The sequence below is a fragment of the Humulus lupulus genome, chromosome 9 (genome assembly GCF_963169125.1).
Source record: "Humulus lupulus chromosome 9, drHumLupu1.1, whole genome shotgun sequence".
NCBI lineage: Eukaryota > Viridiplantae > Streptophyta > Magnoliopsida > Rosales > Cannabaceae > Humulus > Humulus lupulus.
This window is the reverse complement of record NC_084801.1, coordinates 184,165,382-184,237,470: the sequence shown is the minus strand read 5'-3', so window position 1 is coordinate 184,237,470 and position 72,089 is coordinate 184,165,382. Positions and strand designations below refer to the sequence as shown.

At 31.9% G+C, this 72,089-nt stretch overlaps 1 protein-coding gene across 1 annotated transcript; it reads left to right on the top strand.

Moving 5' to 3' along the window:
- The first annotated feature begins 59,456 nt into the window (after positions 1-59,456).
- LOC133801568 (auxin response factor 3-like) lies at positions 59,457-64,475 on the top strand. The gene is made up of 11 exons (XM_062239808.1): positions 59,457-60,115; positions 60,260-60,316; positions 60,493-60,675; positions 60,800-60,884; positions 61,026-61,116; positions 61,192-61,356; positions 62,014-62,133; positions 62,210-62,285; positions 62,539-62,698; positions 62,825-64,018; positions 64,135-64,475. The coding sequence occupies exons 1-10, from the start codon at positions 59,750-59,752 to the stop codon at positions 63,814-63,816; spliced, it is 2,295 nt and encodes a 764-aa protein (XP_062095792.1). The 5' UTR covers positions 59,457-59,749; the 3' UTR covers positions 63,817-64,018; positions 64,135-64,475.
- The last annotated feature ends 7,614 nt before the right edge of the window (positions 64,476-72,089 follow it).

Below are 72,089 nucleotides of genomic sequence, written 5' to 3'. Positions count from 1 at the left end.
TGTTTCTTATGCATCATATGCATAATATTCAACAATCCAACATGCACCAATAATAGCCATGCATGTCACGTTTAATAATCAACCAACATGCATCAAGAATAGCCATGCATGTCATACTTAATAATTAACCAACATGCATCAAGAATAGCCATGCATGTCATACTTAATAATTAACCAACATGCATCAAGAATAGCCATGCATGTCATACTTATACACAGGGTGCAGTTTTCTTACCTTTGGTCCATGCACAGGTTACCAACAAATGAGCAACAAGCACAATCCTGATTCCAAGCCTCTAGTGATAACCTAGTCACAACCACAAATGGTGATCCAATGAGTTCAAGTTCTAAAACCAATCCTGGAACCAAGACCTAGCCTCCGAGACATCAAACGCCACCAACCCGGGTAGTAGGAATGATCCCGAGGCCTAAGGTTTGAGTTCCCATGACTAAAAACCCATTTTGGTCACTTTTCCTCTTTTGAGCCGCGGCCCCAACCCTTAGAGCCGCAGCTCAAATAGCCCATCAGCACCAAATCAGCAACTTCTTCAAGCTTGAGCCGCAGCGCCCAAGAACAGAGCCGCGGCTCAACCTCGAACCCAGCCAAAAATCCTCCATTTCTTCATCTAAAATCCTTTCATAAACATATCCAAACATCTCCAAACTCAAAAATCAAAGTTCCCAAACATCCCCATGATCCAAAACCCATAAAACCCAAGTCTCAAATCACCCAAAAACACATTAAAACACAAAATCCAATTCAAGCTTAAAAACTTTAAAAACTAAAAACTTCAAACTTAGATTACCTTTGATTGGGTTGTTTTCCGTTAAATTCTTCAGTTAAGAAGCTTCTAATCTTTCCTATGATCGCTATGCCTCGACCCTCGCTTGATTCTGACTCCTAGAACTCGAGATTCCTTCAAAAAGGCTTCGAACGGTAAAATAAGCTATCGGGAAGGAAGAGAGAGATTTTCTAACGTATGTTCTTATCTGACAAGCTACTTCAAGCTTAAGTAACCTCAAATAAATCCTAAGGCTCGGGGTCCCGAAAACACCCCCGGGGACATTATAGTCAAAACTTCCAGAATTCTATCATGATCTCAAATATTCCCAATTTATCATCAAATAAACATTTCTATTACCCCAAAATTGACCCCGTTATGACAAAACCGCTAACTCATAATCTAGGATCGTCTCATGCCGAATAGCTCGAATATATCTCCATAATAATAAAATCTCATTCGCAAATTACAATATGCACCCAATTTACAAATATGCCCTCAACAGGCCAAATTACCAAAATGCCCTCATAACTATAAATACTCCCATATGCATGCATTTACCATCATATAATAATATAATTCAAATAAACATGCATATGATCATTAAATACTATAATAAAACAATTATGGCCCTCCCGGCCTCCTAATCAAGGTTCTAAACCTTATTAGGAAATTTGGGGTATTACACAGAATCCGTGGCCTTTTGCGGTATGGGGGATAGATTTGATTGGATCCCTGCCAACGGGAAAAGGCGGAGTAAAGTACGCAGTCGTGGCAGTCGACTACTTCACCAAATGGGCCGAAGTTGAACCACTCGCTACCATAACGACCAAGAAAGTTCTTGACTTTGTCATCAAGAACATTGTTTGCCGGTATGGTCTGCCCCGAAAGATAGTTTCAGACAACGGAACCCAATTTGACAACGACTTATTCACCGACTTCTGCGAAAGGCATGGATTTATTAAAAGCTTTTCTTCAGTTGCGCATCCCCAAGCAAACGGGCAGGTCGAGGCCGTGAATAAAACCCTTAAGGACACCGTGAAGAAGAGGCTCGAAGACGCTGAAGGAGCATGGCCAGAGAAGCTGCCTGAAGTCCTCTGGTCGTATAGAACGTCTCACCGAACAGCGACAGGTCATACCCCATTTTCCTTGGCCTACGGATATGAGGCTATGTTGCCTGTCGAGTTAGATCCCCCCTCACATCGACGCATAACATACGACCAGGACCAAAATAGCCACCTGATGATGGAGTCCCTAGACTCAATTGATGAGCTACGAGAAAAAGCCCAACTCCGAGTTGTTGCATACCAGCAAAAGGTCGTCCGATACTTTAACTCAAAAGTAAAAGAAAGAAAATTCAACGTCGGTGACTTGGTGCTACGACGAGTTTTCTTGAATACCCGCGACCCCACTGCTGGAGTACTCGGACCTAATTGGGAAGGACCTTACCAGATTGAAGAAGTCCTTCATCCGGGCACCTACAAACTTGCACGCCTAAACGGAGATCTCATTCCACGTTATTGGAACTGAGAACACCTGCGCAAGTACTATCAGTGAACAGTCCTTTTTAAAGGATTGGCTTGTATTAAATTTTACTTTTTACAAGTTTCGCAAAAAGGGTTAGCCACATTGTATGGCTAATCGCTTATATATGTAAGATCCTTTTCTAGGATCACTCGTAAAGACATGTTTAGTCCATTTTTAATACGAGATTATAAGGGACTGTGCGCAGCCAGTCATTCTTGCCAACTATTGTAAATTTATTTTTACAAGTATTTGTTCATTACATGTGTTGTTTTGCTGTATTACAAGTGTTAAAATTTTGCACCGAGCAGTAATGTTCGCACAGGTCGTGGTCAAGGCAAGTGACCAAGGACCTAAAGCTCCTCGATCACTTGGGGGGCATATAAGGTACATCGATAACAAAGCATACCGCAAGGTATGTAAACACATGAACAAAATAAGTGAAAGCATGCTACGGTACTTGGCGTATTTTTCAAATTTTATGATGTTGTTAAATCAAACCAAAGTACTATGCTAAGTTCGGTCATGCGAACAGGTATTATAATAAAAGATTATAATATCAAAGGCAAACGTTTACACCGCGAGCATTAGTGCTCGGATGTAAAAATAGAATTAAAAGGAATAAAAACCTTTACACCACGAGCAGTACTGCTCGTATGTAATTGTTTAAGTGTAAGTAAAAGAGCTGCCCTCGCAGCAATAAAATAAAAGATTGTCTTTACAAAAAGACCCATGGGCCATAAAGCGAAAAAACAAAAAACAAAAAATATTAATTTGGCTGGGGGGCAGGAGGGTCTTCTGGATTAGGAGCGTTTGGACCAGCCGGAGGTTTAACCACGGCAGCTGCAGCAGGAGTTTGGGCCTTACACTTCCAGCCGAGCAACACACTGCGGCATCAGCGTCCCTTGCAACTGCTCGGAGAGATAGCTAATGTCTACCCCCCGATTGTGCTTCCAGAGGTCATAGAAGCAGAGGAAGGTGGCCTCCTTATACTTCTTCAGAGTTTTAACTCTGTCCTTCTCAAGCTCGCGCACCCATTCCTCAAGCTTCTTTACCTCATCCCTGCTGCCAGTCAGATCGAGTGTGAGCTGCTTGCACTCTTGGGTGTTGAGTTTGCAGTTCTCCTTCCATTTGTGCCGCTCGTCGATGGCTTTGTTCCAGGCCGCTTCACTCTCCTGAAGCTCTCGGGTAAGAGTGGATTGATCCTCGCATAGCTGCTCGTTCAGCTTAACCAGCTCCTTGTTCTCCTCGAGCAACTTGGTCTTCTCATCCTCAAGCGCTTACGTAGCCTTAGCAAGCCTGGAGTCAAAGTTCCTCTCTCGAGAAACCTTCGCCCCAGCTTGGCTCCAGCTAGCAGTCAAGGACAAAAACCCCTGAAGAAAAAATGAGTTAAGAAAGGAAATTTAGCATAAATGACAAAGTAGCGAAAGACGACTTACACTGGCTATCTCGTTCAGTCCTCTGTTGATGATTTCGTTAATGTCCATCATGGCAGTGTCAGTGATGGTGACCTGGGAACGCCTATGCTTGGAGAGCCGATATAATCTCTCCCTGGCCATGCCAACTATGTGGCTGGGCAGGGAGCCTTCGGACAAGTGGTCCGTGGTCTCTTTGTCTACGGCCTTTGAGGAAGACCGAGGATCAGCAGGCGTGGGAGTTTGCTGCTCGGGGGCAGGCGGATGTGTTAAGTTCTCTTCGGAGGGGGCGTCGGTGGGAGCGTCTTCTATTCGGGCCTTCTTCGAAGGGGTCTTGCTACTTTCCCCACGAGCCCTTTTGCCATCCTTTTTCAGGACAGAGGCTTCGGCAGCAGCTTGGTAGTGTGCGAATAAGTCTCCGGGATCCATGCCTGCACAAAAGAATGATATTTCAAACGATGAGATTAAAGGGTCGCAGAGAAACAAAGGTTAGAATTTAAGAGATGCAAAACTAAGGTACCCGAGCTACACCTACTGGTCGGAACATTATCTACTGAACTACCTAGTTCCTGGAAGAAATCTGAATTTAAAGAAGGAGCGTTCCTAAAGTTTCCGTCCCCATCGAATAGGTGGATGGGAATGGGCAAGTTATTTAAAAACGACAATGGTGTACCGTATACATCCGACGAGTCGTTAGACTGTTCGGCAGGCTCAGCAGCCTTTTGTTTCCCCTTGCCCTTGGGGACCGACGGTTCAGCTGCTCGGTGTGGAGCAGCAAGTTCCCTGATTGTAACCCTAGTTGGCCTCCTCCTAGGAGGTGACTGAGGTTGCTGCTCGGGACCTTGCTCACGTCCCACGCCAACATGGACACCTCCCGCCGCAGGTTCGCTGGTCGCAGGAGGGGAGCCCTTAAGGCCAGCCAACCTAAGGTTGGCCTCAGTGATCAAGTTTTTTACACTCTTAGCAGCATTGGGCATACTGGCTAAGAGCGCTGCCCTTAACTCCATTCCTGGAGTAGGGTTCGGGCGCAACCATGGACCTGGAGTACAGTGGAACAGTAGAGTATTATGATAAGAGAAAATTTAAAGGGCAAGAACTACTGGTTTAAAGCTCGTTATTCCCCTTACCTCCTCGTGCGAATGCCAGGTTATCCGCAGCAATGTCAGGTGTGAGAAAGTATTCCAGATGACACTTCCCCACATTGGAGATATGGGTGGTCTCGGACAGAAACGTGCGTCCGGTCTCCTGATGGCAGAAATGGAAGAACCCCGTACCGTCTTGGTTGGGGTTGGATTTAAGGTCAAAGAGATAATTGACCTCATGAGGAGAGGGGGCTGGCCATTTCTTGAGTTTATAGAGGATATAGAGCGCGGTCAGCATCCTATATCCGTTTGGGGTAATCTGGAAAGGGGCCACCCCGATGTAATTAGCCACCCCTTGGAAAAATGAATGAAGAGGCAAGGTGGCACCCGCCTCAATATGGTATCTCGACCAGGCGCTATAAGCCCCCCCTGGCAGGTTGGCTCGCTGGTCGATGGAAGGTCTGACTAGGGTCACCCCCGTCAGATTGTACTTATTTAAATAATTGGAGATCATGCGAATGGTCACCGTGCTTGGAGATACCAAGTGCCACTCCACATCCGGCTGGTCGGCATGACGAGGACGGGCACGTGCTTGAACTTCAGTATCAGAAAGGAATTCTCCTCGACCACTGGTCGAGGGGGCATCAGCAGAAGGCTGAATGGGAGAAGGGTTATGTCTTTTTCTGGCCTTAGTTTTTGTTCTGGCCATTTTCTGGGTAGGAGCTGGTGGAGGATTTGGGTTAGAACGTGAAAATGGAATTTCTGGAATCAACGTGGATGGATTCTATTCGCCTTCGAGCAGCTGGGCTAAGAGTTCATCTTCGATAGGTCTTTCTTCCCCCCAATGGTCTTGCATATGAACTGCAAACAGACAATGGAGGAGATAAGACAATCCGCGAAGTAGTGTAGGAAAGCTGGGATAACGTTGCTCGTGCCTAAATAGCCAGCAACATCCTAATTCTACGCTTACTTCAACGTGGGTAAATAAAAAAAGAAAGAAATGGGAAAGAAGAACATTTTCTAAAAGGAACTTTTTTCGACTCCTGAAGGGCGGGAAAAATTTCAGTTTTTTCGTCTAGCTTAAAGGTTGAACCTTTCGACAACCTAACGTCCCAAATCAAAGACTCTATCTATCAAAGTACTGATCTAACCCATACAAAGTATAAAGATGCACTTCTACAGAACATTAAGCGATTTATACCAAGAACCCTAAAAATCCTATTCAAGACCGCAGACATATCAGAGCACAAAAACAGCATGCATGGTGTAATACAGAGCTTAAATGATAGAATCCTTACCTGAAAGAAGGAGGAGATTCGGAGAAAATTAAAACTTGAGGCAGAAGACTTGTGGCACGACGTCGGACTGGTTTTTTGAAGCTCTTGACACAGGCGTGAGTTCTTGAAGATTTTTGGCAAAATGACGGGTAAAGGTTTCTTGAAAAAGAAGAAAGGCTACTTATAGGGATCAAGGGGGTAGCCAAAAAGGCGGTAATCATCACTTCCCACTTTCAAAACGTGGGGAAATGGACAAGCTGTCATATTTCCTTTTTGGAAACCGAAAAGACTTGATTAGACATAATTATGTCACAGTTTTCGAAAATGCACGGGGATTCTGACAGACGTGGGAAGACGAACGGTTGTTCCCTTAAGTTTCTTTATTACTGGTCGCACTAAAAAAACTTGGGGGGCAAATGTTATCCCAAAAATCAGCAGTGAATGACATGGCAGGAATTAATTACGTGTGGCTGACACCTGGCAAAACTTGTGTTCGACTATCGACCAGGAAGATGTTTGGAGCTATGCGATCGGTCTATTCATACGACCAGTCTGGTCGATAGGCACGTAACACACGGAGGAAATCTTAGGCAGTTATGATGGAATCCGAAATTCTCTCCCATGATTTCCTGAGTATCCGATTATTTAGGAAATAATATCTGTAACAAATCAATGTAAATCTTCCCTGAGCTTATAAATAGTGGAAGAGGGCTCACGGAAGGGGATCCGATCTTTTTTCTCTATTTTCCTGACTTCTAAATCGCTGGAGTTTAGAGTATTCATATCAATCATATTGAATCATTCTTCAGAGGTTAGTGAAACTCATTGAACCCTAGTTCTTTGATCACTCATTTGACTCTCATATCAATAACAATCTAAGTGGACGTAGGTTATTACCAGATTCTGGCGCCGAACCACTATAAAATATCGTGTTCTTATTATTTTCGCTATTACGTTCTTTTCAACGCATTCATCCACGTCAAGTGTATTTTGACTCCGTGTCAGTTGCCCAAAATCAGGGTCAACATATATAAATATATATAGGACAATTCTCCTATAAGGGCTTCACTTTAAGCCATACCGGTAGGGCTCTCACTGTTTCTCAACCCCTGAACAGTTTTCGATGCGGTTCTTTTTTATGACCATGTATATTGTAGCTATTTAGAGCATCCTGCAAATTTTCAGAAAATTCTGAATAGTTTACAGTACCGAAAACTAGGTTCAAACATGTTACTTTCCACGCGCATAAAAAAAATTAGTCACGCGTGCAACAACATGTTTGAACCTAGTTTTCGGTACTGTAAACTATTCGGAATTTTCTGAAAATTTGCAAGATGCCCTAAATAGCTACAATATACACAGTCATAAAAAAAATCACACCGAAAATTGTTCACGGGTCAAGAATACTGAGAGCCACACCAGTAGGGCTTAAAGTGAAGTCCCTATAAGAGAATTTAATCAATGCACTATTATTAAATTTTAATTTATCAATATTATTAAATTTTACTTAATTAAATCTATTGATAAATCAAAATTTAATATTATACAACCTATGTATATAGAATATATAAAATTAAAATAATATTCAGATTCAGTTGAACCAATTACACATTCAAATTTAATACCAATCACAGATTCAATTTTTTAAAACTAAAAAACAGTTTACAGATATTGAACCAATCACATTTTCATAAATATGTTTTTAGTCACTAAATTCAGATTTTCATTTCAGAATCTCACTTTTCAAAAATACAGTTTTTCAATCGCGAACTAATGAGACCCTAAAATTTCATTACTATGCATGTGGTCACTAATTTTTTTAGCTTAAAATTCTAAAATATATACTTTAATAATACAATATTTTGAATTATATATATATAGAGTTGACTTGTAATATACAGCTCGGATTTTCGTAATATGTGTAGATACGTACGTTTATGTGTTTCTTTCCTTTTTGGTAGAACGAAGAAAAACTAAAATTTCATTACTAGGCATGTGGTCACTAATTTTTTTAGCTTAAAATTCTAAAATATATACTTTAATAATACAATATTTTGAATTATATATATATATAGAGTTGACTTGTAATATACAGCTCAGATTTTCGTAATATGTGTAGATACGTACGTTTATGTGTTTCTTTCCTTTTTGGTAGAACGAAGAAAAACTAAAATTTCATTACTATGCATGTGGTCACTAATTTTTTTAGCTTAAAATTCTAATATATATACTTTAATAATACAATATTTTGAACTTTGGTTTCTCAACACATGACCATGCAAAATATGACACATTAATATAAATATATATATATATATAACATATACAAGGATTCCCTATACAAATGAAAGAATGCACCAAGATGGAAACTCGTAGCAGAAAGCCAGGAATAATATATCTAGATATATATATATATTTAATTCTTCATTTTATAGTAAATTATGTGCATCACTAGTCAGCGACTCTTATTTTTTAAATACATTTCACATGTCCTCCTCTCAAAATAATAATAATAATAATAATAATAATAATGTCATTTATTTATTTATATATTTTTTTTTAAAATGGAACTTATTATATAATTGAGTAGGTTGAGATTTGGTCGAACAAAATTGGCACAAAGTAATATACCCTTTTCGGTCATGTTGAACCACATGCAACTAAATTCTTTCTTTGACCTAACACATATATATATATATATATATATATATGAGAATTCTTCTATAGGGACTTCATTTTAAGCTCTACCGGTAGGGCTCTCAATATTCTCGACCTGTGAATAGTTTTCGGTGCGATTTTTTTTATGACTATGTATATTGTAGCTATTTAGGACATCCTGCAAATTTTCAGAAAATTCTGAATAGTTTACAGTACCGAAAACTAGGTTCAAATATGTTGTTGCACGCATGACTAATTTTTTTTATGCGCGTAGAAATGAACATGTTTGAACTTAGTTTTCGGTACTGTAAACTATTCCGAAATTTCTGAAAATTTGCAGGATGCTCTAAATAGCTACAATATACATGGTCATAAAAAAAAACCGCGCCAAAAACTGTTCAGGGGTCGTTGTAAAATCTGTAATAACTCAAGATCAAATAACAACCAGATTGTTATAATGATTAAGAACTTATCCCTGTAAATCAATGGCACTTATAAAACAAATTCTATAGTGCATAAAACAGAGTTGTAGAAGTTAGAAGAGAATCAAATCAGTCATATAAACTAAACACAAATATCAGTAATGAAAATAACCCAACACAGAACGATTATACTGGTTCAAGACCAAAGATCAATGTGATCTTTGACTCTACATCCAGTTTGAACACTATCCCTTTATTGAATGAATCTGTAGCAATGAGTACAATACAGTTGAGAAGTGGATCTTCAACTTAAGAGTCTTCAATGGAGGACTATCTCAAAACACTCAACCCCACCCTTGAGCCTAACACTTTCGAACAGTAGTGTTAGCTCAACTACAAAACCCTTTGATCTCACACTCTCTTTCTCTCTCTCTCTTGCTTCTTGATTATGAAATCACTCTGTTTTTTCTTCTTCTTGTTGTGTTTGTTCCAGCCGAGAGCCCCTCTATATATAGGCAGCTAAACTGGGTTGAAGAGGCTCATAACTGAAAGTAGTTAAGTCAGTTAAGATTTAGAGGAATAAAAAATACCACAAATTCCACCTTCTTCCTTTAAATCATAGTTGACTAGAAACTGAAGCACTTTCAGAGATAGGATAGTGTTCTTAAAAGGAAATTTAGTTTCCAAGGTTAAGTAAGTTTAGATAGTGTCTAAACTTACTTACTGTCAGTACTTTGGTGCCAATATCTACAGGGTTCTCTTCAGATTTTACCTTATTTAGTTCTATAACCCCTTCCTCTATCTTCTCTCTTATCCAAAATAATCTGATGTCTTTATGTTTACTCTTCTCATGATAAACTGGGTTCTTGCAAAGATGAATGGAGGACTGGCTGTCCGAGTAGATAGTTACTTCACCTCTCAAGATCTTTAATTCCTGTAGAATTCCTTTCAACCATATTGCCTCCTTAAAAGCCTCTGTTGTTGCCGTGAATTCAGATTCAATAGTAGACAGTGACACTCCTGATTGTTGCTGAACTTTCCAACATATGCAATTCTGAATAATGAGAAACATATATGATGTTGTAGACTTTCTTGTATCTTTATTAGCTGCATAATCTGAATCCACATATCCTTTTAGTTCCAGTTTTTCTTCCATCTTTTTGTAAATCAGACCATGATCCCAAGTGCCTTTCAAGTACCTAATGAGCCATTTGAGAGCTTTCCAATGCTCTTGGCCTGGATTCGACATATACCTGCTGAGAATACTTAAGGCATGTGCAATATCAGGTCTTGTACTGACCATGATATACATAACACATCCCAGAGCAACAGAATATGGAACCTTACTCATCTCTTTAATTTCCTCTTCATTCGAAGGACATTTTTCCTTTGTTAGTTCGAACTGGCCACCTAAAGGCACTGAAGTGCTTTTAGCATCTTGCATATAGAACCTTTTAACTACCTTCTGTATGTAACTTGACTGCTTTAGGTGCATCTTTCCTTCATTTCTGTTCCTCACAACTTCTATACCAAGAATCTTCTGAACTGGTCCTAATTCTTTCATTTCGAACTCTTCTTTAAGTTTTGTCTTAATGCTTTTGATCACTGCCTTGTCCCTGCTTAAGATGAGCATATCATCTACATATAATAGTAAATAGACTGCAGTAGAGGAATCTAAACCTTTGTAGTATAAGTAATGATCAAATAGAGATCTTGTAAACCCAATGTCTTGCATATAGGTGTTGAAGCGTTTGTTCCATTGTCTTGGGGATTGCTTGAGACCATATAATGATCTTTTCAGTTTACATACTAGATCTGAATTGTCTTGTTCCACCTTAAATCCTGGCGGCTGTTTCATGTAGATATCTTCCTCTATGAACCCATTTAGAAACGCAGTCTTCACATCTAATTGCTCCACCTCTAAGTCTTGTTGTGCAGCTAGAGATAACATTAATCTTATTGTTTTATACTTCACAACTGGTGAAAATATTTCTGTGTAATCTATCCCTTCCACCTGAGTGAAACCCTTAGCTACTAACCTAGCCTTGTATCTCACTGAATCATCACCTCTTATCCCCTCATTGACCTTGAAAATCCATTTGCAATCTATTACTTTCTGGTTTACTGGTTTGGTTACAAGGTCCCATGTTCTATTCTTGGTGAGTGATTCCATTTCTTCTTGCATGGCTTGTAACCATCTGTCTTTATCCTTTCCTGAGGTAGCTTCTTCAAAACTACTTGGCTCATTGATTTCTGTTTGCTGTACAACAGAAATAGCATAAGCAATCAAGTCTGCTTCTGCATAGCGCAATGGAGGATGGATTTCCCTTATGGTTCTATCTCTTGCTAGCTGGTAGTCTACCAGCTCATCTTGTATTTCTGTGGTTTCAGTTCCAGCTTCTATAGATGAGTCTTGTTCTTCTTCTGATGCTTCCTCTTGCTTGTCTAGCTCAATCTCAGTTTTGGTAACCCTTTTTGTTCCTGTGTTACCTGCAATATCAGAGGACAAACTACCCTTCTCGGCTGTCAAATAAGGGAAATCAAACTCATTAAAAACAACATTTCTTGCCACTATAATTTTGAGTCTACCCTTTTGGTTTATGCAGATCCTATAACCTTTTGTACCTATTTGATATCCTAGAAAAATTCCTTTGATTGATCTAGGTTCTAGTTTATCAATAGATTGGTGTACATAAGCTGTACATCCAAATACTTTCAAGTGTTTAAGGTTAGGTTGCCTATTATGCCACATCTCAAAAGGTGTTTTCAAATTTATTGACCTATTTGGGCTTCTATTTATCAGGTAACATGCAGTTGCCAAGGCTTCTCCCCAGTATATTTTTCCCAATCCTGAGCTAAGTAACAAGCATCGAACTTTGTTTAACAATGTTCTATTCATACGTTCAGCTACCCCATTTTGTTCAGGGGTATTGACAATTGTTCTATGTCTAGTTATGCCACTTTCTTTACACAAAATATCAAACTCATGATTAACAAATTCTAGGCCATTGTCAGTTCTAAGAGTTTTGATTTTCAATTCAGTTTGGTTTTCTATTTGTGTTTTCCAAGTCCTAAAGTGATCTAGACATTCATCTTTAATTCGTAATAAACAAGTCCACACACATCTACTATAATCATCAACTATGGAAAGAAAATATTGTTTACCTGTGTTGGTTGGAATCTTGTAAGGTCTCCATAGATCGGCATGGATATATTCTAGTATCCTCTTTGTGGTGTGTCGAGCTTGAGTGAACTTGATTGTAACGCCTCAAACTCCAGGGACCGTTACGGTGTGCCTTGTAAGCAGTGCTAAACTCGCTAATCGAGTCATTTGGCCAAAATCGTGATCTAGGTATGATTAGCGATTTAGGGATTAAAACTTTGGTTAGGAGATAACGTCTCACTAGAACGTTTAATTTATACATTGGGATCCCGAAAATAAAGTTTCAGAGTTTATTACAGAAAATATTTACAACAGGCCATTCTAAGCGGCAAAACAGGGTTCAACCCTAGTTCCACTTTAAACCTCGGCCGTGGCGGACGAGCAGCTGCATATGTACACGTCATCACCTAAGCTCTCCAACTCAAGGATGGTCTAACTTCCTCTTGCCTTTACCTACACCACGTAGCACCCGTGAGCCGAAGCCCAGCAAGAAAACAGAGTATATCATGATATAATATCAACAATAACCAAAGTAACCATTCAGAACCAACGGTCCATACAAATAGGTGACAATAGCCAAAAGTCACAATAATGAGCATCGCTCCTTCTAGCCATGTGACGATAGGGGCACCAGGGCTTAACTGATAAGTGATCCTTTCATAAGCTTGATTAGGACAGGTGCAAGGTGATTAGTCACCAACATAACCTTCCTCACGACTCTAGAGTCGAAACTATGGACAACGCCCCTTAGCCATGTGACAAACGGTCACCGGGGTCATATACCTTGGCTATAGTCATCTGGTCGTAGACCAGGCAAGCGCTTATAAGTTCTTCGACCCTTTGGGTCGGTCTAGCATTAATACCCCATATGAGTCATTCAATGCCGTCCTCGATTAGATCTAATCTTTATTTGGTCTGGCGTTCACAACGCACAGCCATCTTTGACCTTTAGGTCGGTGAAACACGACCAGTGCTCAGCCCGTGGTGAACTTAACTAATAAGTTACAGCTTCACAGACGGATCTGACACTATTGTCGATTCTGACTAATAAGTCAGCGCCATACGCAAGTAAGCCATGCCACCAAACATATATCACATGTCCAATATCCATAAACAAGGTATTTAGCATGCTTACTAACAAATACTAGTACATTTAGGACCATGCACAACCATAGAGACTCAAGCTCTGAACAATATCATACCCAGTATACAAAGCATGTCTTAATCACATGTTCCTCGTGCATCATATGCAATCCATCCAGCTATCTAACATGCACCAATAACAGCCATGCATGTCACATTTAATAGTCAACCAACATGCATCAAGAATAGCCATGCATGTCATACATAATAATCAACCGACATGCGTCAATGATAACCACGCATATCATACACAGTAATTAACCAACATGCATCATAATAGCCATGCATGCCTCATGTACACAGGGTGCAGTTTTCTTACCTCAAAGTCGAGCTAGAACGATTAAAAGAACGACCCTTGAGAACGATCAGCTTTTAGTCCTTTAGCGGTCACCTAGTCATAACCAAAATATAAGGTATCATCAATAAAAATGATCAACTTAAGTTCCCAAATCAATATCCAGCCTCCGGGACCTCAATCCCCACTTAACCGGGTACTAGGTTCAACCCCGAGGCCTATGGCTTGAATCCCCAAGCTAAAAACATGTTTTTGGTCAAAATGGCCTTAAGGGCCGCGGCCCTCCCCTGCTGCGTCGCGGCGCGCCTCCAAACAGAAAGGCTCCCCCCCTGCCTGACACCAAGGGCCGCGGCGCACCCCTGCTGCGCCGCGGCGCCCAGCCCAGACCAGCTAAGTCGGCCACACGCACCAGAATTTTAACCCTGTGTTTTCCCTCTCAAACCAGTCCCTCAAACCATCTCTAAACCTCCTCCAAACATATAATTAAGCCCCCAAATAACTCCCTTAGTTCACTCACATCAAACCCCAATCAAACTAACACTAAAACCCCCTTTGATTCTCACTTCCCACATCAAAATCCATGAGTTAAAAACTAAAACGAAAACAGAGTACCAGCTGTGTTATGTGACCAAAACTCACCTTGAAGCTAGCTTTAAACCTCCTACACAAGCTAACACAAGTGCTCCAACCCAGCCCTTAAGTTCCCTAGCTTGAAACTCCACCAAGAACTCCAAAATCCTCAAAGGGAAAGTAAAGGAGATGATGTACGGGTAAGAAAGAGGCAAACCCCTGTTTTTGTTCTGTTTATTCCACCACCTTCTACAGCCACTAAACATCATATATATATCCTCCCTAAAAAGACCAAAATGCCCTTATGTCATCTAAAGCCTTTCAAGCCACTCTAGGGGTATAATTGGTACTTTTAGCTTAACCCGTTAATCATAATTAACGCTTCCCAATTCCCGCTAATCTCAATATCCTCAAACACCAATAACCCATATCCCTTTACCCTAAAATCCCTGGTAACGCTATAATCATTTAAATTCACCCCGAGACTCACCCCGAGCCCCGAACTTAGACCCGTTATGACTAGACCGAACACTTACATCTTATGATCGTCTCATGTCGATTAGCTCGAACCAATCCACCTTATAATGTGGCTATATTAATTAATCACAATCACGCACCCAAAATATACAATTACGCCCACAGTGGCCAAATTACCCTCATAATTAACATACGAGCCCATATGCACGCTTTCACCATCATATAATAATATAATTCACCTAAACATGCATATAATCATTAAATATTATAATAAATCAATTATGGCCCTCCCAGCCTCCTAATCAAGGTCCTAGACCTTATTAGGAAATTTGGGGCATTACATTGATCTTATGTTGCTTACCAAGTATACATGCTTCACAAAAGGGAAGAGCACATGTCTTTAGCTTGGTGATTATTCCTTGACTGTGCAATTCTCTAAGGCCTTGCTCACTTATGTGCCCGAGTCTTTGGTGCCATAGCATCATCTCATTTTCTTGACATTTCACAACTCCAGCTTCAGCAGTAGGGACTGTTTCTCCATTCAAAATATATAAACCATTTATTTTCTTGCCTCTCATTACTAGTAGGGATTCTTTAGAAATCCTCAAATTTCCATTCATAGATTTGTATGAATATCCTTCATCTTCCAAGGCTCCAAGGGAAATTAAGTTTCTTCTCAAGTCTGGAATATGCCTCACATCTGACAAAATTTTCACATCTCCATTGAATTGTTTAATAGCTATTCTTCCAATTCCAATGACCCTGCAAGAAAAATCGTTTCCCATTAGAACTTTACCACCATCAATTTGTTTATAATCAAAAAATGATTCTCGAGTTGGGCACATATGATATGTGCAGCCAGAATCGAGAATCCACTCCCTGGTTTGTGTGGTTTCTGAGATAGTAAGGGCATCTCCATCTGTTGACCACTCATCAGTGTCTTCTTCGGCTACTGCAGCTGTTTCACTCTGTGTTCTTTGATCGAATTTATGCCTTTGATTACTCTTTTGATTATGCTGGGACTTGAAGCTTGCTTGCTGCTCTTTATACTTGACACAGAATCTCTGAATGTGTCCTAGTCTTCCACAGAAATAACATTTTTTGTCACCTTTTGTCCGAGATCTTGATCTGGAATGAGAGTGATTATGACTCTTGGAAAAGCTCCTCTTTGGGGTCCTTCCTCTTGCTAAGTATACTTCTTCTTTCTTAGCTTCTCTTTCCAGTTGTAACTCAAAGTCCTTGGACTTTAAAGCACCAAGAACTTCCTTTAGTGTTATCACATCTCTGCCATATTTAATGGCAGCCTTCACTTCTTGATAGGCGATAGGTAGAGATCTTAGAAGGATGATGGCTTGGCTTTCTTCATCTACTTTGTGTTCAATATTGGCAAGACAGGAAATTGAAGGTTTCATATAGAGATCTTCCAGCTTATCCCATATTCCTTTGGCTGTCTTTTGATCAATTAGTTTTCTTCGAACATTGTTGGACAGGTGCATGATTATTGTGTAGTAAGCCATCTCTTCCATTTCAGCAATCTCTTCAGGTTTCTTCTCAGTCAGGAGTTTGGTGTCACCAAGAACTTTTGCCACATTTTGATGCACAAGAATTCCTTTGAGGCTTTCCCTCCATAGAGAAAAATCGCCTGCTCCATCAAACTTTTCCAGTTCGAACTTGGCCATGGCTGGGATGAGTTCTTGAATAGTTTCTTGATCAATCTTGCAGCGGAAATGTCAGGATCTTGAGTTGTTCTTTTTTATTGAAAACCTGGCTCTGATTTTGTTGTAAAATCTGTAATAACTCAAGATCAAATAACAACCAGATTGTTATAATGATTAAGAACTTATCCCTGTAAATCAATGGCACTTATAAAACAAATTCTATAGTGCATAAAACAGAGTTGTAGAAGTTAGAAGAGAATCAAATCAGTCATATAAACTAAACACAAATATCAGTAATGAAAATAACCCAACACAGAACGATTATACTGGTTCAAGACCAAAGATCAATGTGATCTTTGACTCTACATCCAGTTTGAAACACTATCCCTTTATTGAATGAATCTGTAACAATGAGTACAATACAGTTGAGAAGTGGATCTTCAACTTAAGAGTCTTCAATGGAGGACTATCTCAAAACACTCAACCCCACCCTTGAGCCTAACACTTTCGAACAGTAGTGTTAGCTCAACTACAAAACCCTTTGATCTCACACTCTTTCTCTCTCTCTCTCTTGCTTCTTGATTCTGAAAATCACTCTGTTTTTTCTTCTTCTTGTTGTGTTTGTTCCAGCCGAGAGCCCCTCTATATATAGGCAGCTAAACTGAGCTGAAGAGGCTCATAACTGAAAGTAGTTAAGTCAGTTAAGATTTAGAGGAATAAAAAATACCACAGGGGTCGAGAAACAGTGAGAGCCCTACCAGTAGGGCTTAAATTGAAGTCCCTATAGAAGAATTCCCCTATATATATATATGTAGGACAATTCTCCTATAGGGGCTTCACTTTAAGCCCTACCGGTAGGGCTCTCAGTGTTTACAACCCGTGAATAGTTTTCAGTGCAATTTTTTTTTATGATCGTGTATATTGTAGCTATTTAGAGCATCCTGCAAATTTTCAGAAAATTCCGAATAGTTTACAGTACCGAAAACTAGGTTCAAACATGTTGTTGCACCCGTGATTAATTTTTTTTATAGGTGTGGAAAACATGTTTGAACCTAGTTTTCGGTACTGTAAACTATTCGGAATTTTCTGAAAATTTGCAGGATGCTCTAAATAGCTACAATATACACGGTCATAAAAAAAAATCGCGCCAAAAACTATTCACGGGTCGAGAAATACTAAAAGTCCTACCAATAAAGCTTAAAGTGAAGTTCCTATAGAAGAATTGTCATCTATATATATATATATATATATATATATAAAATTAATCAAATGACCAAAACAAAGGACTTGCATAATTTTAGGTAGATATATATTATTTTGGATTTAAATACCAAATTCTATTTTTCTTGTCCACTTTTTGTATCACCAATGTTACTTCGTTTAAAATAATAATTTATTTTATTTGTTTATTCTTTACAAATTAATTAATTACTATTTTAATTAAATTCCTATAATTTTGCCTCTTTATGTATTATTTAAATACTCACTTACATTCATGTATGTATTTTCAATAACAACAAAATTGTACATTTGTGTTTTACCAAATAGTACCAAATATCCTCTTGAATACATTTTTCGTCAAAATTAATTTTAATAAGACAATGATTTCTCATTTTATTTTTTCTTTAAATTATTTTAAATTTCTAAATATTTTATAAAAAAATATTTAAAAGAGTTTATTTAATAAAACAAAATATTATTTTACATAATGAAATAACATTTATTTATTAAAATGTTTTAAATAAAAATTATTTTCTTTCCAATTTCATTATTAATTTTTAAAAAAAAGAATACTAATTAAATAAAAACAAAATATACATATTAATAGTCAAAACTGGTTTTGTATATTTTAAATAAATAAATGTAGTGTCGCTACTACGATTGTGTGAGGTGTTAAAGCTAGAGACGTAAAAACTCGTGCTATTACATTTCCTGAGGGAAGATGTAATATGCTTTTTATGTCTCACCTTGGGAGACATAATAGGTTAGTGAAACAAAAAAAAAAATCAATATGAAACAATAATTTGCAAAATTACTATTATCACTTCACACAAAATGTGGATATTAAAAGTACCAAAATCCCAAATCACTATTATCACTTCATATTATTAAAAATCTAATGCATACAATTTTATAGGGTAGTTAATTCTTGAATCTTACACCCATGGCGTTATAAGCCCTCACCGAGATCAACCCACTTCGAAACCATGCCTACTGCGGCCCACAAGAACCTCGCTAAGTTATCGTCGTCGACACCCACAATTGTGTAGCCCCCATCAAGATTTGTAACTCACGCATAGCCACCGTCGCATCTGTCCTCCGTCCTCCATTGTTTTCTTTTGTCTTACATAAGTTTTTTCCTTTTCTTTTTTTAATTTTTTTCCAACCATTTTGTTTTCTCTTTCCTTAATTTTTATATTTTCCTCTGTTTTTCCTTTCTTTCGTTTTTTTTCTTCCATTTTTTATTCTTTTTTCCACTTATTATTTTTTCCTTCCATTTTCCCTTTTTTCCATATATATTTTAATATTACACAATTGTTTTATTATTGTGCTTTTTTTTGCAGTTTTTTCTACTATATGTAAGAATAATTTAAATCATTTTTTTTAGTCTTTTCTTTTTACGCCATTTTCATTTTGGTTATATGCTAGGTTAAGTAATTGATTATCAGATAGATTACATTTCACATTTTTAAATTAATTTTTTTTTCTAAATATGGATGTTCCAATCGTAGAGGTAACAAATAGCCAATATTATAAGTGATTGGTTACCATCCGGATAACTTGTTACTACTTTAGGAGTAACTAGTTACCTATACCATTAGTAACTGGTTACAATCTTAGGAGTAACTAGTTACCTATATTATAAGTGATGTTACCATCAAGATAACTTGTCTCCATCTTAGGAGTAACTAGTTATCTATATTATGGTAACTGGTTACCATAAAGTTAATTTTTGTCTTATATATCCTGAATACATAGCTATATAACATCCCACATACTCATGCATGTTGTTAGCTAAGAACTCATCAACAGATGTCTCATCCTAAAAGATATTTCACATATGCTAATAAAACACAAAATATAGCTCTTCATCATAACATTCAAAATAGTTCATTAGATAATGCAAAAATTAATTTTACAGTTGAGAAAACCTCTGTATAATCTTTTGATCAATCTGTGTATGTGTGTGTTTTTTCTTTGCTTTTCTTTAAATGTATACATTCATGCTTCATGAGATTAGGGTTGATGATATTTAACAATTTTGCTCTTACAAAAATTTTAGACGCCATTAGTTGGGAATCCAAGCAAGACCCTTGAGTAGCAATCTTGTAAAGCCCATACAACTTCATTTCCACATCATTATTAAGAGTTAAAACTATATTCACATTGATAGAAGACCCAAGTAACTCATTGATGCACCGAACAACCTCTCCAACTCAACTGTTTTTAACCCCACTCATTAAAAGAGGAAAATATAAAATAAAATAAAATAAAAGATGAAAGAAAAAAATAAAAAGGAAAAGTTAAAGAAAGATACCTAATCCAGACATGGAATTTTTTCAGAAAAAAGAATACTTACTATATAAAAAAGAAGAAAATAAATTGTAAACACAGTAAGATCAAAAATAAAATTAAAATATTAAGATATAAAATAAAACCATTATATGATATAAAAATAATAATCCATACAGTAAAAAAATACAAAGAAAATTATATAAACTAAAAGAAGAATACCTACAATAAAAAAAGAAGGAAAAAGTGACAATATAGTAATTCTAAAAAAATACATAAACTAAAATATTGGAAAAGGAATACATACAATAAAAAAAAAGCTAGTTATATTTTAAGAAATTAAATATAAAATAAAATTATTAAAAATATCAAAACATAAATATATATATATGGAATTATAATTTAACAATAAAAATTAGGGTGAAATGATAAAATGGTCCTAAAAATAGTACAAAATTAAGAATACTTAACTTAACATATATCATTATTTTAAAATAATATAAAAAAAAATAAACTCTCGTATTTATGCAAAAGAATAATAATAAAAAAAGTCATATTTATATAATTTCCTCATCAAATATTGGGCTTAACCAGGAAAAGAAAAGGCTTACAATGCAACTACATGGGCTATTAAGGCCCAACAGTTCTTTTACTTAAGTTATAGTTATAACTTTCTTTTTTTAATAATTTTATCGACAAATTGTAAATATTTTAAAAGAAAAATATTTATTTAAAGAAAATAGAAAAACAAGAAGAGTTATCCTAAATATGTATTAAAATACTATATACACACACACTACTTGGTATTCATCAATTTCTGTACCATTTTTGAAGAAGTATGTCTGATTTAAACTAATACTTAATTAACAACGATGATTAGATTATTATTTCACATTATTCTCCAAATCCAAATAATTAATATTTGTTTTATCTAAATTCAGTCTGCCACTATACGTACGTACACTTAAATACAAATTAGAGCCCAAAAGTACCAACAAACTCGACAAACAAAAAAGTCAAAAGTCAAAACGGTCCACGATATAATACAGTCTAGTCTACCATATACGATAATTTACAGATCAGTCTCTGACTATTAAATTCAGTTTTTGAACCGTTCCTGGCCGTACGATCAAAAAATAAAAATGATTTAAAAGAAAAAAAAAAAAAAAAGTTGATGTAACCTTATACGTAGCCGACAGACACTGTTGGGACAAAGACCGGTCTAGTTCTTTTTGGCAAGTCATAACCCGGTCCCACTAGACCACACATATTCCGCCACGTGTACTTCAAATCTCGGGATAAGAGTCATCCCCACCAAACAAGAAACAGGCCCAGTCGAGTGTGTTTGTGTGTTTGTGTGCGGTTTTCGAGGACAAAGCCAAACGCGACTATTCAGAAGCTTGGAAATTACGCTTGTACCCTCCGAACAGTAGGCGAATGAAAGTAACGAAAATGAATAGAGCGCGTTGGGGCGCGTGAGGATGATTGACGTGACTAAAGTACGATGAAAGGCTGTTCGAGTTGGCAGAGGGCAGCACCCGCGTAAAAGCCGAGGGCTCTTCGTACACGTGCGACGTGGACGCGTGGACAGTGACGCGTTTTGGATTTGGGTGCGTTGGGTGCACGCGCCGAGAGGGGGAGAGGATGAGGGGCGATGGGGATTGGGAATTTGGGGTGAATTAGAAAGTGAATTCTAAAAATGGTGAAAAGGAATAATATGGGAAGAAATGCAGGGTCGGTGGGTGGTGAAGTGAAGAGATGGTTCAATGAGAGTGAGTGAGTTGGGTTATGACTTAGTTGAGTGGAGAATTTTTAAGGGCTTTATTGGTGTCCGATACCATACCACTGGAGATGGTATATCGGTGTAATTTAATATTGAGTTTCACACATTTGATGCATGTTTTTTCTACGGTGATGAGACCCTGCAGGGACCCGTCTCTAATGGGATAGGGAATGGGACAGGGATAATTTTCAATCTCCGAATATTAAATGGGGTGGGGACGGGGATTCCACTCCCTGCCCCGACGGGGCATCGTTTAAATTTTTCTATATTTTTATAATATTTTATATCTTTCCTTATGTGTTATTGTAGTATAATAGTAACTTTTTTAATATTTTAAATTTTATTTAGGATAATGTTTAATATTTTAAATAATAAATATTATGAAATATTTTAATTTACTTATATTATGACTTTTATTTTAAAATTTAATTTTTAAATAAATGGGTTCCCCGTGGGGATTTCCCACCCCGTCCTCGACGGGGAATAAACGGGGATGGGGCGGGAACAGGGATTAAAAATATAAATGGGGACGAGGACAGAAGGAACAATCCACGTCAATTCCCTGCCCCGTGTGCATCACTAATTATAATAAGAATTATGAAGTATCGCTAACTAATTATAAAATATCACCTCATACAGTGTTGAACACCTTAAAATACCAAATAACAACACTCGAGTTAAGTAGTGAGTTGAGCTAAGTGTGTGTGTGTGAGAGAGTATTGTGCTCTCACTTTCTTTGCAACATTTGATAGAATAATTGAATGTGTGGGCTGCAACCCCATGCCATGTGGGGACTGTGGAACAAAGTGTGTAATTTTTTTGGTGTTTTTTATAAATATCAATAATAATGCTAACTTTATTTTATCTTTTCTCTTATGTTGTCATTTTATGACCAATAATACTTGCACTGTTACACCACCAATTTCAAATTCCAGCTATTTTATATAGATATTAGGGTTTTTTTTTTCAACTTCTCTTTTATTGCAAGTGCTACCTAGGCTTTTTTCTCTCTCTCCTTTGTAGGTTATATAATTGGAGCCGAGACTATTCACTACATAAAAATATCTTACTTTTTAGTGATGACTCACTTGAAAACTTTATAACGGAAAAAATATATTCATACCATGCTACACTGTACTTTTACACACATCCATAAGTTATAATTTTAACATGATATTTATTACAGTTAAAACGAATTTTCCGATGCATATTTTTAAGAAATTTTACATAATGTCAGTACCAAAAATAGAATTCTAGACTTTTTTCAATACCATCATCAGTGTCATATTTGATTAGAAACCTTGATTTCGGAATCCAAAACTATCTAAAATTTTATAAAAACTTGTGTTAGGTTCATTATAACTACAACGAACATCGATATGTAAAAAAATCGGGATCATAACTTTTCGATGTGGGTTAAATAAAGCGTGGTGTCTGATGTGGATTCAATATCAATTCTCGTATATATAAATATATAATGAGTTATAAGTAAAATTATATTAGTAATAATTTTTTACCAAACGATATTTTGTTAATCACAAAATATTTTGTCATGACAAAATTTATTATTAAATAGGAAATTTTTTTAAATGATTTAACAATAGTTAAATGTTATTAGAAATATTAGCATTTATATTATTCTACACAATTAACAATTCTAAACGCTTTGGTTTGTTATAACTAACTACGCAACTTTTTTTTTACGGCAATGCTACCCAAAGTTACAAAAAATAGTTTCCGTTGTTACTCACCTTTAACACTGTCAGCTATGTAGAAGGAAAATTTGTGGCGAAACTACCTAAAATTTTTAGTTTGTTAAAATTAACTATCCAACATTTTTTTTTACGTCAAAACTACCTAAGGTTACTGAAAACACAATTTCCACAGCTATTCACCTTGCTGATGTGGTGCTATAACTGTACACATGTCACATGTTTACTGGTTCATGTCATAATTAATTTTTAAAATAGAAAAATCGAGTATAATGGTTTTATATCCTTCTCTGGATAACGTGTTTCGTCATAAGGTGGCGGAGTTTGTATCAGAGGATATGATACCTGAGCTCCCCCGGGTAAGGATTAGGCTTGAGTAGATGAGACGAGTAGTTTTTGGGAGTGCTCAAGAAATATCCAACCAAAGGAGATGCTCAAAGCGGAATAGTTCAATTCCAATTCCAAACCAAAATAGAATTCAATAACATTAAGAGGTTAATCAATGTTGATTTGTCTTTACCTAAAAAAAATGGGAAACAATTTTAAGATATTTCATTATATTTAATTCCATTACTAAAATTTGAATGTTTCAATTGTAACAAATTAGGTAACTACTTTTCTTGATCATAAGAAGCCTTAGTGCACCGACTACTTTTCTTTTCAATTGAAAGCATAGGAGTAAGTATGAGTGAGCCAAAATGTTGTTAAAATTTAAATAGAAAAATAGAGTGAATGACATGACACCATGTAGGTCACTTTTTCTAGGCCAAACTACTATACATATAATTCCTTTTATTTTTCTTAAGATTTTTTTTCTTAAGATAAATTTTGTTGTGATCATACAAAATAGTCATTGATAAAAAAAAACATACTTAAACATCAACTTTTATTTGAGTTTTTTATTTTAGAAAGATTAGTTTTGGTTTTTTTTTTTAAAAATTGTAAATTAAAATATTTATGCTTATTTTTAATTAATTAAAATCATTTGTCTTAACTATTTTTATTAAATGTTTTTAATCATTTAATTAATTTATTAATTATTTAGTAAAACTAAAGGTATTTTTGTCATATTTGAATATTTTGACCAAATCTATGTGGTACCATATTTAACTATTTGACAAAAATTGATGTTTAGCTAAATATAGAAGGGCACAATGCTATAATATTTTAAAAAAATTTCTGTTGATATTATGTTAAATATTACGTTATAATATTCCAAAATTTTAAAAGGTTGTTCGGTTTTTCAATTTTAACACAATTCTTTTAAAAATTTGTGATTTGAAGAGGATGAATTTGTGAGTAAGTTGGGTCTATGTAGTACTGGAAACTAAAATTTTGTAATTTTAAATATTTGATTGGTCAGTAGTTTTTACCTTTTAAATTAATAAAATAAAGAAAACATAAAGAAAACACTCACATATATATATATATACTAGATACAACGTATGTTTCTCTAGTTTTATTTATAAAATTTATTAATTATTTTTATTAAATTTATATTAATGTCATATAAATTTTAAATAAATATCATGTTTTAATTAAATAACTTGTTTTTAAGTTTATGTTTGTTCTAATTTTTGAATTTGAGAGCGACAACAATAAATTATATATTATATGTTTGATGTAATATTAAATATTATACATGAATTTTAAATTTAAGTTTCTTGCTAGTTCTTAAAAAAAAAGTAATTTGTTGCTAATTGATAGTAGATTATATTATATGTTTAATATGATATTATTCTAATAAATGAGTTTAAATTTAATTAAATTTTATTTAAGTTATAAAACGTATGCTTTTATTATTTTTAAATAATTATTATTGTAAAATATCTAAAAAAATATCTTATTTTAATTTGTTTAATTATTTATTATTTTTAAATAATTATCATTGTAAAATATATAAAAAAATATCTTATTTTAATTTTTTATTTTATTTTATTTAAGTTTAAGTGATGTTTACAAAACTACTGTTAAATATAAGAATATTCTGTTAAAGTTAACATTAAAAAAATAAAGAACCGCTAAAACAAAAAAATTACGTTATCTACACACTTATTATATAGAATAGATATATTAAAAAAAATACAAAAAAAAAATTTAGTATGTGTTTTTAAATTTAAACTTTTAATATATATATATATATATATAGGGAGCGACTATAACGCATCTCATTTTTTTGCAACACCGGTGCATCTTTTTTCTATTTTCGGCACTTTGATAGATATAATCTCAAATTTGTTATATGACGGTGTCCTGTTTTTTTGTGTACACATGTAAAATTTGACAGTTTGAACCTTATATTCAGCTTTGTAAACTATTCAGAATTTCTTGAAAATTTGCAGGATATTCTAAATACCTACAGTGTACACCGTCATATAAAAAAAATTGAGATTATATATATCCAGGTGCCGAAAATAGAAAAATTATGTACCGATGTTGCAAAAAAAAATATATATGTTGTAGTCGTTCCCTATATATATATACAAAATTTAGTATGTATTTTTAAATTTAAGCTTTTAATATATATATATATATATATATTAAAATTAGGAATAGTATTTTAGCAAGTCTCAACCATCTCATGCTTTTGAATTTATAAAATGATGAGATCCATGAAAAACCAATAGGTTCCCTCGAAAACAATATTCACCCTTGGTATAAATTGAAAATATATGTCTCATCATATCACCAATAATTGGTTTAAGGTGTCATAAATGTTTTTTTTTTGGGTAGCTCTCTATAAGTTATTAATTTATGTTTGTTTGTTACTAAGGTGAACATCTGGTCCAAACAAAACCCACAAACTTGCACAACTCATTCGATCCACAACCCAAAAACCCCTTTTTTTTTGGTAAATCCGCACAATTTGGATCAAGTTCGGGTTCTAAAAAATATATACTCATTGGGTTCGGGTTTAACCAGAAACTCGATTATTTTATTAAAAAAACTTGAGTTTTAAAACTGATATTTAAAGTTTTTATTTGATTTTATTTTCATTCTTTATGATTTTAATGTTAGATTTTACAACTATTCGACATTAAAAGTAGCACATTAGCATTAAAAATAATAAAAAATAATGTTAACGAGTTCATTTTAGTGATTACACTATTTTGGGTCCTTATATTTTAGTTTAATTTCATGATAGATTTTATATTTTACAAAATATATTTTTGAATTCTGTATTTTGTCAAATTATTAAAAATAATCTCTATATAAATTCGAATTTAGTTCAAATATTTTCAAATATATTCTCATAAAAATGTATGCTTGTTCAAAATCTACAAATTTCTCAAGTTGATGATCCTGTAAATAAAGCCTAATGACAAACATATTTTTAACTATATTCAAATTGAAGAAATTATTTTTAACCATTTAATAATAAAACTCAGCATCCAAAAATATATTTTTTTAAATGAAGAATCTACTGTAAAATTAAGCTAATAATGTATACATATAAATCCAAAATAATATGAACTCTTCTTTTACTAATAAAACCTGCTCAGATTCAAAGTTTTTACTCTGTACATGATGATTTTTAACTTTAGCTAAGTTTTCCTTCAACGTGGAAGGTACTTTTATGATTATTTTCAACTATTTTGTTACTCATTAGATGCTAAGTTATTCATGTAAATGTTAAAATTTCTATATTTGACAACAAATAGTATTAAAGGAATTAAATAATCATGTATGAAAAAAATTCGAACTGTATCAACAATATATGTCTATATTTTCTTTTCAACAATTTTATTTTAGGGAAATTTGCGGCATAAATACTCATTTTGTTCATTTTGTTGCTAATAAGTACTCAATTTTTAAAAATTGCGGCATAAATACCCATTTTGTTCATTTTGTTGCTAATAAGTACCCAATTTTTAAAAATTGCTGCATTAATACTCAAAATTCCACTTTTTAGACTCTGCCGTTGGTATCCACTTAACAGAGTTACTATTAAGGACACGTGTACTGTCCTGATAATTCTTCTTTTTTTTTCACCTAATTAATTAAGAAAATACAATAAGTACCATCAATAATGTGTCTAGCTTTATTTTTAGCCCGATAAAAAATCCAAGAGGAAACTTTAGAGTACTTACTATCAGATGTCATCTGTCTGTAAGACTTTAGAGTACTCATTTTTATTTTAATTAGTTTTATGTATTTTCTTAATTAATTAGGTGAAAAAAAAGAAGAATTATCAGGACAGTACACGTGTCCTTAATAGTAACTCTGTTAAGTGGGTACCAACGGCAGAGTCTAAAAAGTGGAATTTTGAGTATTAATGCAGCAATTTTTAAAAATTGGGTACTTATTAGCAACAAAATGAACAAAATGGGTATTTATGCCGCAATTTTTAAAAATTGGGTACTTATTAGCAACAAAATGAACAAAATAGGTATTCATGCCGCAATTTTTAAAAATTGGGTACTTATTAGCAACAAAATGAACAAAATAGGTATTTATGCCGCAAATTTCCCTTTATTTTATTCAGAGTATTCGTACATGAAGTTTGGTAAATAATTCTATCTAAGATAAGTAACTTTAAAAATGTATAATTAATTAATAAAATTTTATTTTTATGTTTGATTATACAAATTATAATGTTTATTCATCTAAAACTATTAGTATGGTGTCTCACATGGAATAAATGTAAAAATATTGAGTCATTAATAAGAACATGGGTAACTCTACTACTCACCAAATGATTTTTAGATGGAGCTCCATGATTCTTGTTAAAAAAATTAACAAATTAGTTGATTGTCTTTTAATGTGGGTTCTTAGACATAAAACGATGATTACTACACATAGATAGTTACTTTAATATTAACTATTAGATTAAGATCAATGATCTATATTTATAATTGTTAATTAATATTTCTAAAAATAAATTTTTATTTTTTTTCAAATTTTTGGAATGGTTACCTGATGAAAAACATGTATTTATTATGAAAATATAATATTGTAAACTTTTCATTATTCAAATGCATGTCAATTTCTAAATATAGCAAGTGTTAATTATGACAAAAAAATAACTAAATTTGAAATTAATATAGAAAAAAAATATTTACCTATTGGTGACTTACTATACCAAGTCACTATATTGTCACACCATCATAATTGTTAATACTTATCTATGGGTAATAACCATTGAGAAGTCTTCCATATATATACATATATATAGTGCTCTCTCAATTATCCGAGTACGTGTATAAGGTATAAATATAGTTCACACTTTTGGCACGATTATAATAGTGTACATTTTTTTATGCATTATCATGGTGAATCGTATATTTTTATATACATGTATAAGTTATTATCTCTATTTTTTTTACATGACAACATTGTAGTCACATCAAACATCCTTCAAATTTTCATGAAAATCCAAGTAATTTAGAGTACCAAAACATGGTTTCAAATTTTCGGTATTGTCATGTGCACAGATATTATTTTGTACCTTATTTTCGGTACTTTAAATTATTCAAATTTTCTTGAAAATTTGTAAGAGATAAACACTATTGCCTAAAAAAAAAAAAATCCATATGTGAAAATTATACTATTTACTATAATAGTACACAAAAGTATGTACCATTAGCTCATAAATATATGGTATACTAAAAATATGTCAAACTTTCATATTATTTGAAGCCAACTTCTTAAAAAGTTGGAGATGGTGAAGAAAAGGTATCCACGAGCTGTAACAAAATTTTATTATTATCACACAAGGCTTTATTATGACACAAATACTCAATTGTATAACATATATATCTTTCAAGAAATCATTTTATATTTCTCCAATTATTATTATTAATTAATTAATTAATAAATAAAGCAAATGGAAAGTCATGATTAATGTTGTGATCATTTTGCAGAGTGTAATGCAAGTGTGCTATGATCATTAATCAAATTAATACCAAAAAATAAAAGAGGGTTATTATTATATACATTAATTTGTCTTTTTTGTTGGGATAATCAAAAGCAATCTCATGAATCAAATTTGTCCCTCCATAGCACTGAAAATTCAACTCAACTATATTTTTTTCTACCAAGCTAGATTCTTAAACAGAAACCCCACTCAATGTTTATCAGTTAGTACATCATAAAAAGTAATTTCTTTGTCAATAGCTGCAAGTACAATTCGTACTCATATATATATATACGACCATTTTATATATATATAGTACTCTTTCATGAAATTTTCTAATGAAATTTTCCCATTTTTCTATTAGTTTTGTTATTGGTTTACTATTTAATCAGTTCTTTACTTGGAGAATCTTTTGTTGGTAAGTAAAACCGTAAAAAAAAAAAAAAAAAGTTGATTTGAGTTTATATATAGATGTATTATTATATCTAGGGTTACATTTTCTCTTCTTAGAATTTGATATAATTGAGGCTATGAAAGTACATATATATAGCCTCACAAAAGAAAGATGCCCTAATTGTTGGGCCACGTATGCCTCCCTTCTTTTGGTTAATTTCAACAAAGTTGAACAACTTTAATCTTATCATACTTTCAGTAAAAAATAATCAATAAATAAATAAATTAGAAAATTTCAACATATTTTATTTTTTCAACCAAAAATACAACTTTAAGGTACTTTAATTTCCTTATCATATTTAAAGAGATTATTATACCTTTATTATGTTTGTTTTGTTTAGGGAAAACGGTCGATAAAATATAATATCAAATCAAGTTATTATTACTTTAATATTGAATAATAATACAATATATATATATATATATTTATATAACCAAAGAACTTTTTTTTCTAAAAAAAAATAAATATATAATTATCACTTGTATGCAGCTAAGTAACCGACATTCCCTTGAATTATCATAAATTGTTTTAAGGTAAGAGTTATGATTAACAATGATTAGTAAAAACATTATGATATCAATAGCATTATATATATAAATTTGATCTTATCTTTGTCTTTTAAACCCTAATGCACGTGGGAGTTTTGTAATGATTTAATTCATCGCTCGTGGATGCCAAAAAGGGTTCACTTTTCAAATGTTTTTTACAAAATTATATTATTAATTCACAAAGTTCAATCCTCTTATTCATTTCCAACCAGTACGTATGTATATATAAATATTTTTCATTTCTTATACATTAATGTATTATTATATTTTATTTTATTTCAAATTGTTTCAAATCACTGTTGGTCCATCATATTAATCAAACTTGATTGTTAAAAGAAGCTTTTTGTCAACATTTTTTTTATTAAAATATAAGGGTAGTAATTTAACAAAAATATATTTATATATATCTACGGATGTCCTATGTACACTCAATTAATAAATATATATGTTAAGTTAAGACCAATTAAAGAAATTTATATATAAAAATTTTATAATTATTTTTAAAAATAAGTATGCAATTAACAAAAATAATACTAATATATATTAGGATTAGTATAACTGGGTTCAGCAAATGAGCTCTTAATATTTAATGTTAATAGTTAAATAATAGTAATCCATAAATCAGATCATGTTGTTGCTAAAGAAAGAAGATGTTATTTTGTAATTTCAGTGAGCTTTTTTTGTAATGTGAGTGACATCTTTGTGGGATTATATATTGGATTTAGGTTTTCATAATGATAAAGTAATAATCATAATAAAAATGTTAGATAAATTTAATTTTATAAGAAAATTAAAAAGTTGGTATATGATCAATAATATGTTCAAGGTAAATTACTCACAAGCATCATTGTAAATTAGTTATATACATGATAAATACATTAGGGTTTGTATCATTTTTATATACTTAAGATAAGAGAAATATATATACTTCCGAATTTTAAGTAAATATAAATATTTTCTTTTTAAATTGATTGCCAATTAATTTAATTATAGTCAAAATTATTGAGAAGAATTTAATGAAAATCCAAAAATACATTTTGTTAGGTAATTTATTTATATCTAAATAATATTATGTATTTTTAATTTAAATAAATAAGGGTGTTTTGAGGATTTTTATTAAAATTTTATGAATAAGTTTGAATTAGGTAAAGAGGAGTTATATTTACACCCATAAATGTATGAATACATTCCATTTCTAAAAAAAATAAAAAAATTATTACATATTTATCATAAAGTAAAATAACTAAAATGTACATTATTTTAAAATCTTAATTATATTTATACAATTTTACACTTAGCACACCCTTATTTCTAATAAAACTAAAACTATAACTTTTTTATTTAAACTGAGTTTTTCAAGTTACTAAAAATTATGTAACAACACAATAATAAAATTGAGTATAATTTTAAATAAATGTACTTTTCTATTTATATATAGAATGGTAGATAATTAATATAGGGTGTATCTACTCTAAAAGGTTATCTCTATGGTCCATTTTGACAAATCATAAAAATAGTTAAAACTCAAGAATATAAATTGATATTAGCCAAATAAATTATATACAAAGTACATGTTAATATTAAAAAAAATTACTAAATTGAAGAAAGAACAATTTATAATAAACCAATCGAGCAAATACATATATAGATATTGACAAGTCCCAATTTGACAAAAGGATACTATCTTTAAGTGAAACAAAAAACTTTTTCTAGCTTCTTGAAATCAACTTTAATAAACTCTGAAAATTTTAACCTCTTTATTTCCTCCTTTATATAACACTTTATATATATATATGGTCACAATTACTCTCTAGCTAGTCTATATATAAATACAATATAACCTACATACTAGAAAGTTGTTAGGTAATCTAAAACATTGAATACACAAAGAAGCAATATATATGGATAAAGATATTATGTAATTAATTATATGGTGTAATAAGTAATCTCAACTGCTAAAATAAGATTCAACAGATGAGATTTAAATTTATGATTTTTTTTTAACAAATACATAATTGCCTCTATTTAATACATTATTTTGTACATTTTATTTAATAATTATAAGTATAGTTAACTATAGTATATATATATATTTATTGAATTAGTGTTTATGTTGACCCCAAAATATAACCCTAAAAAAAAAACCCTACCCTACTCATTTCTCATTCCAAATTAGGAAATTCCAAGTCCCTTCTCCATCAAATTTTTACAAGTTCTCTTTCTCTATATATATATATTTAGCTTTCACTTCCCACTCTTTAATTTTATTTTTCTTTTTCAGTTTTCCATTGTTGAAGAAAAGGCTTTAACTTTAACTATTAAAGACCAAATGAAGCAAAACATTTAAAATAAAGAGTGTGCGTACGAAAAGCTTAAAAAGAAACAAGAAAAGAAAATTGAAATACACACCCAAATGAATTGGAGTTGATGCACTTTATGTTGTGATTTTAATTTATAACAAATAATTCAAATGAATAATAATAATAATAAAAATAAGGTTTTTGTTATTGTGTCCAAGTTTGCAAAGCTAGGGCATTTGTCTATGCATATATATATACACACACAAGTATTTGTTCTCTGTTAGTGGTGATGCTACTTTTGTTGTTGTCCCCCCTCGTGGGAGGTTCGTCATTCATTTCCCATGGATGTTCCTAGTTGTGTCGAATTAAAAAATTGTATATATACTATTGAGGATCATCAACAAAACAGTTGCTATCGATGCACACATATATTATAGTATGTAATGATATTAAAAAAAAAGTTTTCAAAGCTAGGGCATTTATCTATATATATACACACAAGTATTTTTTCTCTTTTAGTGGTGGTGTTACTATTGTTGCTGTCCTCCTCGTGGAGAGGATTGTCACTTATTTCTTATGGAATTTCCTAGTAAGTTGTGTCGAATTAAAAAATTGTATATATACTATTGAGGATCATCAATGGAATAATTGCTATCAATGCACACATATATTATAGCATGAGTAATGTGCATCCAAAACATACACTAAAATATTACACACAGTGATGTGTCGGTTTAGCCTAACTAATCACATTTATAAAAATATGGACCTACTATTTTAAAAAGCAGTGACACGTCAATGTGTGTAATGTTTGGGTGCATATTTTGAATGCACATATCGTTACGTATTATAGCATATAATGATATTAAAAAAAAAGTTTGCAAAGCTAGGGTTTGAATTTGTAAGGGAATTTCATTATTAGTTAGTTATTTCTATATTAAATGAGATGCCTTAGCATTTAAAATATAATGAATAAATATTTTAATATGCAGACATTAAAATTCATTAACATTTCTGATATTTCAATTATATATAAATATAGATGCATATATAAAAAGATGCATGATATGGTCTATTCACCAAAAGCTTGTTGAGTTGTCAAAAATAAACAAAAAGAGGTGTGATTGATAATAATTATGAAGACAATTTTTGAGAAAGAGAAAGAGAAAGAAAAGAGTGAAGTTAGTGCGGTGGGTGGGGACTGACATAAAACGGCAAAAGGATAAAGTGATGAGTCGAAAAGGAGAATCAATTATTGTGTCATCCCCACGCTCATGGAGATGTAGGCCTAGACGCGTCCACTCCACTTCATTGCATCTTCTTCCACTTATTGTGTTAAATAAAAAAAACTAAGAACAATTTATTATATAATATGTTCAAATTAATTAGGGGAAGGATTTAGTGTGTGGTGAGGAACTCTTGTATTCTTCACAATTTTATTTTTGATGATCGAGTGATTAAATTCTTTAGAAATTTAAATTGCTTTTATCGAAATGTGTTACTTGGCTTATTTAATATTGTTACGAGGTGAAATCCAATGCTAATTGTAGAGAAATTTGTACCAAAACTAATCTAGTTTTTAAGTTTGTTGCATTTAGGTATGCATATTTTCAGTTGATTCAATTGACAAACATATTTACAATTATCATCAAAAAATTATCTACCCCAATAATAGTTAAGTATCTGTCTGCCCTAGATTCATTCTTATTACTGATACCTTGCTGAAACAACGATCACACTACAACAAATTTGATATACAATGACTCCCTACAATGTCTTACACCATTGGTGTAAGACATTAAAACTTATCAGGGGTTTTAAATGTCTAATGATGTAAGACATTAAAAGTGCATATTAATTGCTACAATTTGAAGACATTAAAAATGGTGGAAGACGTTGGAAATAGGCTGGGGTAGTGTTTATGGGTACATCCAACGTCTCCCAATGGGAGACGTGGGACACGTGGCACGTCTCCCAGTGGGAGACATTGGATGTGCATGGGACTACATCCAACGTCTCCCAGTGGGAGACGTTGGATGTCTCCACTTATAAAACCCACATATCAGCCTTCTTCTTCCTCACACGAACCCGAGAGCAAACAAGAGAGGAGTTGGGCAAATTGGGGCTGCGTTTTTAGAGTTCTAAGGTAAGTTTTTTTTTAATTTTCTTGATTTTTTGTTAATTATTTTGCAAATAAATCATAGGTTTTGCATTAGGATGAGTAATATACATGATTTTGTGTTAGTTTTACATTTTTATGCATTTTTTCATATACATTGTAGTATTTTGTGGTTTTTCCATGGAAGTTTTTAGGGATTTATGATTTTTTAGTTTTTTTTTAATTTAACCTATCACATTGTATAGATTTCATTAGAGTATGTTATATTATTTTATAATATAATGTAATATTATATTATTTTTTAATATAATGTTTTAGATTAAATAAATGTGACATGGAGTGTCACATATTGTAACATATAATAGAGAGTTACATTATTTGGATATATGTGAAAAATCCAAACATGTAACATATTTGGTGTTACAAATTCATCACAAATTTGTAACTCCCAAATATTACCCAATAATGTGTATATTATATGTTACACATTTGAGATTGGATTTCATAAAGCCATATGAGAAATGGCTAATAGAGATGTGATTTTAACTCCCATATTGTGTATGGAAGTTACAAAATCAAGTGGGAATAAATTGGAACGTTTTGGAAAAAACTCAAAAAATTGGTTGCTGAAACTGACCAAGGGCCGCGGCGCTTGAAACTAGCGCCGCGGCGCTAGTGGCTGACAGATTCATACTAAGTCGGTTTTTATCCAATTTTGAACGTTTCCAACAGCCAAGTAACTCCCAAATCTCTATTTTAATTCCATAAAACACCCAATTTATCATTGGTAACAGCCATGGGGGTTGGTGGAATTTGAAATTCAAAGGGTGTCTCTAAACTCTATAAATAGGAGCCTAATGCTCACTTGTAAGACACACCATTTCTATCCACTAGAGCACTTGGCTAGAAACACCTTGAGGCTTGATTATTCCAGAAAGCATTTCCAAAATTTGAGAGAGATCCCTTAGTGCTTGAGTTAGGGGGAAATAAGCTTTTGGACAAAGGTTTTAAACCTTGTTCAAGTTGGTGATCCCCAATCCTCTTCACTTAGGTTGTGTAAGTGAGAGTTTGTTTGTGGTTTATGTTCTCCCTTTTATTCCATTGTTCTTCTTCTTATTCTCTTGTTTTATTTACTTGTATATTTTGTTTAAGAGTTGTAATCTCTTCATTTGGTCCAAACACTTTATTTTACTTGTAACTTTTGTTTTGAGTTGTACTTTACTAGTCTCTTCTTCTTCATTTCCTTTGTTTTATTTGTATTTTCAGTTATAGAGTTGTAACACTTTATTTAATCAATCTTGTCCATTGTAATATTTTGCATAGAGTTGTAACATTATCTTACCATTTCCATTGAGGCAATATTATTTTTCCTAACAGAGTATATATGTTCATGATTTTTTTAAATTTTTATCATTTTTTATTTCGAAATTTAGATATAATTTTGTATATATTTGAATTTTTTTTAAATTGTAACTATTTTGTTATATATATAGTTATGTTAAAATAAATTTATTAAATAATTTATAAAATATAAATATATGAAAATTTTTATGTTTTTGTTTATTATTAAGTTTTTAGGTTATGAAATTTTATATTGATTTTTTGTTGAGGTTATAATTAGCGGCACATTGGGATTTTTTTTTATTTGTTTACCAATATCATTTACTATTATTAGATATTTAGTGATATTTGTTTAGTAATGTTTAACATATTAATTAATTTAATTTCATAGGTTGTGATTTTTGTGGTGAGATTTTAGAGAGTATTTTGCATCAAATAATACGTTATATCAATCACACATTTGAGGTAATTAAGTTTCTAAAATTACAATAATACGTTATATGTTGCTAGATATTTAGTGATGTTTTATTTATTATTTATTAATTTAATTTTATTGGTTTGTGGATTTAATAGCGAATTTGATTACTAAGTGAAGTAATTTTGCTAGTTTTTGGATTAAAGATTACAAGAGGTACATATATATTCTCTTACTTCTACTTTTAATATTATTAAACAAATGTTAGAGGAGTTTGAATATCTTAAATATTCATCCATAGTGAAGTAGGTTCTGAGATTAAAATTGTGTGCTGCGGTGATAACGGAAGGTTGAGAACTTGTGTGTATTAGTGAAGTAGGTTCTGAGAAATTTGACTGTGTGTTGTGGAGCTATAAGGAAGAAACTTATTGTATGTTGTTTGAATTGTTTGTTTTGCTATTCACATGCAGATGGTTAGGTCACTATTATAGGGGAAATGCTGCCCGATTTTATCTAGGATAATAAACAATTAGTTTTATATAGACATTCTATAAGGAAGAAACTTATTGTATGTTGTTTGAATAGTTTGTTTTGATATTCACATGCAGATGGTTAGGTCACTATTATAGGGGAAATGCTGCCCGATTTTTTCTAGGATAATAAAAAATTAGTTTTATATAGACATACAAATTTATCACGTGCTTATTTAGTGTTGTTTCTTTTCTTTTCCATAGACATAGGAGAATATATGGATAAACAGTGGATGTCAGCGAATAGGTTATCTGCGGAATATAAGAACGGGGTCGATTTGTTCTTAAGGTTTTGTTCGGAAAATGTGAAAGACCCAAATTTTACTTATTGTCCATGTCTTAAGTGTGGAAATGTTAAAAAGATGGATCTTAAAAAGATTAAAGAACACTTATATTTCAATGGGATCGACAAGAGTTACACAATTTGGTATTACCATGGGGAGATAGCTCCGATTGCTCCAACTCTGCCAAGTAGACCAAAAGGAGTGAGGAGGAATATAGTGGAGGAGAACTGGGATCCATTAGATGAAATGATTGACGACGCACATTATGGATCAGGAGTAGACCCAAATAAGTTTGAGACATATAGTGGAGGAGAACTGGGATCCATCCTTAATGATGCCGAGAAACCAATTTACCCTGGTTGTACAAGATTTACAAAATTATCTGCGCTTCTTAGGTTGTACAATCTAAAAGCTAAACATGGCTGGAGTGATAAAAGCATTACTGAGTTATTTGGTTTCTTGAAGGAGTTATTGCCTGAAGATAATGAAATTTCAATTTCATTTTATGAGGCAAAGAAGACGTTATGCTCATTAGGCATGCAGTACGAAAAAATTCATGCATGTCCTAATGATGAGTCACGATGGTGAGTTTTGCAGACGCAAAATCGTGTCCTACTTGTGGTGAGTCATGATGGCAAAAGAAAAGAAATGGTGACGATGTCAAGGAAGGAGTACCTGCCAAAGTTTTGTGGTACCTTCCGCCAATTCCTCGTTTCATCCGATTGTTTAGAAATGCCGAACATGTTAAAAGTTTGTCGTGGCATGCTAATGAAAGAATAAAGGATGGTAAATTAAGACATCCAGCTGACACCCTTGCTTGGAAGAGAGTTGATTTGAATTGGCCTTCTTTTGGAAATGAATCTCGTAATATTCGTCTAGGTCTTTCGACTGACGGGTTTAATCCACACGCATCCCTTAGCAGTAAGTATAGTTGTTGGCCTGTTATGCTTGTTATTTACAATCTACCCCCATGGTTGTATATGAAGAGAAAGTTTACGATTTTGACCTTGTTGATATCAGGACCTAAACAACCTGGTAATGATATTGACGTCTATCTAGCTCCTCTTATAGATGACTTGAAAACTTTGTGGGATGAAGGGGTTAAGGTTTATGATGCGTATAGGCAGGAAGAATTTAATCTTAGAGCGGTCTTATTGTGGACAATTAATGAATTTCCTGCTTATGGAAATTTATCTGGGTTTAGTGTGAAAGGATATAAAGCTTGCCCCATTTGTCAAGAAAAAACATGTTCTGAATACTTGAAACACTCTCGGAAAATATGTCATATGGGACATAGGAAGTTCTTGCCTAATACGCATAAACTTCGGACTTGAAAGAAGGCATTCAATGGTAAACAAGAGTTTGAAGAGGCTCCTGAGCCATTGAATGGGATCCAAGTACTTGAGAAGATGTCTAAAATTGTGTTCAAGTTAGGGAAGCCCAAAGTTCGTACACCTACAAAGATGAAACGTAGTCGCAAGACCAAGGTTGTGGAGGAGCCAAAAGGGTGTTATAAAAAGAAATCTGTTTTCTTCGAACTTGAATATTGGCATTTCTTACTTATACGTCATAATTTAGATGTTATGCACATAGAGAAAAATGTATGTGATAGTTTGATTGGCACTTTGTTGAATATTCCTGGGAAAACTAAGGATGGAATTAAGGCTAGACAAGACTTGGTTGCAATGGGTATAAGGGATGAATTGACTCCAAAACCAGATAAGAGACGAACATATTTACCTCCTGCAACTTACACTCTTACTAAAGAGGAAAGAATGGAAATTTGCAGATGTTTGTTTAATATAAAAGTTCCAGACAGATATTCCTCAAATATAAGGTCATTGGTAGACATGAAAAGTTGTATTCTGACTGGCATGAAATCTCACGATTGTCATATTCTAATGCAACATTTGCTACCAGTGGCCATTCGATCTGTGTTGCCTAGGAGAGTTCGAGATGTAATCACAAGGTTATGCTTGTTTTTCAAGTCACTGTGTTGTAAGGTGATTGATCCGCTAAAGTTACCTAAGTTAAGAGATGAAATTGTTGAGGTATTGTGTGAGTTGGAGAAATATTTCCCGCCGGCATTTTTTGATATAATGATCCATTTGACAGTTCACTTGGTTAGAGAACTAAGATATTGTGGTCCAGTTTATTTAAGATGGATGTATCCATTTGAGCGATATATGAAGATTCTTAAGGGGTATGTTAGGAATAGAAGTCGGCCGGAAGGATGCATCGTCGAATGTTATATTGCAGAAGAGGCAGTTGAATTTTGTTCTGAATACATGACTGGTGTATAGAAAATTGGGTTAAATGATGTTGAAAATGTTGAGATTCAGAGTCGTCGTGGTAGCGTTGTATGCACAGTAAGTCGAGATCTTCTAGATGAAGCACATCGTCTTGTTCATTTTGAATATTTCTAACAAATATTGTATTTCTTGTATATATCTAACAAATATATTTTTTTCTTTCAATTTAATTGATTATTAAAATAATTTCAATTTAGATTAAAATAATTTCAATTTAAATTAAAATAATTTCAATTTAAATTAATATTATTTCAATTTAATTAATTATTAAATCAAATTAAAATAATATTAATTATAAATTTATTTAATTTATTTTTTTTAAATGTGGGAGACTTTCAATGTCTCCCATTGGGAGACGTGGGATATATACCTACAATGACCCTAGCAACAACGTCTCACTAAGTGGGAGACATTGTAGACTTCCAATGTCTCCCAATTAAAGTCATAAAACCTCTATTTTGTTGTAGTGTCAATACGGCCAGTCAGGTAGTAATAATTAAACCTCTTGCCGCCTTACGGTCCAAGAACAAGCAAACAATTATCACATTCCACAGTAATACAATATACAGGCAGATACATATTTATAACATTTAGCACTCAGCATATATCACATAATAATTCATAAACAACTATACTGATAAGCATGTTCCAGCAATCTCAGTACTAATTAGCACACATTTGCTGAGAATATGATATTTCAGGGCACATGTTTAACATGGTGTCTCATGCATACAGGTAAAGCATATTTACTATATTTAAGCAGTTATACATATAACTACATAAATAGTTACCAAACCATGAGTCGAGCTTGACTTTAGTGATGTGTGTACATGCCCAGCCAGTCTACAGTAACCCTAACCTTGGCACGCTCTGATACCAAGTTGTAACGCCCTGGTTACTCCAGAACAGTTACGGTGAACAGTGAATCGGAAATTTGACTCGCTACCCGAGTCCTTTGGTTAAAACGTGCTTCTAAGTGTTATTAACAGGCTAAGGTGAAAAACCAATAAAAAGGAAATTATATATTTTATTAAGTACATAAAACTTTTCATGGGCCCATAAAATCCTTTACAAGTTATTTACAACTCAAAATGGTCATTACTATTTCAAATTTACAAACCCGCCGACCTAAGCAGCAAAAATAGGGTAAACCCCCTAGTTCCTCTGAGAACTCCTTGGCCGTGGTGGTCAAGCGGCCGCATATGTACACATCACCACCTAAGCTCTCCACTCAAGGCTGAGTGAGCTTTTCTTTCCCTTTACCTGCACCACATAGCACCCATGAGCCAAGGCCCAGCAAGAAAACACAGTAATGCATATAGATATTAACAACTGATTATTATTATAATCACACAGAGCTTATAGCTCTTAAACAGATGAGTGATTCAACACTTGAGGTTCTGGTAAACCATACTGAGTGACCGACAAGCGAGTCACTAATTTAAGCAGATGAGTGACTGCTGGGTAAGTCACTAGCCTTAACAGATGAGTGACTGCTGGGTAAGTCACTAGCCTTAACAGATGAGTGACTGCTGGGTAAGTCACTAGCTTAAACATATGAGAGACTGATGGATAAGTCTCTAACTTAACAGATGAGTGACTGATGGGTAAGTCACACAAGCGCTTTTAGTTTTCATCAAACTTGAGGTTGGTTCGGCATTAACGCTCTTCTAAGTCATTTAATGCAAATGTCGATTAGATCTAATCTTTATTGGCTTGCGTTAAACACGCTAAGTCCGTCCTGACTTATAAGTCAGCACTGTGTGACCAGTGTCCAGTACCACTGCCGAACTTGACTAATAAGTCCCAGCTTCACAGTTGATACAGACACCTTTGCCAAATCTGACTAATTAGTCAGTACCATGCACAAGTGAGCAATATTTTGCTAAGCATTCAATAATCATTCCACGTCCACATTTAAACACTCAACATGCCTCATGAATAACCATGCATGTCACATTTGGGGTGCACTTTTCTTACCTCCAGTTCGAGTGAGAAATAATATAAGAACGACCCTTGAGAACGATCAACATTTAGATTCCTTAGCGGTTACCTAATCATAACCAATTATAATCCATTAATAAAGTAAACTAATAAAAGGTTCACAATCTAAAACCACACTCCCGAGATCAATCCCTCACTCACGGGACTCTCAATTTACTCAAAATGGGTAAAGGAACCAACCCCCGAGCCTTAAAAACCATCCCGAGCCCTAAAAATAACATTCCCTGAAACTAACCTAGCGCCTAGGCGTTGCCCCAGAAACAGAGAGGGCCATTCTCTGCCCTGCATAGCGCTGGGGCGCTAGGACTGGCGCTGGGGCGCCAGCTTCAGACCAGCAACTCCTCTGATTTTCCTTCCTTGCGATTCCCCTTGAAACCAACCTTCCAAACCAATCCCAAACCTTACCAAAACACCCAATTCAACCCCTAAACCTCATCTACATCACCCCCTCACCAAAACCCAATCAATCTTACACAAAAACTCCCATTGATTCCAACTATCCACATCAAAATCTATAGGCTGAAAACTAAAAGAAGAACAGAGTAATACTTGGAATTCATGGACAATTTCTTACCTCAAGCTGGTTTTGAATCCTCCTTAGTAGATGAACTAAGTCTATAACCTCCAAGCTTTGATTTCCTAGCTTGATTCTTCAGTTTGGAACCAAAAACTTCAAAGGAAGATAGAGGGAAGGTGATGTACGTGAAGAAGAAGCGAGGCTTTGTTTTTGTTCTGTATGTTTCTACAGCCAACCAAAATCATATATATCTTAAGCCAAATGACCCTAATGCCCCTAGGTCATTTAAAGCTTCTAAAGTCTCCCCAAGGGTAAAATTGTCATCTTTCACCTATTTCGTTAATCATAATTAATGCTCTCCAATTCCCGCTACTTTCAATATTCTCAAATACCAATAATTCATATCCCGTTAACATTTTATTCCCGGCAATGCTCTAATTATTAGAACATCCCGAGACTCACCCCGAGCCTCGAACTTAATCCCGTTATGACTAAACCGCTACTTAATATTCAAAGATCGTCTCATGCCGAATAACTCGAACAAATCCACATTATAATGTGGCCTCAACAATATATCACCGACATGAATACAAATATACAATTATGCCCCCAACGGGCCAAATTACCAAAATACCCGTATCATGAAATGTGGAGCAACATTCATGCATTTAACATCATATTATAATATAATTCACATAAACATGCATATATTCACTTAATGGCATAATTAAACAATTATGGCCCTCCCGACCTACTAATCCAGCCATTAAACCGCATTAGGAATTTCGGGGTATTACAGTTGTCTTTTTAAATTGCCTCGCTTGCTATTGCTATGTCATTCGCCATTTCATTATGCCAAAATTGGGTATAACATATTAATTTTAAAAATAGTAATAAAAGTAAAAATCCTAATTATGGAAGAATTTAATTATAAATTGAAATTTGAGGAAAGAATTATGTCATTTTTAAAAGCACACATTATATTGCCCATGTCCATTAGCCAAAATAGATGGAAGAAATTTAATCATTAAACAGATAATAAGCTTTTTGTGATTTTTTTGTTAAAACAAATTAAATATGTTTTTTAAAAATTATATCGTATTTCAAAATTAGGTAGATAATACAAAATCACCTTGTAACATCATCTTATCATTAGTGATGCTAGTAGTGAAACTATCACTTCTATACATACTTTTATTTTTATTTTTCAATGAAAAATAAAATAAAATGTTACATTTTTGGCTATGAGTACACATATATAAACTTTTGACATACACTATAGGTGTCACACTGTACTTCATCTTACTACTACTAATAATAATGAAAAAACTTGTAAATAATTATTTAACAAGATTTTAATTATTACTTTAAACACTAACAAAATGCTTTAATAAAAATCAAACAAAATTAAACATGAAAATATCCTTGCCACAAAGCTTCTTCTTTTTCATCAATAAATCCATGTAAACATAAACACAACCACTATTCCCAAGTAAATCTCAAGGGAGGCATTTTTTCAGGTAAGGACTTTTCGAATTGAAAACAACAACGATTTATAATTCTTTCAATGAAAATACTAAAATGTTGATGATGAAAAATTTCATGAACGGAAGTTTATACGAAAACAATAATAAATTGTGTATTTTTTAAGGATTGAATGATGAAGACAAGTTTATTATAGTGATTTACCCCAACATAAGCTGGCATGCATCTACTAAAGTGTTTTATTACTTTAAGTCAAGATTTAAGCAGTGTTTTTGCATATTAAAGATATGCCCCTTATTGAATCATGAACTCTCTTATTTATAGGATAGTCTTTACAACTAATTTTCCTAATTTTGGGTAATTAATAGTTTGTTACAATCACATTTATTTGAGTTTAAATACAATAGAAAACTAACTATTTGAATAAATATCTTAACTATGTTTCTTAATTTGTAAGAGTTGACCAATACAAATAGCAATTTTTCCTTTGAATTATAGTTTTTGTAGAATTTTGTCTCATGAACTATGAAAATCACTGCAAACATGTCTTTTTTGTTACATTTTGTTCATTATTTTAAGCATTTACTATATAGTTACTTGTCACATGCATATTTACAGTACGAGTGTTTATTTAATTAACTGAAGTTGGTCAAAATTAAGTTTATTGATGCTAAACATACAAAACTTAGTTATAAAAATACAGATACATATTTTCAAAATTAATCATTTTATCACTATATATACATTTACCTGTTAAGACTATCGGATCCTGCACATTAGTGCAATATCAGTGCTATACGAGAGACAAAACTGTCTTAGAAACCTGTATTAGATATAGTCCACGAAACCTACTCATTATTTCCATTAACATTCAGTTATCTATAATTGGGTTATAACCTTGATTCTTATATGTTTTCTAAGAATTATTACAGTTATAATTAAATTGGCTATAATAATAAGTGGTGTTATTATTGCGATAATTAATAGGGTTTTCAGCGTACAAGCTGTGCGATGATTAAAACACTTTTCTATAAGCAAATTGCATCCATCGCACGACATTAAATTTGTACGGTACAATTTCAATAGTTTATATAATAAACTTTAAGATGTAAATAATACATTAAAACAAGCGTACGTACCATGTCAAGTAAGTATTCAACAAATCTAATTAAAATTATAGTTTATAGTTTTTTTTGAATTTGTGTTTTGTTTCCTTATCTGTTCGGACTAAGTGTTTTGATAAATTACTTATCAAATTCTATATATTTTGTAAAATAATTCAAATAGACCCCTAAATTCGATATTGATTAAAGGTTTTTAAACTAAAATTACAAATAATGAACTAAACTAAAAACTCAGAACAAAATCACAATTATTCTGACTAATAACTGTATTGTTGTATTCAAATTTTTGTTCATCAAAATCGAGTTTAAATGTCACAAAATACAGAGTCCAAAAAATAATTTGTCAAAATAAATAGTCAAAACAGATAATTGAATAAAACACAAAGTACAAACAAGTAATGAGACAAAACACAGGTCTAAAAAAATTTAATCACGACAAATTCTATGGTGCACCCTCCATTTTTGGGTATTCGGTGCACCCCGTTGGTATTTTCGCCACCTAGATGATTTTTGGCACAATTTTTTTTATGACGAGTGGTTCATCCTGCAAATTTATAAGAAAAATCCGAATGATTTACAATACCAAAACAGAGTTTAAACCAGTTACTTTTCCCGCGCATAAAAAGAATCACTCGTACAAAAAACTACTTGAATCTTATTTTTGACACTATAAGCTATCCAGAATTTTTCAAAAATTTACAAGATATTCTAAATAATTACAATGCAAACAGTCATTACAAAATAAAATTGTACCGAAAATCATCCGGATCTTTTTTTTGGTGGTGCACCGTAGAAATTTCTCATAATCACTTACAATTATATTAATTGAGATTAGATTAGCATAATACGGCGCGTGGCGGTGGAGCGTGGCATAGTTTGCAATAGAGAACCGTGAAGAAGGAGCCATTTTAGCGATGGTTCATAGATAGTAGTAACCCGTTTTGTCCGGGCTATTGAACCCCTGACCTGACCTGACCTGACCTGACCTGACCACTCTACTCTGCTCTGCTCCACTCGGATTCTTAGCTATTGATGGCTCTGATAAAGACCTACTCTCCTCTCCTCTCCTTTATCATTTATTTTTTTTCAACTTTTGTCCACCCCCACTTGAATTTACCATTTTGCCCTTTACTAATCAATCTTTAAATAATATATATTTTTTAAATAAATAAATAAAAAAGTGCTGAGATTCATTGCCACTTTCTCTGTACTTATAACTACATTCCCATTATGGGGATTCACAGTCTTCTTCGATACTGTATATATTTATGTACTGGTGAATTATGGCTCTGACATTTGTAATTTTGTTTTCTCTAATTATTATTATTATTTCACTAATAATAATAATAATGATAATTTATTTTCTTTTTTGGTAGAGAAATAAATTCTGGATAAGAACTTCATGGCAAATGTAACGATGACTAGCTCCTGTACAGTGTTCCACAGTCTTAGAGTGACCTACCTACGTAGCTACTATTAATATCACTGTTTTATTAATTAAGAATTTAAGTATATAATCCCTGTCCTTCTTTCACTAAAAAGAATGAAATAAAAATTTAAAATATAAAATATAAAATAAAAAAGTACTTTTTTTAGGATCCAGATTTTCCTCGTCACAAAAAAATAAAATAAAATAAATAGTACATATATAGAGATGTTATATGTTGGTTCCTACAGTATTGTGTTATATCTTTCTATTTTAAAATATAAGATACAACCTACGTAAATATATATATATATATTAATTTGAATGATTTGTAGACAAAAACTAGTCTTGTTATACCTAAGTACAATCCACAATTTTTTTTATGTCTTTCGTATAAAAAGTTAGAAAACATAGCATTCTTCGCGTTTTGTAACGGTTAAAAAATATATATTTTTAAATATTTTTTTAAGAGATTGTACGTAAGGGATTATTTTTCACTTTATCCGTACAATATGCTCTTTATATGGATACTTAAAAGCGTCTTGGCCGTAATATTTTTTTATGATAATATTCATTATATAGCAAGTCTCCAAGCTTTCAAGAAACTCTAAAATAATTGTACCGAAAATAAAACTCGGACTACTTGTTGTATGTGTGTTTTTATTTAATATTATTATTATATTATATGCTTTGCATTGTTTTTTTGTTTATTATATAAATTTTTTAAGATTTTTATGTTTTTAGGGTAGAAAATTTATAAATCATGACATTTTGCACAATCATTCAATTTTTTAAATAAATATTTTTATTAATTTAATTAATAATGTTCTTAAATAAATTAATATCACGTGTATACATGTTAATATTTTTAATTGTTAAGATATTTTGGTTTTGAATTTGAAATATCAAAACAATTAAAATATAAATACAAATGGAAAATTTTGAAATAAATGTCAATTATATATGATTATTTATTATTATATCTACTAAAAAAATAGTTATTTATAAATAAATTAAGATATTTTAAAATTTGAATTTGAAATATGAAACAATAAAAAGATTATCATGGAAAATCTTCAAGATAAATGTGAATTTATATATGATTGATTTATTATAATAATTATTAGAAAATTAGTTATTCATAAATATTAAAAAAAGAGTTACGGAGGAGGCATTGTTGTTGTTGATGATTTTAGATATATTTTTTTAATTATTTAATATTCATAAATTAAAGAAAATAGAATAAAAATGTAGAAAAATTAGAAACATATTAGAGATTTTGACTTGACTTCTCATTTTATTTAAAAAAAAACGTGTGTCATTTTCCAATTTTGACATTGTCATTTAACATATATCTGACGACGAATTTTATTTATGTTTTCAATTGGCTTATCACGTTATTATCAAGACCATGACAGTATTCCAGATTTTGATTTGTTGGTTAATTGAGCTTAGGAATAAATGAAACTTGAGTAGTTTAATTCTATAAAGCCAAGTTTTAAGGGTTTTTTGCTTCCTATAATTAAGTTCATTTACGCATGGGGAATGTTTACTTCATTTGGATATGATGAATTGGATTTCTGGACATGATTATTGTTTATCTTGTATGGTAACTTCCTAAATGTGTGAATATGTTATTGATCAGTGACATTAGACATACTTATTAGTTTTAGAAGTTGACAGGTGTGATAAATTATTATATACTATTGCTACTAAAAGATATTACAATACATATACATATATTAAGTTTTCTATGTAGCAGCATATTTTGATGGGACGGTAAATTTAGATTTTTCCCATTCTATTTACTCGTATCTCTTTCAAAAAAATTGAAGAATTATTGAGGCAAATTATAGGTTTTTGTATCATAATTATACGATTCAATTCAAATTGTACCAAAACTTCACATATCATAGTAATATATTTAATAATATCCATCTAGAATAATATTTCATTAATTTAAAAAATAATTATTTAAATTTATATTCATATTCATATACAAAAATATAATCTTTTATAAAATATCTCTAATTTTAAAAAGGTTTACAAAAATAGATATCAACATATTATTATAAATAAATTAATTAATATCTTCTTTAAATTTAAAATAATAATAGTAAATTTATTAACAAAAAATAAGCAGATAAAAAATAAAATGGTTGTGTCAATTTTATTATTTTTTCTATTTTTTTATTTATTTTAAATAATAATAGTAATTAAATAAAAAATAAAAGTATATTAGAACTTGCACTATCTTCCATACCATTGGAGATGGTGGAAAATCTTTCGATTAATGATGCTACAAAATCTATTTGAATATTTATCGATTAACTTATACATATTGATTCGTTAAAACTTTGATGTCTCTTTTTTCCCGACCAACTCCAATAATCTCAATATCACCCACACAACATAAACATCCGATAACATATAAAACATGATAAAAAAATAAGATGAAGATGTTACAATATCAAGACCAATAATTTAAAATAAAAACTTTAAAGATTAACAAACATTAATAATTGAATAAATACTCAAACTTTAAAAATTAACAAACATTAATAATTGAATAAATACCCGACAGGATTGCATTATCATTAACACGTAAATCAATCAAATTTAGATATGAATTTGAATTCATTGAAAATTGAAATTGAAAGAGTTTAGAGAGAATAAGAGAAAAAAAGAAGAAGAGATAAATTAGAGTAGAGAAAAGTATGAGATTAATAGAGAATATTTATAATATATATAGATTCATAAAAATATATTTATCTATATTTAAATAATAATATCTTATAAATATCTCATTTAAATTTAAAAAATTATATTTATTATTAATATAATCTATAAAATGAATAAAAAATTAGATTAAAGGAAAAAATAGATAAAGTAGTTTGAAGAGTTTTTAGAATGCACATCATCTCCTTGGTGCTCTCTTTTATATTTCTTCTATATAAAAAGTGTAGATAACTGAAATTTTTGATTTTAACGGTTTGTTTTGTTAACTTTAATAGAATATTCGAAATATTTAATGAAATATTTCTTTAAAACTAACTAAAATAGCTATTTATTAATTATATTAATATAAATTCAAATATTATAAAATATTATTATTATAATAATATTTAATATAAGACTACATATATAATAATTATATTAATATTAATATAGATTCAAATTCAAATGTTATAAAATATCATTATTATAATAATATAAAATAAAAGACAATATATTTAATAATTATATTAATATAAATTTAAATTAAAATGTTATAAAATATTACTATGATAATAATATATAATCCTATTTTTTTACTAATTATATTAATATAAATTCTAATATTATAAAATATCATTATTATAATAACATTCAATATAAAATTACATATATAATAATTATATTAATATAAATTCAAATACAAATAAAATTGTTATTGTAATCCATATTTTCCACATTTGACATGTGACTTGGCCAAACAGGTCCATGGGCCCTCAGAAGAGGTCCAGACCCAACCTAGGCCCTATGAACAACGAATCAGGAAACCCTGACGGCCCAAACCATATTGGGCCCGATGATGGGCAAGTAGCATAAGCATAGTGAGGGGGCCAAAACCAAGGTGCATGCCCATATTGTCTCCCTAACCACTCTCAACCTACATCCTTCAGGATGTAAATGGTGATGGTGAATGGCTCACTCCAAGAGACGGATCCCATTAAGTGGGAACCAAGAGAAGATGTGTCAACAAGGTATCCGCCTTGGTAAATGAACCTGGGTTCTGGTAAATGAACCGTGACTTAGGTAAATAATCCCGAATATTTGTAAACGAACCCGGACCCTACATCCGGATAGTACAAGCCTAGTCTTCCCTGATGCAAACGTGTCCCCAAGAAATCCAGAGCTTGGTCTCCCTAACTATCCTGCAGAATGGGGTACGCACGGTGTAACATGCCGGCCTTTATGGCATGTTACAAGCTAGGATGGCGCTCGGTCAGATGCGCACGCGAGGGTGCAGGCTGGTGAGCATGCTGATGCCTAGTTTGTACGGCAGTGGCATTTTCGTAAATATCTTCAATATTGCCCGGAAATGGACGGGACTTGGTAGGTTCCATATTGAAGGGTCAATGAACGCAATGGTATGATCGGATTTGGGAGATTCGGAGAATTGGCGAGCTGGAAGCCAAATATGTCTCCCAAGCGAAAATCATATATGTTCCTGGTAGAAGGCTAAAAGCTCAGAAGGCTCTTTGTAGGGGGAGCACCTGGTGTCAGCTCTCCACCACCCCCTGGCGCAGGTGCGTCAAGTGAGCTACTACTAGTTGGGAGGACTAGTAGGGCGGGCATATGAGGACCACGAGGGGACTCATATGTCTCCATGAGTAGGAGTACTCATGGACATTATCGGGCCGCCCCGGTAGTGCGTCGAAGTGTGCTGCCAAAGGTTTAAGGGTACGGTTCCCTTGGCTTGCCGGGATGCCGCTTGCATGGAACGTGGCCCAAACCTTCGAGAGATGTCATGGCGCACCATGGCCATGAATCTCTACACGAGATGGCATGGGAAACCATTCGTGGGACTTGTTAGCATGCAAGCATTGGAGGGTGCACTATGCTTGAGTAGGACAGAGGTCCAGTGGGTGCTACTAGTCTGGCAGCCAGTCTCGAGGGCCTGCCAACATGCATGATGGTATGGTGCCTTGAGGATTAGACCATGGACGTATCAAAGTCCTTGGTCTGTGACGTGAGCTAATCGGATAGTATCGAATGGGGCGTGATGAGAGGTGTTGGCACGTCAGCTTGGTGTTGGCTCTTGGCTACACATGCTACCTTGACTTGCGAATGTCTGGGTGAGCATTGGTGTTGGGATTTTCCTTGCCATAGTGAGAACCTATGGACAGTGTGAGTGTCTTGGCTAGATAGCCTTGATGCTTGATTGCACTCATAGATGCTTGAGAGCATGACTCAGCGAGAGTTGTTCGAGAGACGGAAGTGTGCAGAGGCACACAGTCGCGCGAAAAATGTGCCCATTGTTATTCGAATGGTTGGAAGGCTGACCTTGGCTCAGAGGAGTCAAGGTGCCGCACGGGCATTTCCGCTGTCAAAATGTCAGCCCGTGACACACGGAACGTCACTATTCCTAGGAAACAATACTGTCATTACTCTGATAGATCTTGTCCTCAGGATCCCCTTAGTAGCCCATGCTGATCAGTTCGTACTAACATGCAAAGGACAGTTGTAAGGCTTGGTCACGCCTAAGCCGACCCAATGAGCCCAAATTAACAACATCTAATTATGTTACATTTTTTGTATTATGGCTCCATTAACGAGCAAATTGTAATTACATCCCTATTGGGTCCGGATTAGTCCAGCCCAAGCTATTTGACAGCCTATAAATAGGGTTAGTTGTGCACTGTAGTGGGGATCCCATAATTTCTCTTGTAAGCAAAAACTTAGCTGAACTTGTAGAAAAACTCCATTGCCAAAACTCTCTAAAGCCTAACACTAGTGACTCGTGGTCTAAGGCTCATTAACGCCCCAACCACGTAAAAACTATGATTGTTCATCTCTTATCATTTATTTCCAGCTCTTATTTCATAACATATTTATAGTTTCCGAAAAAGTCGGTAAACAATTATAAAATATCATTATTATAATAGTATATGATACAAGACTATATATTTAATAATTATATTAATATAAATCCAAATGCTATAAATATTATTATGATAATAATATATAATCCTAAATTTTTACTAATTATATTAATATGAATTCAAATATTATAAATTATTATTATAATAATAATAATATTTAATGCAAGACTAAATATTTAATACTTATATTAATGTAAATTTAAATATTATAAATGTTGACGTCGTTTTTCGTCAAATTAATTATGCAGAGCAATTAAACAATTAATCATGAAGAAAATAAAAGAAAGTGATTTTTTACGTGGTTCAGCAGTTAAAATCTGCCTACGTCCTGAGTTATTTTTATTAACTTGTATGCGTTAAAACTTCAAGAAGGAGCAATTTCACAGAGCGTTTCTCAGTACAAAGTTGTGCGTGAGTACAAATGACCAGATCCAAACTATTTATAGACCTGGTTACAAGAATATCTTCTCACAAGTTTAGGGAAGTTACAACATACATTCAAATTTAAATTCAAATGAATATTTGAATAATAATGCAATTAAAATGTCTTATTTAAATAAAGATCCCATAAAATAGGGATTCAATATACGGTTTAATCTAATCCCTAAGAAATAGGAATTTTCTAACAGCTTTCCCGTGTGTATGTTTAATGCGTCCTCGAGCTTGAACACTGCTTCAATATGCTTTTGAGATCACTCGTAGCCTCAAGGTCACCATTCCAATTGTCGCCAACTCCTTACCTAATTAGTTTGTCGAACTCATCTCTTTAGGAGATTGATGTCTTCAAGCCTACCACTCATGCTCAAGCGCTGATGTCGTAGCTCTGGAACTTCGTGACAATTTGTACAAGTATAATGCGAACATTTGTTAGTCCTGAGCTTACTCTTTATGAGCCTACATGTCGAGGCTGTTTATCTTTTCTCAAAATTTGGATGTAACAATAAAATATCATTATAATAATACATAATACATAATCTTAATTTTTATTAAAAAAATTATCATGTATGTTTAAAAAGATTTTCATATTATATATATATTTTTAAAAATTATAAAAAGTGTTTTGGTTTAATTTTTCATTTAATATATTTATGTCATTATTTTATATATAATATTGTTTATTTATTTAAAATTTATTTGACAATAATATAAATTTAATAAATATAATTGAAAATTTCTATAAATAAAACAAAACAAACAATGTACCTTGCACGTTGCTTGTATCTAGCATATATATAGATGTGTAGATAACATAAATTTTTTATTTTAGTGGTTTCTTTTGTTAACTTTAACGGAATATACTTTTAAAACAAATTAAAAATAAATATTTATTAATTATATTAATATAAATTCAAATATTATAAAATATCATTATTATAATAATATTTATTAATTATATTAATATAAATTCAAATGTTATAAAATTTTATTATTATAATAATATATAATACAACACTAAATATTTAATAATTACATCAATATAAATTCAAATGTTATAAAATATTATTATAATAATAATATATAACATATAATCCTAATTTTTATATACATTACATAATAAATACATTATATAAGCAGGGCTGGCCCTAGGCATAGGCGGGCTAGGCCCGTGCCTAGGGCCCACCCCTATCCAGGGCCAAAAAATATCATGTAAACTTTTGGAATGTATTTATATTACTAAATATTAGTTTAATTTTATTTAAATAAAATTACATAAAAAAAATTACATATACAAAAGGGCCCATTTTTTTCAAATTTATTAAAACTGTCTTAGGCCCACTTTTTTTCAGGGCCGGCCCTGTATATAAGTGTCGTGTATGTATTAATAGTATGACTGTCTAACTAAATACGAAATTAGAATAACATCTATCTTCTATAAAGAATAAAGAAGTTTATTCTCCAATCATTAATATGTGATTTAAATAATATCATAAATATTTTGTATCTTAAATATGATAGTTTGTGATCTAAAAAATTATCATATTATTTTAAAAAAAACATAAACAATGTTATAGTTTAATTTTTATTTTAATATTTTTATGTTATTTTTTTATATATAATATTGTTTATTAATTTAAAATTTATATGATAATTATAAAAATTTCTAAATAAAACTAAGCAAACGTAATAACTTGCACCGCAAAGTATATACATATAAAGGGTAATAAAATAAAAGCATAAATCATACCGTACATGTTAGTTTAATTGGTATTATTAATTTGTGGTAATCAATGTAGCTTTTTTTTTTATTAAATTATTTTTATGATTTTTCAACATAAATGCTTATAAATTTCAAAAAACATAAATGCATTATACTGTCACAAGAAAATTAAATAAAAAATAAAACATAAATGCGTTAGACTTCGACTTCAGTAAACTATTAGTTTACAATATATCTAAATTAATAATATATCTACCCAATGTTATGTATGTATTAATTATTCTAGTTAGATAACTTTATAGCTGGAAGAATGTGTCATATTATTGTATAATATTGTTTTTTTTATTTTTTTTATGTAGGCATAATATTATTTATTCAAATATATATATATTTATATATATACAAAATGTATTGTATAATGAGTAGTGGTTTTGAAACAAAATAAAATGGAACAAAACATGTTCCCCAATTGGGGTTTAGCCAAAATGACTTGCACCAATTTCTTATTGCTTTTGGCCTAAGGTAATACTTGTCATTATGAAGATTAAGAAAACACTAATTAATGGTAATTAAGTCAAAAACTTGAGGAAACAAAGTAATGAGTTTTATTAATTAAAAAATTAGAGTATCAATATTGTGTTGAAAAACATCATACATGTGACCTACAATTCAGATTTTAGGTTTTCAACTTGGCAAGTTGGCAAATTAATATATATATTTATATTTTTATATAATTGAAACTTTGAAAGCCTACTATTTATTTTTGTGATTCTACACATCACCAAAAAAATGAGAACAGTTGTGAATTATTTATTTTCACAACCACTACTATTTTTTATTTTTAGGGCACACATAAATTATATTGAAAATTTACACATGCACAACAATGTATTATGATTTTCAACCACTCTTATTGTTCAAAATTAAAAAAAATATTATATTTATGAAAAGTTAGGAAATATGTTATCAATGAGGGTATATATATATATATATATATTGAAATGGAATGAGGTTATGCTTTAAGTGTATATATATATTTGTATATTTCTAGTATCATTATTATTTTTATCATCTTTACACTAATTTTACATGATATATAAAAGGTTGCAATTAATGTAGAGAAAAAAAATTCTAATAAGGTTTTTAATATTTACCTAGGTTTTTAATATGTAATGTACCAAGTATTTTGCACATTTAATACATTTTAATTCAATGTTTATACATATTTTAATTTGAAACATTTATTAAGCCATAAATGATATTTAAAATATACATTTATACGAGTTCTTAACTATTTTAAAATCGAAATCTAAAAGTTGAAATTTAATTTTAAAACTTAATATGGGATATTTATTACATTTGGAAATATAATTTTAATTTTGAAATCTAAATCTAAAAATGAAAATTTATATTGTTTATCTAGGGGTGCCCATAGAAAGTCACTCTCTAATTAAATTTTGGTGTAATTCAAAATAATTACTCAATATAGCGTGTTTGTTTGACCATATAATTATAGAATAAATATGTAATCAAGATGTTCCAATTAAACTCTCAAATTCTCATAGTCCCTCATGAGAATTGAGTGTAATTACACTGTATAATTACTATCAATTTTAAATAATATTATTTTTCTGTGTAATTAGTAAGAATTCATAAATAATTACTACTTGACATCCAAACATACTTTATATTTTAAAATATAGTACAATTAGTCATATATAGTTACTATCCTAATAATTATATGGGCTTGGCCTAGTAATTACACCGTTGTTTTATACACACGCTATTCAAACTTTGTTTAGTAAGTTGTTAAAAAGGTAATTATTAAAATTCTTCCATATATATATATAAGATTTCAAAAGTATATATAAAATAGAATTTTGATTCGTACAACTTCATAGCTTTATATGGTTTACTATTACAAATGAGTTCCGAATAAATCAAGGCAAACTAAAGGGTCCCAAAATGAGAATCCACTATCCTTCTCTGCTTTAGTTCCAAGCTCCAATCTCATTTATTAAAATTTGAGAATTAAACTTTTTTTTAAATGATAAGTTTGAATTAATCTTAATAAAGTAAATAATTAAATAAAAAATTATATAAGTTTGATACAATATCATGAATATAATTTTATGAAAATTATTAAAAAAAATACAATAAAATTATTTTTATATTATATATATATTTTTTCAAAATATTGTTTTATTATTATGTTGTAATAATAATGAATATAATTGTAAAAGATTAGAAATACTCAATTTAATAACAAAAGAATTTTAATTTAATTAGAAATGGGTGTACTCATTAATTTTTTTTTTGAATTCATTACATATTACAATTCAAGCCCTATACATCATGTCCAGAACATGTCAATGAAAGATCCATTTTCTATTTACAATAATCTTCAACTCAACACAACCCACTAGAAGAAATACTTTTGGTGAGTGCACGACTTCATTTGTGAGTTGAATGTGATCTCAAGTACTATAGCAGTGCTTCCTTGATTAGGAAATACTTTTGGTCACTGCACAACTTCCTTTGTGAGTCTGTACTTTTGGTGACTGCACAACTTCCTTTGTGAGTCTGAACGTGATCTCAATTCTCAAATACTGACAACGTATTTTTGATATATCCTTGGAAAAAAAAAGTGTCGAACATCTTCACAAAAAGACGATTGGATTAGAGCAGCTACCATCATCAACTCTTTGTGAGTCTGTACTTTTGGTGACTGCACAACTTCCTTTATGAGTCTGAACGTGATCTCAATTCTCAAATACTGACAACATATTCTTGATATAACCTTGAAGAGAAAAAGTGTCGAACCTCTTCACAAAGAGATGATAGGATTAGAGCAGCTACCATCATCAACTCCGGGACCAAATAACACCACCTATAGGAGACAATATACTTAGATGTGATTGAGAGGATTTCAACCCCCAAGGCCCTCCCACCCCATCTATAGGTGGTGAGCAGTGTAGTCACTAATTCTAAAATTTCATAAACTTAAAGATTTGAAGAAGTGGTATACATACTTTTAAAAGAATTTTAAAAATAAAGCATCTTTATAATATTTTAAGGTGTAAAGATAACTTTCTTTATATAAAATTATTGTAATTTTTAAAAATAAAACAGATAATGTTGTAATTTTCTTTTATCAAGGCAGCTAGATAAAAACCATCTTAATTGTTTTTTTTCTTTCTATTGATGCTTATACTTGGTCATGTCAATGCGTACATCACTAACTGTGCAAAGTAAAATATTGATGTTGCATAGTTATAATTTTGATGATATATATAAACACTAGACACAATTTTTATCATTTATTCACAAGAACTAAAAAAACCCAAAATATTTGAAGAATCACAACGAACATTCTGAGCATTCATCTTAATTAGAGCACTTCCAACGGGTGATATATTCTTATTTTTTAAATACATCACCAAAACTTTATTTTTTATATTTTACATCAAACATTTACAATACAACATACATCAATTTTTCTATTTCTTATCTATATTTTCTCTACATAATTTAAATATTATTATTTTTATTCATTAAAATACTAAAAAATGATAGAGAAAGAAACAAAATAAAATATAATATAGTTTGTACCTTTTTAGACTTTGTGTTTTGTCTTATTACTTGTTTGTAATATGTGTTTTAACAAATTACTTTTTAGATCTTGTGTTTTCTAAAATAGTTCAAATAGACCCCTAAACCCGATTTTGATAAAAGTTTTTTGAACTAAAATCACAAATAATTTATCAAACTAAAAACTCAGAACAAAAGTACAATCATTCTGCCTAAGAACTGTGTTGATATACTCAATTTTTTGTTCATCAAAATTAGGTTTAGGGGCCTATTTGAACTATTTTACAAAACACAGGGTCCAAAAAATAATTTTTCAAAACACAAGGTTCAAACAGATAATTAGACAAAACACAGGGTCTAAAAACGTATAAACCCAATATAATATAATCAATATAAAAAGAGAAAAAAGAATAGAATATTTTTAACTCAACGAATATACAGTTATCTCTACATGTGAAGTAATACTATTTATTAAGGTAAAACAATATGAAATAACTCAAAATTTAGCTTACCCATTAAAAACTATTATTTTGATATTATTCTCTATATTATAAAAAATTAACTAGTTTACCTCATTTATTGCGATTGCTCTAGGCCAACCCTAAACATGAAATACATTTTAACATTGAACCAACATCAAAATAATATAATTTTAACACCATATTTTTTTCACTTTCCAACACAAGACTAAAAGTATATTCTATATTATTTTATTTTATATAAAAAATAATACACATATATTTTTTATAAAATACTAATATATAAAAAAACAAAAAAGTAAATTTTTTTTGCCGTCTACTCCAATTAAAGTACTCCACCATATTTAGGGAGTAACTACAAGACTCTGTTGGATTATAATATGGTGTGATAGTAACACCGTCTTAGCATTTTGCACAATAGTGAACAACAATTAGATACAAAGCAAAAGACATATATACTATTATAGAGAGTCCAAAACCAAAAAGTGTAATGAAAATATAGAAGAGAATCTTTACCAGAAAGGGTCTACGCAAACAACTCCCGTGATGATTGCAGTAGCAGATGAATGAAACGACGAATCCTTTTTTCTTTTATATAAAAAAAAAAAAGAAAGCCACCAAATTTGATGCTGTCTGATCATGGAAATACCAAACCGTAATAGAAAATAAGATTGTGTTAACAATAATAATAATAATAATAATAATAATAATAATAATAATATAATAACAAGATTAAGGCAAAGGGTATAGGAGTGAGATTTGCGGGTGTAGAAGGGGACAGAATAGACATCCGCCCGGAAATACAGGGGGAGTCTCTTCTCTCCTCTCTCTTATTTGGATTTATTTTAATAAAAATTTCAAAGAAAGAAAGAAACTTTTTTTCTTTTTTTTCTTTCTCTTTCTCTTTTTTTCTCAGTAGTCTCTCACAGCACAGCAAAGTCTTATACTTTCTCTTTTACTTTCTTTCTTTCTCTTTCTCTTTCTGCCACACATCACACAACTGAACCAGAAGCAGTAGTTGCAGCATTGCAGAAGTTGCAGCACTGCTATGCTGCACCCTCTCTCACACTCCCAACAAATAATTAATTATAATTAAAAAATAATTAACCAGCTTTATTATTATTGTTGGTGTTGTTATTGTACATCTTATTCATTCAATCCAATTGAGTTTTTTTTTTTCTTTTGGGCTCTTTGATTGAGCAAAATTTCATTTTTAGTTGTTGGGTTTTTATAAAAAAGCTTCCTTTGATTGATTTGAATACCAAAAAGCCATTTTTTTCACCTTAAAACCCTTCTCTCTCTCTCTCTTTCTTTCTCTCTCATACATACTATAATACTATGAAAAAAGAGGAGCAATTAACATTCAACTCCCTCTAAAATGCAGGCATGACTCTTCTCTCTCTCTCTATGTATTTTTCTCTCTCTCTCTCTACTGTTACAATCACTTGTACAGTTCTTTCTTTTGTTTTTGTGTATATATTTTCTTCTCTAGTAACTTAGTCCTCCGCAATAAGCGCTTAACCAAAGGCTTCTTTTTAAAGCAGAAGATACTTCTCTCTGTGGATTGGGTACTGGTGTTAGTGTTTGGAGTAGAACAAGAAGAAGAAGGAGAAGAAGTAAGTAAGTAAGTAAGTAAGTAGAGAAAGTACCATTGTGCTCAGCTAGGGTTTTTTTTTTTTGGATATGGCGGGTCCGGGTCCGGGTCTGATTCTGATCGATCTCAACACTACCGAGGAGGATGAGACGCCGTCGTCTGGTTCGTCTGCTTCAACGTCCTCTGCTTCTGCTTATATAACAAATACAACTGCTTCTGCTTCTGCTTCGGCTTCGGCTTCGACTTCTTCATCGCCTTCTTCATCTTCTTCTTCTTCCTCCGTTTGTTTGGAGCTATGGCACGCCTGCGCTGGCCCACTCATTTCACTCCCCAAGAAAGGGACCGTCGTCGTTTACTTCCCTCAGGGCCACTTGGAACAGCTCTCTGATTTTCCGGCTTCTCTCTGTGATTTCTCACCCCACCTCTTCTGTCGCGTAGCTGACGTCAAGCTTCATGTAAGAACTTCTCTTTCATTGTTCTACTTTCTGGGTTGCGTTTGTTTCCCGGGAAATTGGGGAATGGGAAAACGGGTTGTGGAGTTTTGGTTTTTCTCTCCTGCTTTGATAATTTTGAGAATTTTTTTTATGGGATGAGGCCAGGCGGAGGAAGGCACTGATGAGGTCTACGCGCAGGTGTCTCTTGTTCCTGAAAGCGAGGTGAGATTAATCTAAAATGTAGGCAGAGATGGTAACGGAAAATTTGTTTTTTGTTACTGGTTTTCGACACATACAAGGCTTTTCGAATTGGTTTCTTTAACTTGTTCATAAGGCTTTTTCAATGAGATTCCTGGTGGCTATTGAGCTGAATTCGGTTCTTTTGTGTTCATTATCAGCAATTTGAGCAGAAACTGCTAGATGGGGAATTTGATGCAGATGGCGATGAGGAAGATATTGAAGCAGTTGTTAAGTCCACAACTCCCCACATGTTCTGTAAGACCCTTACGGCTTCAGACACTAGTACTCATGGAGGTTTCTCTGTTCCTCGTCGTGCTGCTGAGGATTGCTTTCCTCCACTGGTAAGGATTGCTTTTTATTGGATTCCATACACAAATCTATAGTGAGCGAATGCCGACAGGCGTGTTCTCGTGTTTGTGTTCGAGTTGGAGCTTGCATTCTATGTTAAGTCCATTTCTGTTGCAGGATTATAATCAACAAAGGCCTTCACAAGAGCTACTGGCAAAGGATCTGCATGGCCTGGAATGGAGGTTTCGGCATATCTATAGAGGTGCGTGTGTTGTATTTAGATTGTACTAAGCATAATTATATCCAATTTGGGTCTTTTATAATACTATAAGAGTATAACAATTGTGCTAAAACTTTCATTCAAAGGAGAACTTTTGACGAATTCGTGTTTTCCTCGATGCAGGGCAACCGCGTAGGCACTTGCTCACCACGGGATGGAGTGCTTTTGTTAACAAGAAGAAGCTTGTTTCTGGTGATGCTGTGCTCTTTCTTAGGTACTGAAACTTTGTCACTTGGAAGCAACTTTTATTATCTCTCTTTTGTGGGTTCTCATGTACAATATGCAATAGGGGTGATGATGGAGAGCTGAGATTAGGGATTCGAAGGGCGGCTCAAGTCAAAGGTTGTGGTAGTTTTCCAACTTTGTTTAATCAGCAATTGAATTATAGCTCTATGAAAGATGTAGTTAATGCTATATCGACGAGAAGTGCTTTCAACCTCTACTATAATCCAAGGTACTAAGCTACTCTACTTTGTGAAAACTTTAGTGTATTAGTATTACATTGGCATAAATAATTTCATGTCAAGTTATTAAAATGGAGTATACTATGCTAGTTTTCTATCTTACCTTATATTGCAAGTGTTCTTGAAAAATGAAATGATACACGAACACATATCATTTGTCCTCTGTTCCGCATACCTTTCTTTGTTGCAATGTTCTCGCATTGAAGTCGCCGTTGCCTTATCCTCCATCGATTAAGATTTTCCTTGATGATTCTTCTTTATTTAACCTTATTAATCGGACTCGCATCTCTCTCATTTGCACGTAATTTAATCTCTTAATTGCTATATCTCGTATCTTAGCGCAACCTTCTCTTTGCTGTGTTGTTTCCCTGCATAATTTTATTCCACAAATGATTTCACCTCTCCTTGGCGCATTGTGCATTCTTGCAAGGATAAAGCTAGAAAATGTTGTTGCGGGTATATTTGTTATGAATTTTCTAGCCAGGGTTTGTTCTTTTATTATTTATTTTTTACTAGTATACTTGGTTTGCTGTGGATATTTTCATTTTAGCTTCTACTAGTTAATGTGCTGCACTGGAGTCCCTGTTAATTTATGCTCTTTTCTATGTTTGAGTAACAAAGAAATGTACTATGTTGATCCTTTGTAGGGCAAGCTCATCAGCATTTATCATACCTGTCCGAAAATTCTTGAGAAGCCTCGATCATTCCTTTTCTGTTGGCATGAGGTTTAAGATGCGTTTCGAAACAGAAGATGCAGCAGAGCGAAGGTTTGGCCTTACGATGAAATTTAACTACATAAAAAGCAATATGGCATAAATCTTGACCGATTTCGTCCTTTGGCAGATACACGGGACTAGTAACTGGGATTGGGGATATGGATCCTGTTAGATGGCCTGGCTCAAAGTGGAGATGCCTAGTTGTATGTACTTCCTATGGATTTGTTTATTCATCTTCAACGTTTTGATATATAGAAATAGTTAAAATTTACACACAAGATCTACTCAAAACTTTTACACACTGGTATATATATAAGACCTTTTCCTTGATATTTTACAGCTTATGCACTGTTAGGCTTGAAAGTTATGGACTAGCTTGTAGTATATAGATTTATGTGTCTGCTAACATTACATTTTGTGATGAAATTTTACATGGTGTTTTGTACAATTTTGCAGGTTAGGTGGGATGATATTGACTCGAGTAGGCACGGCAGAGTTTCTCCATGGGAAATTGAGCCATCTGGTTCTGTTTCTAGTTCCACTAGCATGATGGCACAAGGTCTGAAGAGAACCAGGATTGGTTTGTCTTCGGCGAGAGCAGAATTTCCAGTTCCAAGTATGGTTTCATTAGCCAAATCTTAATTCCTTTAATCGAAAAAATAATAAATAAACAAAAACAAAAAAACTTTGATCATATTTGCTTTTGCTGCCATATTTATTGGACTTGTAATTTTTCTGACAGATGGAATTGGTGCATCAGACTTCGGGGAGCCTTTGAGGTTCCAGAAGGTCTTGCAAGGTCAAGAAATTTTGGGGTTTGATACTCCTTTTGATGGTGTGGGTGCTCAATGTCAACACCCATCTGAGAGGAGGGGTTTTCCTGGTTCAAACAGTTCTGGGATTGCTGCAATGGGGAATAATAGTGTTAGACACATGCGTGTGAATTCTGACAATATTACCCCCGCTCGGATAGGCTTTGGTGAATCATTCCGATTCCATAAGGTCTTGCAAGGTCAAGAAATACATCCAAGCTCACCATGTGGAAGAGCCCCAACTACTCGCGAGGATAGTGAGTACGGTGGCTTGGGATTCATCGATCGTGTTCAGGTGCCAAGCTCTAGAAATGCATGGTCTACTGTTATGCAGAACAATAAAACACATGGTCGCACACCTGCCCAATCCATACAAGTATCTTCACCCTCTTCGGTGTTAATGTTCCAGCAGGCAATCAATCCACTTTCAACTTTCAATGCCATGCAAAATAGTCATAATCAGGAGGAGCAGAGAGCTACAAAGCGAAGCTTGTACGCGGCTGAATCAAATAATGTTGGAAACCTAATGCCATTCTCATTTTCTGATCGTGGCTTCAGTGGTGAAGATCACGGGGGAACAAAGTCTGTGTATCTCTCTTCTGATCGCAATCCTCGTGGAATTTCATACCCTCTTACAACTCTTCCAGAATTTAGGAGCAGCAGTCAAGATGTAGTTTCTTCCTGCAAAAGTAGCTGTAGACTCTTTGGTTTCTCATTGACAGAGGAAAAACATCTTCCGACGAGTGAGAAAAACTCTCCTCCAGTTTCCTCTTCATTAAGTCCTGGAGTTTCTTTGTTTCCTAATGTTGGAGGTCAGTTCCATACAAAGCCTCCTTTGATGACTAAAGCAGTCCGAAGCAATTGTACCAAAGTAAGCGACCTCTACACCGTCAAAGATATGCTTTTCGATATTGCATTGTAGTAGAACTCTATTGCATGAGAAAGAACTACAGCTTTACAAGTAAGAGAATGTTAAAGAGAGAACAATTTGAACATCTGATTTTCGAGTTCGGAGTGTGTATGATATAGGAAATGGCTTTTGACTGGTCTGGAGTAAGGTTGGAGTATTGTTTGAAAGGATCATGAGGATGATACACAGGGCTCACCAGAGAAGATATATGGCAGTAAGTCCCAATCTATATATCTAAGTACATTTAACAAGATTCAAGTTAGTACCATATGATCTTATAGTGTTAATTCTTAGTTCAATCTTCTAAGAACTGTTTGACATTTTTTGCAGGGACTTAGGTGGTGCTGTCAAGAATTATGATATGATTAAAAGATGTTACTTTGGGTAGCTGAGGCTGTCAATGGCTTAGGCTGTCTGTAATTTGATCAGATTATGTGTGCACTTATATTAATTTAGGTTTGAAACAAAGAATTGTAATTATACTCCAGGTAACTTGACAGTAATTTTTTTAAGACTTATTTTTAGCTATGAAAAGAACTAGCTCTTATTGAATATCAGGTTCCTCTTGCTTGTCCTTGTTTGAAAGAGGGCCTGTTTTCAAACTTATCTCAATGCCATACTTTTGAAATTATTTATGGCAATTGGCAATTGAACTTGCCCTCTATGCATGAGATTGTTGTTTTTCTTTGTCACCAAATTTTTATAATTTGAGCTATTGTTGGGAACATTCACTTTTGGAAACATTACATAGGCTTATGAAAAATAAGGAAAAAAAGAAGAAGAAATATTTGCAAACAATAAATTATAATAATTAGAAAATTTGTTGTGAAAAATTGATAATGCAAGTATAGATATCGTTTCAAGTAATAAAGTGCACAAGTACGAATATGGTCCCACGAAGACTAAATTACTAAGTACTAATAGTTAATCTCTAATCTCTATTTGGCTAACAAAAGATTGTCGATATGAGAAAACAAAAGCATAAACATAAAAACTACATAACGATGAAGATAATTAGTCAATTGATGAAAATTAGGGCATTTAATCTCGTCATATTTCCACTCTCTATTTCTTTAATGCAATATTTTCTTCTAAATTGAGATAGCAAGTTACAAAAGTATTTTATATTCGTGTTAAGATATATAAATCTCGATTTATGTACAAATTTTCTATATTTCTATGATAAACTCAACATATAAGAAACATTAAACATAAGAACTTATAAGCTACATAAACTATATTGATACTTTTGTTCAATATCAAAATCTATATCTAATCAATTATAGCATGATTGAATATCACTTTTCAGATTTTGAATCAAATTCATATAACTCATGTAATAGATGGCTAATAAATCACAAGTATTAAGCATAAATTGAAAATATCTTAAATAAGAAGAACAAAACATAAAACTTGCATTAATTCATAAAATAGTTTCAAGAGACTCAATTAAAAACCCTAAAACTAGATTTAGTTCATATTCATAATATTCAAATCCACAAAACTAACAATCAACATAAAATAAAGATGAAAGAAAAGAAAGAAAAACTCTAAGCGATCCAATGTTTCCCACTAAGCTTCCAGCTGTCTTCTCTAAGTTTTCAATCTGAAAAACTTGGGTTTTATGATGAAAATCATATTAAAATACGTAACACAACGTTTTCCCCACGTGAATTGACCAAAATGCCCTTCATTAAAAATTTATAAAAAATCCTCATTTCTAGCCACCTAGCGCGGTCGCGCTACCCTCTCCAAAACATTAGTTTTGCTAGCATTTTGTCTTTTTGTCGATTTTGACATCTTTTTCATTCTAAAGCATCTCGAGTCATTCAAAACTTAAAACACAAACGTAAAATAGAATAGAATAACTCTAAACAACTAAAATACTTCCTAAAAAGATACACTAAAACGAGTCTAAAACTCGTTTATCAAAATTAAAGATAGTCGAACCTACAATTAAGAAAATATCGTTGTTGTATTGTAAGTTAATTTAAAACTAAGATTTTGTAGTCTATTTGCAATTGGCCCAAATAATTAGTTTTGGACTTATAACATGTTTAGTTAAATTATTTTTGGGGCTCTTAGGAATGCCAACTTTTGCAAAGGAATTGCGTAGGAATATCAATAAGATTCAATTTTTTTTTTCTTTTACATTTTTCAATTTTATAATAAAAATATACTAATTTTTTAATCAATCTAATCAAATCTAATCAAATTTTATGGTGGGAGAGTATTTTTAGCTGCATGCAGGGAAGTAATCTTGTTTCCAGTAATTGAATAAGTTATAATATCAATTTTTATGATAGTGTACATTGTAGTAATAGTAGACATTTCATCAGTTTTTGAGAAATTATGAATTATTTTTTTGTGTGAAAAACATAGTTAAAACAACTTATTTCACACTCGTGCAAAATATTGTTTGAGCCATGTTTTGCTATAATAATTATTCATAATTTTTGAAAATTAGTAGGTCTACTATAATTATAATGTACATTATTATATACAAAAATAAAGTTATAATTTATCCAAATATTAGAAATTAGAGATTTTTTTTAATGTAGGGACTCTCGTAGCGAAGCCTTTCTCGAATCATATTCTTCTTTTTCCAAATATTTAAAAAAAAATCGCCTTTTGGTCATTAGAAAAATGGTTTTAAATTTATGTATATTAAATTGTTACATATTAATATTTAATTCTTAAATAATATATGTATATATTTTGAACTATTCTTTCTTGAGTGAGACAACACTACCATGACTTTTATCCTTAACCTGTCTGAACTTGTAGATTATTAGAATAACTATTTTCAAATAAGTAGTGTGAACACCAAAGAAAATAGTTACACAAAAAAAATAAAAATAAAGAATCTTTGTCAAGTGAAAGACTAAGGCAGTGGAAAGAGAAAGGCTACATTGATGAGAAGATTGACAAAAACAGAAGAATTACATTAGGGCTCAAATGTTCACTTTGTCACATTGGTGTAGTTGTGGTCCTTCAACTTTGTGTGTGTATATATATATATATACATATACAAATAATATGACCAGTGACCACATGAAAAACTTGATTTAAGGTTCAATTATTCTAAGAAAATGGGTCCAGATATTTGACTTTATGATTCTCATCAAACTACAACAATAATGATAATAAATTATTGAATTTCCTTTTTATTTATTTTTGGCTACATGCATTGGCTTTTAGGCAATGCAGAATTATGGCTGTGATTGGGACACAAGTCTTTATTAAATGAGCAGCTTTGAATGTTATGTGTCAACATATCAATCTGAGTTTATTTTCAAAAACTCCATTGCCAATTCTATAAAGATAGATATTGAACTAGCTTAGGTGGGGGGACCTCACAAGAAAAAGGAGTTTTTAATTTTAGGCTTCTCAAGTCGTTTTCTTCCTTTTCTTTGTGAGTTATAATAATAATAATAATAAAGTGGGTTTTCTTTAAACCAATTAATAATGCCAAAGAAATGTGAATTTTTCTCAATTGTTTTTCTCTTTGGAATTTAATGCTAGGAGTGTTATGTGTGTTTGATTTAGATATCTCAACTTTAGATGTCAAAGGGGGTCCGGGCTTAGAAAGATATTGTTCCTACTAAGATTTTTTTTTACTAATTACCGACTTCACTATAGTCTTAATTTTATTTGAATGACAAAGGGATCATTTTTAAGAATCCATAAAAATAAAAAGAGTGTTGCTATTTGGCACTTTAAAGTGTCCAACACCACATGAGGTGATACTCTATGATTGGTTAGCGATACCCCATAATACTTATTAAATTCAAATAAGTGAGACCCGATATTGAATTGCACCAATAGCGATATGACACCTACTTGTGGTGTTGGGCACCAATGGTGCCCCTAAGCAATTCTCAAATAAAAATATTTCAAAGATAGTAGGCATTGAATGGAAATATATATTTTGAAACATTTAGAATTTCTTATTTGTAAGATGACAAGTTTTTTAAAATATATTCTTGATTCTTTTCCAAGATCTATAGATCTATTATAATACGATTATTTTCTACATTGTAAAAATATCATTTTGGTCTCTCTATATTTTCTTTCGAATACGCGATTGGCTCATGTGTTTTGTTAAATGATAATTCGGACTATGTGTATTACAAAATGGATCAAAGTAGTATCCTAAACCCAATTTTCGTTAAAATATTTTTAATTTACAGATCAATTCTTAGGTTGTTAGAGATGAGATGGGTTCACGATAGCTGAAAAAGTGGTCGATGAACTGAGAAGAAAATATTATATTTGAAAATATTTTGACCAAAAACATGTCTAGGGTTCCATTTTGTAAAACATAGGGTCTAAATTATCATTTAATAAAACATAAGGGCCGATCATGTATTCAAGAAAAACCCAGGGCCTAAAATAGTATTTTCTCTTCTTCATCCCCTTGAAAATTAAATATATTAAATTTTATTAAGATTAGAAAATCATGGTGTTACAGTATTTACGAACTTTTTAAGAAACATGTTAATGGTTTAAGCCCTAAAGGAAATAATAATTAGAGAAATTTACATTTGGTATCTTTTTTATCATTTTAATTCCAAAAATATTGTTATTCCTACCATTTTTTGCAAACAATATAACATTATATTATTTCTATCTCTCTTTTCTCCACAACTTTAAAATAAAATTCTCGCTACACTACGACCAACTCTTCAAGATAATCATTTTGATATGTAGGAAGCATATGTTTCTTGTTGTCACTGAAATCAAAAGCAACTATTTGGTTGCTTACGATACTAATTAGATATTAAATAGTTACATTTTCACAATATATATATATATTAGTTAATTAACTCCAAGGTTATTTTTAAAATTTGGTTGATAATTTCTATTATGTATAAAAATAGTTAAATTGGCCTATCCAAAAATATGCATTATTTGTTATAATTTTAAAGTAACTTGCAAGTCTTTTTTTTTTTGCTTGGTTATTTAGTATAAATCTATAATTCGCATGCAAAAAACATGAGTGACTAAAACTTGTATTGTATTTTTTTTTTAAATTATTATGTAGTATACTAAATAGAACCATTTATTAAATATGACAATTTGGTATACTATATGTTAACTAATTAGTTTGTAAAATAGAATTGAAGTTTACCATAATATATCTTAAATAGTATACCATAATATAACCTAACAATAAGTAATGAGTATTTTAAGATATCTACAAATAAGATTTGGAGATAACCAAAATATTTATGAATTAATATGGTATGACAAAAATAACCAATTGGTATCTTATGGACATTGTAAGTAACAAAAAATGTGCATTATTTTACTATGATGTAAAAATAACTTGTAAGTTTCTTTTTTGCTTGGTTAATCAGAATAACTCTATAATATACATGTAAAAAACATGGTGACTAAAACATGTATTATATATTGATCATAGTATTAGATCAATATGTTATACTTTTAAATTGATCTTAGTTACACTTTTTTTCGAACTTATTATAGTAGTAAAAATATGATCCATTCATGGATGCGAATCATAGAGTATTAGATTAACATATTATAATTTTAAATTGATCTTAGTTACACATTATTAAACTCATTAAGGTACTAAAAAAGATGATCCACTGATCTAATGGATGCTAATCACAGTATTAGATCTACATGTTGACACTTGACATGTCTCTGTTGACTCTTATCTTACTCTCTCAAAAATCTAAGGGACAGATTCTATCAACAACTGCACTCGTTGCAGAGGTGGGAACTGCATCATATTGGCAGAGAAAGCAACGTAGCTGCACATAATCTAGCCAAGTGGGCCACAATGACTTGTGTGGCTGTTGTAGTGTTTTTTTCTGACTGTTTTGTGTTTGAGTTTGTTGTTTGTTCTCAAGTTTCTTTTCTTGGCTTTAAGAAAAACGTATTGGGCATAATTCAATCTTCATTCCAACATTGATTGAACATAAATTAGCAATGGTGTACATTTTTGTCTTTCACAAAGGTCTTTATACTTGTTATTTAAGGGTTTGATTTTTCTGCATACTTCATTTCATTTCACAATTACTTTATTTTTTAAATTGAGGTATATAATTTAAATTTCTTAAAATTCACATAAATAATGGTTCCTCGTAGAGCTGTAAATATGGGTTGAGCTATTTAGCACGACACGAAACCGGTATGAAACCGACACGAGTCTGGGAGGCACAAGCACGACATGGCACGAAAAAATATGGGTTTGGGCCAGTCACAACACGAATTGAAAATTGGCACAGCATGACACGACACGACACGACAAGCCCGAAGGCATGACACGAAAGCACGAAAAAACTAGCCTGAAAGCACAACGCGATAAAAATTCCGATATTTTGACATTAATAATGATAATAAATTTTTATTTATCAATTATCTATAAATTAAAATAATAATAAAAGTCTATTATTTTTCTCAATGTTTATATTTTTATAATTATATTAATTTATTTTAAGATTTGTGAGTATTTTTTTTTTGCATTTATTAGTAGGTATTCAAATTCTAATAATTATCTTTGATATAATTTTAGGTAAAATATATAAAAATATCTAAAACTATAATTTAAACAAAGAAATGTATTAGGATTGGTAGTGAGTCCATTGATTGTTAAAAAGGAGGTGGAGTGTTCAATTCCCCATCTTTATATTTTTTTGCAATAATAAAATGGGCCTAAAAGTTGGTCAGCCTGACATGAGCACGACATGGGTCGGGCCTATGTGCCGTGGTGGACTTACTCTTTCAAATATGGGCCAGCCCGGCCTGGTCCGACCCAAATTATTCAGATGCACGAAAATGTAGGCTAGCTCATGACCTAAAATATAATTGGATATAAAATTATTTGCCTTTGTATTTTTGGTTTACACACATATACATGTATAAATAAAAATAAGGTAAAAGCATATGGCTACAAGTACAGCCAAAATAGTCGTCTCATTATTTAATGAGATTTGGCAGCATATAATTTGCTTTTAAATATTCAAGGAAAGGTACGTGTAAAATTTTCTCTTCAACTATAGTCTTTGTAAAGTGTTGCCCTTAAATTATATTTTGTGACGAAAATACCCCTTGAATTATGGAAATTATTGCAAACATATCATTTTTTTTAAGCAGTTTGTTATGTGACCACATGTCACATGCATAATTACAGTGTGAGGGTCTATTTAACTAACTGAAGTTAGTCGAAATCGAATTTATTGATGTTAAACATTCAAAAGTTAATTCTAAAAATACATATACATATTTTCAAAATTTGTCAATTATATCACAATGTATGTATGTATTTGTCTGTTAGGACTGTCGAATCCTGCCACATTAGCGCAATATCAGTACTACATGACCAAACTGTTTAAAAAAAAATGAACAAAATGCAATATAAGAGACATATTTACAATAATTACTATAGTTCAGGGAGAAGTTTTGTCACGAAAAAAAACTCAGGGGTAAAACTCTATAGAGGCCAAAGTTTTGGAGAAAATTTCTTATTTACCCAATAATATATGTATTGGTATTATATGTTTGGATTTGGAAAGTAAAGTCAAGAAGGATAGAAGAATTGAATTACGTTAACATATTTTTATGATGTAAATTAGTTAAGAATATAAATTTTTTTCTCTTCTAATTATATGTTTTAATTTATTAAAAATGATAAACTAACTAATATTTCTGTTTTAAAAATATAATGTATATTAAATATTTTGAAGATGTGCTAAAAAAATAAATATTTATTATCTCTCAATATTTGATGGAGATACTAAGGTTAATTTATCATAATAATATATTTCGTAAACATTAATTAACTATAAAGGATGCGAAAAGAAAAATAGTGATGCTCAAAGTCAGATATTTTAATTATTTTATGGGTAGTTCTATTGACATATCTTTTTTTATTCACCATATTATAATTAATTACAAATATAGTACTGTGTAAATGACATAAATATTCTTATATAATTTTAAAGTATAATAAAAAAATAAAAAGTATTAGGTAATTTTTATTAATAGCCTACCTAACAAGTCGAATTGATTACAAAGCAAATTCAAATGAGCAAAATATGCTAACTATTAAGTTGTTTACAATGTTCACCATCAAGGAATTATCAATACAATAATGAGTTCAAACCTTAATATAATCAAATCATCATTATTGAAAATAAATCAACAATCCACAAATCTCATAAAATTTGGCGCATCGCGTTGAAATATCACAAAAAATGTGATCAGTAAACATTTGAACACACCCAAATGTAAATCTAAAGGAAATCCATCCA

Bases quoted from the DNA above. Each gene is read 5' to 3' on its own strand.
- LOC133801568 (XM_062239808.1), top strand. From the start codon at position 59,750: ATGGCGGGTCCGGGTCCGGGTCTGATTCTGATCGATCTCAACACTACC. The intron at 60,317-60,492 runs GTGAGATTAATC...GTTCATTATCAG, and splicing joins CTCTTGTTCCTGAAAGCGAG to CAATTTGAGCAGAAACTGCT. The intron at 61,357-62,013 runs GTACTAAGCTAC...GATCCTTTGTAG, and splicing joins AACCTCTACTATAATCCAAG to GGCAAGCTCATCAGCATTTA.